Raw genomic sequence first — 72089 nt, 5'->3', positions numbered from 1 at the left:
ACACGGATGCTGTCTGTCCTAAACCCAGGCGATCCAAGACTCAAGGAACCTATCTTTAGAAAAGACTTTAGGGAATTCTTAGGAACTGTCGTGTACTGCCATCTTTGGTTCCCTAATTTTTCAGCCTTCACCAAACTCTTATACAAAGCACTGAAAAGCAGACATGGTCCTCATTAAACTGGAGTTCTGAATGTCAACTAGCCTTTGACAACCTCAAAAAGGAGTTTTTAAGTGCCTGTTCCTTCCTGATATCACCAGACCCTTTCGATTGCTTGTGCATGAAAAGGAGGGTACTGTCTGGGATGTTCTAACTCAGACTTTGGGACTTTGGCACTGTCTGGTGGTGTATTTTTGTAGAAAAGAAAAAACTGGACTGCTTGGTAGCAGGATGACTTCTCTGTCTATGAACCGTGGCAGCCTTTGCTACCTTGTTAAAAGAAGCTGATAAGTTGACCTTGGGACAGATTTTAGAGGTGTATGCTCCTTGTGCCTACACCTCCCCCATGTTCCTCCAGACTCCAACTTCACCCTGTTCTCAGATGGCAGCAGTATGGTAATAAATGGGGTCCAAAGGATGGAAACAGCGGTCACCATACTAGACCAAACTGTCAGGTCAGAGGCACTCCCACTGGTACATCCGCTGAAAAGGCAGAGTTAGTAGTCTTCACCTCAGCCTTGGAACTGGAGAAGGATAAGTGTACACTTAGTCCTGCTATGTCTTCACCATACTGCATGTGTACCTGGCCATATACAGGGAGAGAGGACTCCTGATGGCAGGGGAAAAAGGCAAAAACAAGAAATGCTAAGCCTACTACAAGCAGTTTCGCTGCCAACAAGAGTGGCCTCTATGCGCTGTCCCAGCCACCAAGAGGGAGACACTTTAGTAGAGATCTGCAGTAACTGTCATAGATCTGGTAACCAAATAGGTGTCAAATCTGGAGAGTCCTCTTCCTGGAAAGGTGTTTGTTGTGCCATCCTTAAACAGACTGCAGTATTCTGAAGCTGAGTTTAAATGCACAGAGTCAGAGGGGGCAACTGATAAAAATGGATGACAGGTGATGCTAGGAGACACTGTATTTCTTTCTGAGCCTCTGGCACATTCTGTGATTCAAGACTTGTGTACCTGTACTCATTTGGAGAAACCCGCTATGGTGGAGTTGCTTTGCTGGTATTTTTATATTCCTAGACTTTGTGAACACTGCACCTGCAACAACTCCATGATAGTCCCACCAAAAGTCTGGTGTCAAAAGGTATGAAAACTCCCATTATGAGGATATTGAGGTGGATTTGACTAAAGTCAAACTGTCAATTGAAAACCCAAAGTGTTTGCTGGTTCCAATTTGCACATATCTTGGATGGGCAGCAGATATCTCAACTAAAATACAACTTCCCAAGGGATGATGAAGGCTTTCCTAGAGTTGATTATTTCCCCAGTATGGGATCCCTATAACCATGGATTCAGATAATGGACTGGCATTTGTAGAAAAAGTGGTCCAGGAACTGGCATTGGCTCTCAAAGTAAAATGAAAACTCTACATGGCCCACTGACCTCCAAACTCAGAGAAGACAAAACCACACCCTCAAGACCACACTGGCTAATCTCTGAAAGGAGATAGGTGCAACCTGCACAGCTGTGTTGCCTATGCCCCTTCTGTGATCCTGTTGCACACTGAATTGAGATGCTTTATTCCCTTGGAGATCACGTTTGGATGACTTCCTCCACTGCTGCCCATGATGGAAGGACTTCAATTGACCCTCATTGCAGATAAGGGCACTTCAATGAGTTCTAAGAAAAATACAACAGATCATTTAGAGCATTGTTCCATATCTTTTGCTTACTCTTTTGTACCTTTTGCAGACTGAGGATCAAGTTGTGGTCAAAACTGCAAAGACAAGCCTCTTCAGCCAAGGTGAGAGGGGCCACAAGAGGTCATAGTGACCATCCCACTGAACCTGTTCTGAAACAGGTCTGACACTGTGGATCTGTTGCTCTTGAGTTGAATGGTAGACTGTGCCTTTACTCCTGTCTGCCACCTGCTGTAACTCCAGTCGTGGACTGACGAAGTCCAGTTCCGCTTTGTCAGTCTGAGAGGCTGCTAGATAGATGCACTGTTCAATGAAAAAGGATGACATCCTTAAACTGGCTTCTGTTTCTGGCTGAGACTCTTGGTGAGACTCTTCAGGATGAGTTATGATATCAACTTGTCCTCCAAACTGTTGGGAGTTTCATTCTAAACCAGACTGATTAGGTAGGACATGGCCTTGTTATTTTGAAGTTGATATGAAATTTTTGTGGTCCACTGCGCATGCCTACCCTTGTAAAAATTGGATATATTTATGCCCTGGGGGAGGCTCTGGAGGACACAGAGACTGTTATTACAGGAATGATTATTATTGCCACCAGTGAGGCCATGGGACTGTTGGGATGTAATGTGACCAAATCTCATGGGCACAGAAAGACGCTCTGATAATGGTCAGATGGCAGCCACTATGGAGGCTCTGGTGGAACAGTCACTTTCAAGGAACTATCCAATACCCCAAGCATTTCCATTAGTATTCAGAGAAAGTTTTTTGGGGGGTCATGTTATACAAGGTCTCTGGTTGAGACCTTGTAGTCTTTATCACAATCTAAAAAACCTTGTTAACTATTTCTGGTCCCTTTTCAGAGTCTGGCCAAATTTTCAAGCCTGGGTGGTCAAACCCTACCCAAGGGCCAATTAACAATTCAACCCCAATCATTCCACTAGGGATATATGGCATTCTAGACTGAGTCTTCCAAGTCATAAATACTACAAAGCCAGATGATATCAAGGATTTGTATCAGGATAAGGCCACCCTACTATAAAGGACTAGTATCCCCTGAGAGAGATCCATAGAAACCAACAGGAGTTGTCCCCAGGGACTCCTAATCCTGTCAGTTTAAAAAAAAAAACTGTCTATAAAAACAGAACATATGTGGAACATAGGGTCTCTCATTCCAAGATGATGTTCCGTAACCAGAACAGTGAGGTTCAGAACAGGATGGTTCCTGGTTTCTTTGTAAGGTAGGATTATTCAAATGTTTAGAGCCACAACATCTTTCTTCAGGAATGTGTTGATTAGTCACCCAACTCCCTAGCATTACCACATTGGTAGAAGAAGAAAGGCTTGAGATCAAGGCTCATTATCATTCAAGCAGAAAAAGGAGCTCCCTGGCCTTTCCTCTGCCTTACAGGGAGCCTTAATCATGGGCTCTTTTGTTTTGGGGGTGAGTGCTCTAGTCCAAACTGAGGCTCAAATTAACAAATTCCACAAGATTGCACAGGCAATGAAAGATGATTTCTCTGGAGTTCACCAAGCTGTGTAACAGTTACATGACCAGTTCAACTCATTAGCAGAGGTAGTGTTGCTAAGCCAAAGAGCCCTAAATTTCCTCTTTATGGAACAAGGTGGTTCCTGTGGTGCTCTCAGAGAAAAATTTTTCTATGCCAGTAATTCAGGTGTTACCAGAGAAACCCTAGACAAAGTTCAAGAGTGCCTGAATAAATGTACAAAAGATTGCCAGGCCCCCACGCATAATATGCACAGATGTGTAATTGAAATCCTTGGTTGATCTTCTTGTTGATGAGCCTGGTAATTCCCCCAATTATAACATCATAACCTTAATACTTGGGCCCTACATAGCACAGAGCTCAACCAGGTGCAACTCCTAGTTCTTGCTGAGTAACCCCAGTATCATCCTCTTGACAAGAACATAGAATTCAAAGGACTTACTTTTGGTGGTTAAAAGTGCCCTTGATGGAGGAATAAAGCAAGAAGCAAGTAGTAATAATTCCATTTTAGTTCAAACACCATCTTAGCTCTCAAGCCCTTTTGTGCCTACTCCTCCCAATTTCCTTTTTGCTGAGACAAACAGTCCCAAGGAGACTTTGCCCTAAAATGACCTCATTCCAAAAACCTGCCTTCCTAAGGCTGCATCTAGTTCCCACCCATGGTGTCAAAATTCAGGCCAAACAAACAAACAAAAAAAAATGATCAGGCTACACCCAAACCCAGAAATTAGTCCCTATATAATGTATAACCACTCCATTCTAGGGGTTGACTTTATGTCGCATGGCATCTGCCTGCTAATAAACCTTGTTTGCCTTACTCTTGGCCTCTGCAGCTGATTCTTGGAATCTGCCATAACGACATTGCAGAGTAAACCTATGATCTACATTCTCATTCTCTGTCTCTCTGTCCCTTTCTCTATCCCTCTGTCCCTCCCTGTCTCTCTCTCTTTTCCTCTTGAGCCCAGCAATTTCACATGGAACTACACCTGCAGCTGTTTTCTTTGTTACTTTGAGATTGAACTTGAATTTGCAGTCTTCCTGCCTCAGTCTTCTAGAGTGCTGGAATCATCTCTTTATATTGTTTGTCTAGTAATTTTATCCATCAATTAGTAAGTAACTCACATGAACAATATAAAATCTGGTAAAGAAAATGTTGTAAGATTCGGAGTATTTGGGGATAGATATAAGGAGAAATATTGGTAAAGAAGATCTTAAAGAAAAACAAAAGGGAGGACAATATAGAGGAAAATTATAAAGAAAGATTTAAATGTTTGGAAATGAACTGTTCATTAAATACAGAGAGCGTGCAATCAAAAACCTGTCCTTGAAAACCTTACAACAACAAAACTAAAATATATCAAGAAAACCCAAAATGAAACATGTAATAGGTGTATGTTACAGCAAGAGCCACATCTCAATCACTATGTACAGCAGGCTTGCTGGATTCTCTCCATGTGGCCAACTGGATTCATCCTTTGTGGTGTCCAGTACTGCTTGGGGTAGGGGTTTGAGTACTGGGTGCCTTTGTCCTGAAATTGGCATAGTGTTCACAGGGTGAGAGGAGAGGGTAGAAGGATTCCTTGCTTCTTACCTGCATCATTCAGATAGTACCTGTGACTTCTATTATCACAAAGAAGGAGAATGACTCTTTCATTCTCACTGGCTCCCAGAACACTGACTTCTAATTAGTCACTTTAAACACAGAAAAAATAATGTTTTTCAACTACTGATAGTCTCAGAGTTTTTATTGGTTGCCTTAATGTTGCCCAAAGTGCAGTCAGTGATGATTCCTTCATTGTAAGTCTCTTAATTTGAACTATCTAGAATGAATTTGGTTTCCCACCAGAAATGTGATTTATATAGCAATTGTTTGTCATATGCACTCACAGTGATCTCATTTATAGTTTTCATTTGAAGCAATAAATACATTATGCATGTACTTAACTAAATATAAACTCATGTAGCATACATGAGGATATAAGTACACACCAAATATATCCAAAGATGTTGAGCTGCTGTTTCTGGGTTAGCTGTCACAAAGATCGGGTAGGTTCTTGTTCAGATTCCTAGTGCTTACCAATCACACTGGCCCTAGGAGCATCACAAAGTTATTGCAGGTTGAATTTTGGCATAATGTGTAAAAGTGCATTAAGGATGTTATAGTTATGAATCCAGTTGACATTTGAATCTCCCTTATTGTGCCTTCATTAAGATATTAGTCTACATTTGAACATCACCAATGAGGAGTACATCAGTACCCCCCACTGATCCCAGGTCTATCTTTCTGTGCCATCCTCAGTATGACTAATCTCTATTTTTCACAATAACCTTTGAAATGATTTGAATATAGTTATTATGACCTTGTTGAATTTCTCTTTAAACTAACTTTTCAAACAGCTTTCCAAGCTCCTCCATAGTTGCGCATAAGACAGCACTGAAAAGTAATTTATTTTTATTTCTGAAATTTTTCTCCATCACTCTGAAAATATATCCTTCATCAGAATTTGCTAATTTGAAACACTTTTATGTAGACTTAATTTAATCATTTTTCAAACTCATCCAAACATCTTACTCTCTTGCTTTTCAAAAGCTCCCTTCACCTCACATAGGAAGGCAATCAATTTGCAGCTATATACTGACTAAAAATCAATTTTTCCTATGTTCACAATAATTTACTCACACCTGACTATCACTGCTTTTTATTCTGTCTGACCAGATTATAATCAGACCAACTAGAAATGGAAGAGAAGTATTTGGCTTTGTACATTTCTATTTGCCTTAGCTTTATAGCAGATAATTTATCCATTAACAATACTGTGCCTCTTTCAGGTACCACACAGGATTGAGAGGTGAGGTTCTCACCTATTTTGATGTCAAATTTCAATTTACCTCTGATTTGTGATTAGCCAAGGAACCACTGTCCTTGTTATTGTCTATTAGTCTGATAACAATTGAATTAATTCCTTTCATTTAATATACAAATTCTGTAATACCACATACTTTTTGGTTTTATTATTTTGAGACAGGGTCATGCTATATAGTTCATACTGACCTCAACCTCTGGATTTTCCTCTTTCCTAAGTAGCTGGAAATACCAGTTCATCTGGCTACAACATCTTTATTATCAGAAATACTCGTTGGAGAATTCATTAAAACATATTTTGAGGGTATTTCTTGAACAGTATGGCTCCTGTTCGAGTATAGTGTCTAGGAAAATGAAAACCTTTCCTCATTCTGACTGCTGGAGTCTTCTCTACACTCAAATATCAGAGTTTTAGCTCGTAGTCACTCTGTTTCCTTCCAATAGGGAGGTTTATAATGTTAAGATTACAGTGTCTCTACAGCTCCTATAAGGCCTCTCTCATTATATGCAAAAATGAAGTTGAAATAGAGACGAGAATTCAGAGAGTACCAGTATCAGGAGGTATAAAATTTGAATTTATGTTTAGAATTATAATAACTAAGTGTATTGTAATGGCTGATACATTGTGTCAACTTGAAACCTTTAGAAACTTAACTAAGTGACTCAGCAGTTCTACATCCTAGGATATAGAGGACATTCCCTAGCCTGGCTATTTATGTTGTAGGATACAGTAAGGGTTGCTTCTTTGTATCAACTTGAGAAATTTAGAGGCTTAACTAAGGGATTCATCAGGGAGCCTGGGTCCTCACTTCAAAAACCTCCCCAGCTTATGCAAGAGGTAAGTGTGCAGATGATATGAGTGCTCTACGCATCCTAGGGTAGGTAGTTTGAATACAATATAAGGGAGGAAAATAGGCTTGCTCTGTCTCCTTTTTTCTCCTGTTAGGTTTGCCGTCTTCCTCCACCCTGAACTGTTGCCCCTCTGCTACATGTCGCCCTATCTTGGAGCTTACTAATTATGGACTGAAACCTCTACAAACTGTGAACTGAATAAATATTTCCTACCTTAATTTTGAGGGTTGGGTATTCTGTCACAGCAATGAGAAAAGTAAATAAGACATCGTTTTACTGTATGTAAATGTTTCAAGTTGTTACAGTTATTATAATAATAGTCATTCATTCATTTGATTTTTGGTTTTCTGTAGAGTACTAAGTTGCAGTGAAATAGCCTCTCTCCACTTACGATCTTCCTGAATACCACCTGTCAAAGTATAATGATTCTCAGTGTGTACAACTAAAATAAGACAGCCTGATATCATAAAAAGAGCACAACAATGGGAGCTGGTAGATACGAGTTCTGACTCTACTTCACCTCTAACAAGTACATGAACCTCAGTGATTTCCATCTCATTCTAGTTCTCAATTTCTCTTCTGTAAGTGAGCAGCTATAATTTGATGAGCACAAGGCTCTTTATGCCTGTAATTTTCTGATTATATCATTTTACTTGAAAGGCTGGTGAAGGAATCTGCTAGCCCATTTGCAAAGGGAGTTGAATCCTGGCACTGGAATTCAGGACTATCTGTGGGAAGATGTGATTATAGTACAATCATTATGATTCATCAAGAGAATAAATTCTCTTGTTGGTTACACATACACACTCCCCTCCCCTTCCCACTCATGACTTTTACTTCCTGGTTTAGGAACAGACTAAAAGTAGGGGAAGGATGTGGGTGGAGTGGGACAAAGACAGGGGAAGGAGAGAAGTGTTCTCTGTTTGGAAGAGACTTTTAGGAGCTCTTTCTCCTGTTCATTTATACCTCCTACAGTGACTTTTATTCTTCCTTATTAAATATTTGATTACCTTAACTATACTGAAAATAATAAGACAGTAGTTATTGTCAATCCCTTTCAGGGATCATGAGCTCAGTTAAAACATTTGCACACATACACATAATGACTTAATTCACTGAATAAAATTAAAAGAAATCAGAATTAAGTGACTCAGTCATACCAGTGAAAGAGCAGAAAACATTCACAATAAGACAATTCAGAATATATCTCTTTGGTTACAAATGAGAGAAAAGTGGCCAAACTGACCTTTAAGAGCAATTTTTCACTTTTCATACTCTGATAAAGTTCACTCATGAGTAACGAAATAGCTTAAAAGCATAGCTTATAAATATTTTTTATGAGCACATGATGCTGAGCTCAGCAATTTTCCAGGTGAGGAGGGCTGGTTCTGGGGCTCTCTGCATCACAGCAGGAAGATTGCTGGTCTTGAGGTGCTTGAGCAATTCTGAGAAGTTCATGAAAATAGAATGGACTTAGTATCCAAGCTTTCTGTGAACCTCAAAACTAATATCCACGTTTTGCTATCCTTCTGGCTAAGTAAATTAAAATTCCTACAAATAACTAAAAGAAATAAGATCCTATGCATAGCAAAAGATCATAGAAATGAATGCTATCCTAAGTTGTTTTTTATTTATTTATTTGTTTATTTATTTTTGTCTTTTTCCTTTTTATCGCTTATGCCACTGAGCTAAATCCCCAGCCCCTATCCTAAGTTTGGAATTTCAACATAAATAATTTTCACCTTAGAGTTATATACCGTTAAAATCTCATTCAGTGATTAGAGCAAAGTGTAGTGATAAAGCAAAGTCCTAGAAACAAATAAAAGATTGTCAAAGATAAACACTGAAAGATGGAAATAGGAAGGCAACTGTGTAGGGACCCAGAAGTGGGTCAAGAACAGGCTGTCGAGATTTCATGCAACCTCCTCCTTTCCAGGTTTGTGTCCATGTTCAGCTGTAAATGATTGTCTATTCAACAATCCAATAATGGGATATTATTCACCTATATTTAAGCAATAAATTTTAAAATTTATTTTCTTAATAAACTTGGTTTGCTTACATCATTTTAGATTTAAAGAATAATTATAAAAATAAGGGGGCTGGGGATTTGGGGATTTAGCTCAGCGGCATAAGCGCCTGCCTTGCAAGCAGGCAGTCGTGAGTTCGATCCCTGGTACTGATAAAAAGGAAAAAGACAAAAAAAAAAAATAATTATAAAAATAATATGGAATGTTCTTCTATATTCCTTATCCACTTAGCTCCTTGTTAATATCTTATCTTGCTTTATTTATTACATTTGTCAAACCAATATTATAGAGTAAACTTCCCTATTATTCCGAAGTGTAACTCAATTATGTTTTCTTTTAATTTTAATATGACTAAATTGTGATAAAGTAATAAAACATACATACATCTATTACCTATTTATTAAAATTTAAAATTTTATCACTCTGCCCTGCTGATTTTGTTCCACTCACTGAAGTGATATTCCTTCCTTATATGTCACTTTAGATTGCATTCGCTTTTCTTGCTTTACAGAGAAAAACTGATGAAAAGTTAATGTTGAGTGAAAAGAAACAAATTTCACACTAAAAAATAGCATGAGAGGATTCATATAAATCATAAAAACAAAAGGCAAAATACACATTATATTTTATGAATACACATATACATAGTTTCAAAGTCATAGAACCAAAAATATTGAGTTAATTTTTCCTAGTCTTTGTTTTTGCACTCCCATATTTCAAGTTCCATTCTTTGTTTTTTAGAGGAGCAGAGGGAAAAAAAAGGAGTAAAAATAAATGCAAGTTTTAAATCAGACTATTAGGAGAGTAACAATAATTAATATATTGTATATTGTTATCTTTATAGTAATTATTCAGGATACAAGATACAGCATGAATATTTTCCAAAAGTTTTAGCAGAAGCTTTTTATTTTCAGTGAACTAAGAGAAACTAGTTGTATAACCACTTCAACTGCCATGTGTGTGTGTGTGTGTGTGTGTATGTGTGTGTGTGTTCCTTTTCTTTTCCTTCCTTTACATTTCTCCATCCATTTGTGTAAGTGTTATTAGTGAGTTTTTTAGTGAAAGTTTGAGAATACTGATCTCCCAGTTTGGGGCATTCCTGAAACTATACTTTGCTCTAATCATTGAATGAGATTTTAACAATTCTAAGCTGAAAATTATTCTATTTTGAAATTCAAAACTTAGGATATCATTCATTTCTCTGATCTTTTGCCATGCATAGAATGCTGTCATCATTTGGTATTAATTTTTTTCAAAAGTTACCTACTATTTTCCTTTATTTACCTTCACTATTTTATTTCATGTCTACTGAGTTCACTAGAATTGACTTAAATATAATATAGGGTTTTTTCTTTCCTGCTAAGAAGTCAGTGTCTTCTTTGGTGCTTTGAGGGTTTGTAATTTGTAGGTGAAGTCTTCCAACAATGACCCTACTTCATTGAAAACTTTCACTTAGAAAGTAAACAGAACCCATTGAATTTACATTTGTAGAATTTATCTGTCATTTCTTCATGAACTCTGGATTTTATGTATTTGATTATGTTCAGCTATGTTTCTGGACCAAATGTTTTTTTTCCAGAAAGTATTCAAAGCTTTTTTTTTCCAAGTGAGTATTCATTCATTGAATATTTAAAGTTAAAGCCTTCTGTCTTGTGACTTTAATTTCTCTTTTAGCCCACAAATCATTGATATTTTCCATTCAAAACTTTACAGGAATAATGATTTAAATACATTTTACCTTATTTTCACAGACTTTCTCTGTATGTGGCTCAGAGACATTGAATAGCTCTGCCATATAGTGGAAGTCTGCTGTATTAATTGGAAATATAAAAAATCTCATTTCTGTATATTTTTTCTATAGATACTAAAACAAAGTATTGCCAGAAATATAATTTCTAGTTTCTAGATGTCTGAAATTAAACAGAAGAGATCAGACATACACCAATAGAATATAAAAGGACAAATGCTGCCAGGAAGCCTTCCATAATTGTTTAAGTGGTATAAATTAGTGGTCAAAAGCCTTGATTCAAAAGCAAAAATGCCTAAATTTAGATCAATTTTACCCTTGTTTGTAAAGTTTAGGTTAATTTTGCCTATCTTGTAGAGTTGCAGTGAAGTTGAACTTAGTGTTAATTATTTTAAACTCCAAGATTACAAAGAGACACTTTGTGAGGCTATGTCAAATGTTTTAAGATGTCTACACAAAAACAGATGAACAGATGGATTCAAAGTCAACCTGTGACAATGTTGACTTAATGGAGAGTAGATTTGGGGACACAGATTTGCTTGACAACAAGCTGTACAGTACTTCTATTCAAACTCATTCTGAGAGTGAAGTTGTGTACCTGAATTTATTTCACTCATTAAAACCAGAGATTGATGTCATGGCATTCCTTTCATTGATTAAAGCCAGAGATTGATTTGGAGACTACATTGGAAAAATGTGCACCATGATTTGAGAATTAGTTATATAAAAGACTGGTCAAGTAAAACTAAAAGAATGGAGCAGGTTTGTTAGAGAAGAAACTCCCTGAAATCAGTTGAATAGAATAGTGTGTGACTAGACATGGCCATCACTGTAGTAAATAAGACTGGATTAGTACCACTGGTGAAAATCCATGGCCAGAACTGCTCAAAGTGCTGAAAGAATAGATGTCTTCACACAGAGCTGCAATCTGTTTCTTGTGTATTTCTATGCTTGTTTCATATATGGAGTTTAAGCAAATATCAAACATTTCCTCAAATATATATCAGCATATATATCTATCGTTTAGATATTACATATCTAAAACACTGTAGATTGCATTGCTTGTGCCCTCTCCAAATTCATATATTAAAGCTCTAACTCTTAAGGTGAAAGTATTTGGAGGTAGGCTTTCATTAATTAGGATCAGATGAAGTCACAAGGATGGGGTCCTTACGGTGAGATTAGAGTTCTTCTAAGAAGAGGAAGAGACAGCAAAGTTTCTCTTTTACACATGCCCTGAGGAAATGCCACTGACAAGCCAGGAGAACTCAGCTATCTCTACATCAGAAAGGAGACCCTGACTACAGAGCTCAATCATGCATGCTAGTTTCCCACATCAGCATCCAGAACTGTGAGAAAACAAACATCTGTTATGTAAATTGCTCTATCTTTATATAGTAAACGAAGAAGTTGGAGATACAAAATAAAAAAGAAATATTTTCTTAATGTCATCCAGTGTCTAACCTATGATCAAATTTTCCGTTGCCTCAAAAAAGTTTTTTTTTTTTTTTAATTAGCATTTTTGAAGCAGAAACAATACATATTTTACACTATACTATTGCAATCCTCTTAGGAAATTCTATTAGGTAACCTAGTTCTCTTAGGTAATAGTTCTTTGCATTTTAATGCAATGTGTTTGACAATTAAACTGAACTTATTGTTCTATAGAACATCTATATTGTTGACTTGATAGCTTGTATCCATATTGTGTTACTTTGTTTATTTGGGGTTTTTGGTGGGGTAGTAGGTATCAAACTTACAACCTCACACATGCCCTGAAGGTGCTTATGCATATTATATTTTTCAAGTGTTTAGGGGTGGGGATTTAGCTTGGTGGCGTGAGTGCCTGCTTGGCAAATAAGTCATGAGTTCGATTCCCTGGTACCAACAAAACAAAACAAAACAAAACACCCAGTGTCTCTATCCATCTTTTGTCTTTAAATCTAGAAAATTGGTTCATTCAAATTCCATGGTAATAATATGCTGCTAATGTTGCCATATATTCCTCATGTATTACCTTAGTTTTAATTGATGGTCATGACTGATGTCTACCTCATACATTTACAAAATGTCATCATCAATATTTCACCTTTTGGAGTCAGAACATATAAACAGTGGTTACTTAGATTCCTTAATATATCAGAACTTGCAAAATTGTAACTTTCTTACTATATGATATTCTCTTCATTTAAACACTAGAATTCTTATTAAAGAATTTTTCCTCATCACTTATTTGGCTATATATAGTCTGTAACAGAAAAGCAAGTTAATGTTTTATTTCTCCTTTACTTACTTTTTATTTTACTTTGGCAACCTACAAGGATAATAAATTGCTTTATGTTTCTGTTTTATTGTATACACGGATTCATAAATTTGCATATATATGAGCCATGTCAGGCCAGCCCTATGTCACCAGCCTAATGTCACCAGGCCAGCCCTTCACTGTCCCAGCTTTGATAACTAATGCTCTCTTCAGACAAACTCATGTCCACTGAGACGGGTAACATTGTTTTGTTAATAGTTTTCTTGCTTTTTTAAAGACACTGTCATATTTAGGCTTCTTTTCATTTTACTGTTTTTGTACCGGGGATCGAACTCAGGACCCACACTTTCCAGGCAGGTGCTTATGCACTGAGCTAAATCCCCAGCTTTCTTGCTTTTTTCATATAACAAAATACCCCACATCTGTCTTGTCTGTCAATCCCAAGTGAAAAATTATCTTGTTCTTCAAGACATTCTGATCTATTTTATTAAAAAATCATGTTTATGATTCATAATATATTTTAGGAGTGTTCATTTGTACTATTTTTTATTCTAAGTGTTCTCAAAATATAGTAAATATATATAAATATATATATTAGAATGAGAAAATTAGTAATTTTTACCTTCCAATTTACTATAAAAAGGCTAGCATTTAACTTCTTTGATTTTATAGTTATGCTTTTTTTATCTTACATAAAAATAAGTGGCTCCCAAAATATTAATATAAATTTTTACCTGTTTTACCTACATCAAAAGAATAATAACACTGATACTATTATTTGGAAATATTAAGAATATTTTGTGGGGCAATACACTTAGGATGCTTTCTGTCTCTCTTTTGAACAGAATCTTTCTTTCCTTCAATAAATATATTCTCTTAACCTCCACTATTCCTAAAATTCATTCTTTTATTTTAGAGAACAAGAACTAGATATCCAACAGGTTGGGAGTTTCTTTCGTGTGTATCATTTGGAAGACCTACCAAGATCATTGGATGGAGACATGGGTGCTCAAACTCAAACTCAGTCTTTTTCAGGGTTGTTTTTTTTGTTTGTTTGTTTTTTTTTTTTTTTTTACTGTGGATTGAACTCATGACCTCACATTTGCCAACAGGCACCCCATACCCTTTTTGTGTAACAGGGATTGAACTCACAACCTTATGCTTGCCACGGAGGCACTTAAACCACTGAGCTAAATCCCCAGCCTTTTAAATTGCATTCTTAATAACTGGAAGATTTTTGACCCTTATGTATTGAAAAAGACTCATTGGCTTTTTCTGCATATACATGTGGCCTGCCTATCCTCTAGAGTCAAAACTGAATGAAAAAGGAAGTATGATGTTCTTTTACAACAAATATACTGTAAAAAAGAGGGAAAATGGTCAGAATTGCCATATGTTCAAGTTTCTTTTTTTATATTGAGAAATAATTCTTATATATTCTCCAATTATAATCCATATGAGACTACTCACATTCATATATTTCTTTCTCTCAGTGACTTCAAGCAAATTAAGCTAAAACTAGGAAATTTTTTAGCTGACCTTGATAAGTACCTTGATGTCTTTAGAGGATTTACTTTGACCCATAAGCTAGACTAGAAAGATGTAATGTTAATCTTAAATCAAACATTGACTTCTAATGAGAGATAAGCAGCATTACAAGCTGCTATTACATTTGAAGATGAATATCATAATGTTAATTTTATATAGTCAGAAGACAGCCAGAGAAACAACCAGTTCCCACTGTAGACAAAATAGTCCATACCCAAGACCTCTGCTCTCCTAACAGACAAGAGAGTCAAGCAGGAGACATTTTCAAGTGTGTATTTATCAAGGTCTAAGAAGGTCAAAAATCGAGCCCTCTAGTTATTTTAAATTGTCAGTTATTTATCAGGAGAAAGATGAAAACTCCCCTGGCTTCTTAGACATTTATTACAGGCACTGGTAAAACATAGCTCCTGATTTGACAGAAGGACAGATTTTGTTTAAAGACGTGTTTATTACCCAGTCAGCCCCAGATATTAGAAAAAAGTTACAAAAGATTGCTTTTGTTTCATGAAGTTAACTTGATACTTCAGTAAAAACTGCTTCCTTAGTAGGACTTCTAAGACAATACTAAAGAGACAAAACAAAGACACTAAGCAATTACTGCCTTTGTTGCAGCCTTTAAAAAAAAACAAAATAAAAAGGAAGACACTAAGTTTGATTCTCTGAGCTCCAAGAAGAATTCAACTACTAGGCTCAACTGCTACCACTGTGGAAAGCCAGGCCACCTTAACAAGGACTGCCTTAAGAGAGCCCCCCCCCCCCCAACGCACACACAAGTCAAGCTCTGGCTGCAAAGGCTGCAGTTGGAAGTGACACTTTCACACTGAGGCAGAGGCCACAGAGCTCAGATTCTTCCTCCCGGGTGGTCTTGGGGCACTCCTCCTCTTCCCTCTGGCCAGACTGTCATCTCTACCAGCCATCTTCATGGAAGAGCCCTGAGTAAACATGCCTGTAGAAGAAAAAAACCAGCCAATACTGGAGACTAGCACATGGCTCTCTGTCCTTCTCCAATTCTGGTCTTCCTTCCAGGTGTCACACCTCAATAAAAACAGTCACCAGAAAAATACATTGCTTAAACTGTAATGAGGGTAACTTCTCTTCACAATTTCTTTTAGTTATGCCTAAAAGCCCAGCTCCCATTATGGATAGATTTTATTCTGTCTACTGTAATTTATACAGTTTGCCAACTAATCAAAATGATGCTGAAACTGTTTTTTACAACTAGTATCCATATTGTTGTTCATGTATGAAAATTTCAGAGGATTTCTCCTTGATCAAGATAACATATTGATCTGGTCCTCATGAGTCATCAAAAGTTTGAGAAAATTATAACTGAAGCTAGAGTCATATGACAAAATGTCAGACTCCATCAGTAAAGGGGTCTAAGAGCCAGTGGGTTACAATTACTATCCCTTAAAAACAGTTTGTAAACCTACCTGTCAGCTCTAATGTTCATTCTTTAATCAAAGATTATACAGTTAGAAAATTGTTCTTACCCAAAGGTAAGAATCCCCAAATCCCAAGTAATCATCTGATAAAATCACTAACAAATATGCTGGACTGCCTTTACTATGACCCCCCTCCGCCCCATTTTGTCCAAAGAGAGGGTTACATGATGCACATCAACACCTTAACTAATTATAATCAGTGGACCTTAAATGACACTGCAACTAGTTTCTCTCCCCTAAATAAAAAATAAAAGTAATGAGACAAGCTGTCCTCCAAAATTAGATGGCATTAGCAGTGAAGCAGATACTAACAGCAACACAGAAGATACCTGTACAGTTGTAAAAATTAAACGTGTGCGGCAGTGGGGTTTGCTCAGCTGCACAAATGCCTGCCTGGAAAGCATGAGGTCATGAGTTCAATCTCTGGTACAAAAAAATTTAAAAATAAAATAAAATAAAAAATAACAAAACCAACAACAACAACAAAACTAAATATATGTACATTCTTGATCCTTTTGCTAAAATCAAAGTAGATATTCCAGATATTATATGACAAGTCAATCATATGTCAGACTCTAAAATTCCCTGCACCTCATTCTTATCTTCTTTATGAGAAGCTATTACTAGCTCTTCTTGGAAATCTGTGGTGGCTGCATTCATAATTCTCCTGTTGATCCTATTATTTGGCCCATGCATACTTAATTGTTTCTTTGGCTTTCTCTCCTGCAGATTTAAAGCTATATGCATACTCAAGATAAAATTACCTCGTGTTTATTGAGTGCCATTGGATAGACCCTCTGTAGAGTGTCTCTGACTGCCAATCAACAACTGCAACCCCTTTCAGTCTGACAATGCCAGACCAGTCGTGTTCACTGCTCCCTTACAGCAGTTCAGGGTACTTCTTCAGAAGGGGGAATGTTATAGACAGCTATAAAAGTACTATAGGAAGTTAGATGGGGCTGGTCCCTCAGAGAAGTCAGTGCAGAAGATGAGATGCCTTGCAGCTGTGGGGGAGGCACCTCCTCCGCTGAGGGCCAGCCCTAAAAACAAAAGATGAAACAAATACACTAACATGCTTCCTAAAGATAAACACCGTGGATTGGTATTCTAAATAGGTACCCATCACTTTGAAGAAGCCAGGAAGAGCCCCCGACCCACCATCTATAGGAAGAGTCCCTGTTCTGTATTCATGCCCACTTGCTACATGACTTGCTTCTCCATTTGATAACCATTTAATGATTATTACATGAGCAGTTATGCTCATAATCTTATTGGTTAACCATAGTTTTGTCTCACCTCATGCCCACCTTGGACCTGCCTCACCTTGTGGTTTTGCTCTTTAAAACCCCTAGAAAAGGCAGGGTTCTTGGCAACCCACCTGGGGCCCCTTCTGTCTCTGTGTTTGACAGAAACTTTCTTTTCCCCAATAAATACATTCTGCTCTTTAAAAAAAAACGAACATTGCATGAATATAATTTTCCTTTAGGTTATATACCACTACAGTCTCTATTCTATTATATAGTTATATTGAAATAATCTATAATTTATTTGCACTATCTATTGCATATACAACTATGTGATTTGTTTCACTTATTTTCTCTTGTGGTCAAAATTTATGAACACTGGTGTTGGTGAGATATAGTAGACCAAAGTTGACAAATTAAAGCTCCTACTAATACTATTTGTTTCCCACTGGTTTTCAACATACCCCTAATAAACATTATAGCTCCTAAATTATGGATACAGTGTTTTCCAAGCCCCCAAATCAGGATGTGATTTATGACCATTGGACCAACTATTTTAAACTGCCATCAATTTCCAGAATCAAGAATATGTTATTACTGAACCACAATTCTCTATGTATTCTTTACCAGAATTTTTTTTAACCAGACAATGTTATAGAAGGTTTCTTGATTCAATGATTGATAATTTTTGGAATCATTATAATTCAAAGGTCACTGACTAAGATAGTGTCCTTAATTTAGTCTTTAAAATTTAGAAGGACATAAATCTCTTAATAGAGAAATGTCTATCACATAATTGTTTTATCTCACATTTTTGGTGTGGAGAATATTGAGACAGAAACATATATTCTTTTTAACATGGTGATGTAAGATCCAGATAGATTTTCAAATTGTACTTTTCCAAAAATTGTACTTTTCTAAAGGAAAAACATACTATGATTTTTTCCTGTCTTGACTAATTTTCCATTTCACTTCATTTTTAAAGTTTTGTACGAACCCTATATGTACTACAAAAACAAAGATTTTCACACTGTTTTCAGGAAAACCTTAGAGTATCATAGCCTGTTTCACACTCCAGTACCATCATGATACTCTGAGAGGGCCATAATCTAGCCCCACATCCCCATTTTACTCAAAGTTATTCTTTTTAATACATTTCATATACAATTTGATTCCTTAGAAAGGCTTTGTCTAAAAAAAGGAAGTACCTTGTCCTTAAAGAATAAATCAAAACATAACCTCTTCAAAATACATCTGAGCACGTAAACTAATAAGTCTGCTATAGGAATCAGGACGAAGATGCCTCAAAAAATGAAAAATGCAAATACTATGTGACCCAGCTATGCCTTCCTCTGGGAATTTATCTGAAAGAGGTAAAGACATCCTTTAAGGTGATGTACCACAGCCATGTTTATAGTAGCACAATTCATAATTAAATCTTAGAAGTGGCCTATATGCCCAACAGCAGATGAATGGATAATGAAAGTGTGGAATATAATACACAGTAAAGTACTACTCAGCTACAAAGAAGAATGAATTTGAGTCATTTCTAGGAAAATGAAAGTACTTGAGATCATAAAGCTACATGAAATAAATCAGATACTAATGTTTTGCTTATATGAGAAACTGAAAGTGTGGATAATTGAAAACGAAAATAATGAACACAAAGCATGTTACAGGGAAACACACTTTGTGAGAGTGGGGAGGCAATGGGAGGATGAAGGAAACGGCAAGGGAAGAAGGGTACGAGAAGCAAAGGGGATCATGTTGCTCTGTGCTACCCACAAGTTCTTCATGAAGAATGCATTTACTATGTATTGGAAAAATATACTAATAAAAATCAAATAAATATTTAACTTTAATTTTAATAATTTTAATTTATTTTAATGCATGTGCTGTCATCTCTTACTAGCCTACTCACACACCAATGTGAGCGCATCCCATGTGGCTCAGTTTCTATATTTAGGAACTCTGCATTCTTTCCTAAAGACGTGACCTATCTGCACAAGTCAGCTACACTTTTGGTTCAGGACACTTTATCCTCCACCGAGAAACATACACAATGCAAACTCAATGGAAAAGCAAAACCTGAATCTGTTCATTTGCTCCTAAAATGTAACAATATTAGCATTATCACCATCTTACTATCAGACTGTATCCAAGATAAATAAGAATTCCTGAAGAAATATTTTCCTCATGGGCATAAAGCAGTGTGTGAAATACCCTGGGATAACAAATCGATCCTCAGTGTAACTTTTTAATTAAAAATTTTGATGAAAAATTTATGCATAGGACAAAACTTGCAGCTCTGAATATGGAGTTTAGATGTTTATTCTTTGCTTTTATACAAGAATCTCTGTCTTTTACTTTATTTCCTAGTGGTGTTCAGTGCTTAGAATAAAATGATAACTAGGGCTGGGGATATAGCTCATTGGCTCAGCCCTTGAGTCCTGCATTTGATTTGCAGTACCCCCCACAAAAAGACACAATGATAGCTTATACTATGTGAGAAGCATAATAAAGAAATGCTGAAAAAAAAGCTTTATAAATTTAAACAAATGCCTGTCAGAGGATGCTTTAGACAGTTCATATTTATCTAAAACTAAAAATGCTATATTATCAAATTTATCTTCAGATAATATTCAAGAGTTTTAGGAAATTTGTATCAAAGATAAAAATGCATATAGCACACATTATCTCCTATCATGTCTCCAAATTCATACATTGTTGTACAACTTCTGCATGATTCATTTAAGTCTTTCACTAGAATAAATTAAATAAAATCTTTAAATAATCATTAAATAACATGTTAAATAATCATTAAATAAAACCTTAATTTAAAAATCAAATATTTAGAAGATATCATAGATGTTGGGCGCAGGCGCTCAACATACCATACCCAACCTGGTACTAAGGACCACGCCAGCTTCTGCAATGCGCTACGTCCCTCTTTAAATTAGCCAACCCGTGCGCACTTCGTGCTCACTCCATACTCTGTGGCAACTCCTGATTGGCCACAGCTGGATATAGTAGCCAGAGCCTGCGTCCCATTCCCGCCCTGCTTCCTCGTGGCAGCCTGTGATTGGTCACGGCCAAATATATAAACCAGAGCCCACGTGAATAAAGCAGCAGTTAACTGTCGCCCACAAGAGCGTCTCCTGTCTCATTGGGGAGCTGCGCCGGTCAACTGGTGGCCCGTACGGGGAGCGCTGAGACCCTCTCTCCCAGAGCGCTGAGGCCCTCTCTCCCGGAGCGCTGAGACCCTCTCTCCGACAGTACGGGGAACGAACCTCTCTCTCCGACGGAACAGAGACGTTAACAGGTAAAACTGTCAAGCGCCGATAGCGGGGGCTACTCGGCGGGCAGGGGCTGACAGGTTAAACTGCTCAACGTTGGTAGTGGGGGCTACGCACAGGCAGCGGAGGCTGCCTGGCCGGATGGCGGGGCCTATCGGGCAACCTTGGGTGGACGCGTCGCAAGGGTCAAGGAACTCGTAAAGAGAGTTCCCGGTGTCGTAAAGAGGCAGGTTTTGGGGGCGCCGTAAAGGGACGCGGGGACTAAGCTGTCCCTGTTAAAAAAAAAAAAAAAAAAAAGGAAAAAGGAAAAAAAAATAAATAAAAAGAAACTCTTGAAATTCTGGTTAACATGGGTAACACCGCTACTCAGCCACTGTCAGTCGCCTTAAGCGACTTACTGAGAGAAAAGGGATTACAAATGGAACGAGAACAAATTCAAAACTTCCTCGATCAGGTCGATAAGATAGCACCTTGGTTTGGTCCCATGGGGTCCGTTACCATCCCCAGCTGGGATAAATTAGGGAGAGATCTTGACTTTCCAGCAGAAAATGGCCTCCTGGAGCCAGGAGTCAGACCCCTTTGGGCAGTAGTGAGAAGCTGCCTTGCAGACTCCTTTTGTTGTGACCATATAAGGGCTAGCGCCATGGCGCTTGATTACCATCAGGCAGAATCCTCCCAGGAGCAATCTCGTGAGTCCAGTGCCGCAGGCGAGGCGACCCCACCCAACCCAGAAACAGAGGACTCGTCAGATAATGAGGGGGAGGAAGAAGAAGTCTACAAAATGGCGGATGCAGACACCACCGAAAGAGGGGAAGTCACACACACGCAGTCGAGAGGGCCCTACTCTGAGGCCATAAATGAGCTGCAACGCAGGATTTCTCAGAGTAAATGGGTCAATGAAAGCGAGTACGGGATCCCAGGGCCGCCCCGTATAAGACCTACGGCTCTACCTCCCAACCCGCATCTTGCAGGGGGCCCAAGTCGAGCCCACCGTGATTAAGGGCGCGCCAGCTCGGAGGCCCCGGGGATCCTTCTGCACCCCTATCTGGGCAAGGGTCCTCCAGTTTACCGCCTGTGACCCCCTGGATGGATACTCCCAGGAGATATTATGGGGATTCTCCCTGGCCACCATAAACACCACAAATATGACTTTTCTAAATTGCTCCACCGCAACCTGTTATGTGTTACAATGTTGGGATAACAGTGCACTTTCAGCTGACGTTATGCAGGTACTCCAGTTGGCACTGGTTCCAGTTATGGCGGACCCAGACGAGTTTCCCGTGATCCAGCTTGGGCCAACTCTCCAATTGGCTTCCATAAAGGAATGGGCAGGAATAGGGGCTCTGGCTACCATGACTACATTTGCCGCATTCGGCAGTCTACTTCTGCTCTGTCGGATTTGCAGACAAAGGAATAGGGACAAAGTATCAAACAAGCATTGCTGATCATGGAATCTGGTCAAAGCCCGGCAGCATGGCTCGCCATGCTGTGATGCAGGTGTGGAGCAAAGCATCGCAGGGGGTGTCGTCCTTAGCCAGGAGACACCCCGGTCCCCATGTCGGTGAGCATGCGGGTTGGGCTCATAAAACTCCCGCCCCCTCCAAAAGAGCACCAATGAGTAGTGAGGTACTGTCATGACTGCAGCGTGACACCTCACGAGGGGCACCGACCTCTGGAGACCCTGCGTCAGTTATAAAGAAAGGGGGAGATGTTGGGCGCAGGCGCTCAACATACCATACCCCACCCGGGACTAAGGACCATGCCAGCTTCCACAATGCGCTACGTCCCTCTTTAAATTAGCCAACCCGTGCGCACTTCGTGCTCACTCCATACTCTGTGGCAACTCCTGATTGGCCACAGCTGGATATAGTAGCCAGAGCTACCATTCCTGCCCTGCTTCCTCGTGGCAGCCTGTGATTGGTCACGGCCAAATATATAAACCAGAGCCCGCGTGAATAAAGCAGCAGTTAACTGTCACCCACAAGAGCGTCTCCTGTCTCACTGGGGAGCTGCGCTGGTCAATAGATTAAACAAAAGTGGGAAATTTGGTTTTGAGAGTCATAATGGCTTATAACTATAGTATCAATTTTGGTACATCAAATACAGTAACTGAATTTTTAAAATTGTAATGTATTACTTCATGTTTTGCTTTTATTTGACAAGCCATGCTTTTTTATCCCTTATTTTTTTCCTCTTGTCTTTCTTCTTTTTGTGGGGAGGGACTGAAGAAATAAAATGAAATATAACATGAGATCTCCAAGCGTTACAAATATGGGATTGTCACAGTGAAACAACTGAGGAAAGAAGACACTTATAGAAGAGATGAGAATGGGATTCCAAACTTCTCATTACCTTCAGTCTGTGTTTTCTTCACTTCCTTCTTTGAGTACCAATATAAATATGTCAGGCAGCAGACGGACCACCAAAACCATGCCATATAAAATTGGGTTAGCTTTTCTCTTTCATGTTTCTATGTTCTGCTATTTTTATTTTTCGTATTGTGCTTCATTATGGATTAGGACCTCCTTTTTTATTTTTATTTTAAAGAGAATAAAGGCAAGGAAAATACAACAGAATAAAGCCATTCAAAACAAACTAGTGTAACACAGGACTGCAAAACAATAGGAAATCAACAATGGTTGCCACGTGCCTCTTGTTGCTCTAAAATAGCTGTATATACCTTCAGACATAGTACATATCAAACAAAAAAAGAGCAGAATAGAACCAATAAAAATGCAACAATGAATGCAATAAAGGACTTTAAAACAAGATAAAAGTGAACCCAAAATGTCTACCGCAATGTATTTTGTTATCTTTGAAACAGCTGCCATGCAATCACATATAATAAAATGAAACAAAACAAAACAGAATAAAACCTAACCCAACAAAGCAATGAAAATGACACAGGACTTCAACAAAAGCAAATAGGGAATAAACAATGGCCTCCACCTTCAGAAGGAGATTCCCTTTAAATGCTACATTGCATGTTGTTATTCTCTGAATAGATGATCAGACCACTGGCTTTTTATGTGCAAACTCAGTGAAACGCTAAACACTGCAAGCATTAAATTATATTTTACCTCAGTAGCTATCATGGAAGCCTGTATTTCTCCAGATCAGCCAGTTGCCTATGGTAGTGGTAGTGGTGATGGTGGTGGGTGTTGGCTCTTGTTTCCCAGCCCACATGCCGGAAAAGTCTGCTGTTTGGCTCTCCTCCCAGCATGGCACCAGTTCACCAAGGAGGGTTTGCTTCTTGATGACTTCTTGTTTTCTTCCCCTGCTGGATTAGGATCTTCTTAATGAAGACTCATCACCTACCACAAAAGCTACTTCATCTTAATTCTTCTAGCGCCAGCAACTATCCAATTCACTTGGAGTCTGCCCATAATCAAAGTTGCTATTTCACTTTTGTAAGATGGTTTTAGTTTAGAGTAGTGGTTAGGAGTGAAGATTTTGCAACCAGATGGCCCAGGGCTGAATGTCAGTCTCTGCCATATATTAGCACTCTGTTAGCTTGAATAAATTATTTAAACTTTATGCCTTCATGTGATACTGTAATGGGAATACTGTTGAAATTTTGTGAGTTATGGGCACCCAAATGGCATGATGCTGTCTGTCCAGAACCTCTATCTCAGTGCTACATGAGAGCAAGCACAAACACTTGAAGACAGAATGGAGCTGGTTGGAGTTTTCCAAGCCCAAACTATAGTATTGATGCCTTATTGCAGAGTGAAAAACTCTTTTCTAATATCAGAGAAAAACAGGTTAGATCTATTTCAACCCTATCTACCCTTAAGTCTGAATTCCATTTAAATAAAACATTTTGAGGGTGAAAAAAAATAAAAATAAAAATATAAAAATAAAACTATACTTCCTGGTGACCAAAGGAAAGGCACAAGAAAGAAATAAAGTTACTTGTTCTTAGCCTGGAATGGAGTCTTGCCTGTGTCAGAACCTTGGTTATCAAATGAAAGTGATCAGAGAGCATTTCTACTGCAGTCTGTGTTATATGTGCAGATCCTCATACATCAGGGGTGATGTCAAGTTTGAAACCCGAAATTAGACGCATCCACATTTGACCGCTTCCTTCTTGCGATGGGGTAGCTTGACTTCCATCTGAACTCCTTTAGGGAGTAACTGAAGAGAGGATTGAAACAGAAGCACAGAGGAATGTTTTATTCTTTTCCTAAGAAGCCAACAACTACATTCGTCACTGGCTCATTTTAAACACTTAATGAAATAACACTCGGAAAGCACAGTCACTGATGCTGAAAATAGACCCGGTTATTACAAGTGGGAAACAGCAGAAGTATTTGTTTCATGGGCTGCATCTTTTGGTCATATTGTCTACCCTGCCTTCCTCCCTTTGTCTGCCCTGCAGGAGGCTGGGTTTGAATACCACACCATGACTTTGAAGGGGATCACTGCATTTTAACCTCCTTGGAAGAATTTGTCTGTGAGCCTTGGGCAATCAGGACATAAAGGTAAAAGGGTTTGTGTCTTTGCTTTGAAAAGCTCAGGACCATTCTAATTGCCTAGCAGGAGAGAGGAGCTATGCAGAGGGCTTGAGCGCTAAGATGAGCTAGAGCAAAAAGGGTTACATGTATCTAAGCTCTGTTGGTTCTTTGAAAATCAAAAAGTCTGACAATGCACCCTAGGGACACAGCTGTGCTTCTTGCTTTTCAGTCAGATGAGCTTAATACTTGCCATAGCAGTGATTTCAGACATGCCGCCTTCTTGAAAATGAGATTGTATTTAAAAGAACAGGCTCTTGTTAGCTATCTCTTTCTTCTAAATAATAGCAAGGAAAAGATGCTGTCTTTGAAAGGAGATCTTGATGTTTATTGTTACTTAAGATGTTTGGAAATGTGGGACTAACAACACAGATACTGATCATTCTCCTCCTAAATCCTGAGCCTGCAGTTCTGAAAGCTGCCAACTTCACTCTGAATCTCTTCAAAGGTAAGATTTGCCTGAGGCGTGGGCCACTGGAAATACAGGCAATAATAAATAACTCCATCCCGAACACTCTTTTCTATAAAACATGGCTTCTTATCAAGTTACTACCATAAATATTTTTACTGGACCTTGCCAAACACCTCTAACAGTGCTTAAGGAAAGATGTCAGTTAGAGAAAGACTGAGAGAAACATCAAGTATAAGTATAAACTGATTTCTGGACATTGTGTTCTCTTATCATCACTTTAAGTCATCTTAACCTTGGCTTCTTTTTTAGTTCTACTAAAATGTTGACTTTTTCTCATTACAGACTTTGTACAAACATGTGCTTCACCAAAGTTAGTCTTGTTTAAAAGTTCTGTCACACTTACTGAGCTTTCTGCCTTCCTCAAAACTACTGTCATTACGACTTTTGACTGGCTTTTGCATCAATTTTTTTCTTCATTAGCCTGTTCTGTTATGCAAGAAGAAATAGCCTTGTGCATTCCTCAACTCTTTGTATACCTTATTTATTGATTTGATTTCAAGGTAGAAAACACATGTCACGTAATTTTTGAAACACATAGACTCTGTATTCAGTTCTATGATGATTTCTTGTCAATCAGGAAAAGGATAATTTAACAAACAACTTGGTGGTCAACTTAATGAGCCAGCCTTATCCTTCAACAATATTCTTTCAAAATTTCACATTCAGTGAGATCCTAAAATTTGACACTCAGCTCACATTAACCAACACTAGAGTACAAATATGTTTTTAAGTGATCTCAACACTTTGCATGAAATTATTCCCTGCCACATGTGAATGTCATGAGACACACAGAGAATTTTGCTTGTCCAAAATAAAATGAAATTTCTGGTGGGAGGGAAGAAATCAAGAAGATAGAGATTTGGTGTTTTCTTTTGCCATACATTTAAAGTATTTGCTTAAACTCTTTTTGAAGAAAACCAATAAAATAATCATTATTTTCTTATAACTTCTTTTAATTCTAAGTTCTAAAAGTGTTAACTACAAACTGAGCTCTAAGGAGACATCTTTTTTTTATTGACTCTTTTTTTAAAATTTTATTTAAGGAGAAAAGAATAAAAAAAGCAGGGAAAGGGTACAAGTTATACAGATTTACAGAAAAAAAATGAACAGTAGGAAATCACTAGTTAATGGATTACATATTGTCATCTTAGAAATAATTGTTCAAGTCACAAAATTAAAGCTTGTAAAGTGGACATTCCATCAATGATACTGCAAACAGTTCTGTTCATTGATCCAATAAAACTCTGTGATATCATTTTCTATCTTATATACTTAAATATACATGCAGTTATATAGTTTGGAGCACTTTCTTTTCCTCTCTTTTGTACCATGACTATTACACATTTTGGGTTTCATTGCTCCCACGGTTCTTATTACTTTTTTGGAAGAGAGTAAAACCAAATGTGACATAACAGAACAGAATCGGTCAAGTCAAAAGGGTGGACATAATAGATAATGTAAAAACATAATACAAGGTGATCAACAATGGTTACCAAGACATCTTAGGGACTAATATCTTCTTGTGAACTTTCTAAAAAGAGAAGAAAAAGATTTATGATATCATCCCCTTATTAAGAGTCCTAAAAATAAGAAAACATTATTATTTTATTTTATAATACTGGGAATTAAACTAAATCTCCTTTTCATTTTTTATTTTCAAGAGTCTTTCTAAGTCACTAAGTTGTCCAGACTTGGCTCAAACTTGTGATTCTCCTGCTTGAGCCTGCTAGGATGCTGAGGTTACAGATTTGTTCAACCAAACCTGCCTGATTGTTAACATCTTTGAGCAAAATTTCACAAAGTTTTGACATTGATATGATTTTTGTGTATTTTATCTTATCATCTGTTCTCAGCCCTGTGCTAATAATAAACGTATGTCTTAGATGAAAATTAAGTCTGTGAACAGAGCAAAGACTACAGCAACCCAAACTTTAGACAAGGAACTCATCATAGTATCTCTTTTCCTTAGGCAGCAAGAAATCTTCTCTAAAGTCAGATAGTCAGCTTTTAAGTTATTAGCATTAAAGAATGTCTTATAAATAAAACTATGCAAAATCACTCATCTTTTAGTATTGACAAACATCAATAGCTATCCAAAAAACCTTGTTTTGGGGTAATAAATAGATACAAATTGGCAAGAGATAGGAAGCACATTGTGAGGATGGGTGGAATGTAGAGAGAGGGAGAGAGAGAGAGAGAGAGAGAGAGAGAGAGAGAGAGAGAGAGAGAGGAGCAACGGTTTCCCAGGGTCCCGCACGGTGCCTTGATGTTAGTAAAATTACTATGTTCAGCTTACAACTTTAGAAGTAAAGAGAAATCGTTCTATTTGATCATAGTCTCAGATCCTAGTTCTTCAGATAATAGTGACAAGATAAGGGGTTTTCTATTCTGGAGATATATAGATATGGGTTTACTCGTAAGAACCTATTTAATCATTCCCAACTACACTTGCTCTTTGTAAAATCAAGATCATAATTTATAATATGCAGTCTGTTATAGGGTGAAATTTTCTATTAAATGTCCTCAGCAAAGATCCATACATTGGTCATTATTCATGTGCAAAATTAAGCTCCCACTCAGCTAACCTTAAGATAAACCAGGCATCTTGATATCTCACCTACTTCTTGTAACCATAAGCAAGTTAAGCAGAACAATTACATCAGAAGAAAACAAATATATACTCAGAAGTCCTGTATTTATTTTTATTTTAAAGAGATTAAAACAAAACAGGACACAACAGAGCAGATCAGAACAGAATAATGTAAGCAACACAATATTTCACTAGAAGACAATCCATAATTAACAGTAACCACCACAATGTCAGAAGTCCTGTCTTATCCATAGGAGATACATTACCAAACCACAGTGGCTAAGGATAGTACTTAGCCCCATAAATATGATGTCTGTTCCACAGAGTACCAAACTCATTCTGTCCTTCCATGTCATGCCCTGGTGCTCTGTGGTGTTACTACTCTTGTGATTTTGGACAATTGTTATGTAAGTAAAGCTTTCTTGTACATAAGTTATCATACCAAGATAGCAAATCTGATCAGTCTGCGGTTTAATAACCAGTAACTAAAATCACAAGCAGTAGAACCACAAACAAGAGGGGACTATAACACTGGAAAAATCGACTCTGTAAACATAAGTACAGAAGATGTTTGCAGTGAGACAGAACAAGGGTAGAGAACAGAAGATGGTAGAATGGCAGAGTGGAGCACCATGGATGTTCTCCACACAGATCAACAAGACTGGGAAAAATTAAAAATTTGAAATATCCAGAAATAAGAAAAGATATGTCATGTGTGGGAACCTAGTAATTTCAATTAATGGAAGCACTGTATGCTATAAGACAAGATAAAATTCATAATTACAAGCATGAAAATGGGATAGATGAAGAGGTGGAAGGAGAGAGAAGGAGGAAGCGAGAAGGGAATTAAAAAAAAAAAAAGAATCAGGCTGTGGTACGCACATGTAACCATTCACCACATGATTGTAAATTGCATGAATTGAGAACATCTACTAGTAAAAATTATAAACTAATTTAACAGAAAAAGTGTAACTGCACAAGCCATACCATATTTAAAGACCACAGCAGAATAATTTAAACATTCAAAATATGACCAGTGGGGTTCCACTGCTGCATTGTATCAGTGCTTAAAGAGATGTGGATCCATATTTTAATCTTCAAACTGAACTGAAAAATAGACAATAAATTCACAACTGTGAGATTTAAAAAAAAAAAAAAACTAGAAATGGTCCAGAGTATACAGCCACAAAAAAAATTTATTCAAAAAAATCTACTAAATTTTGCTAAGAAAAGCAATAGCTTGGAGTTTGAGCCATGACTGATTCCAGTCCTCTCCTTACAGATCAGAATTATGCAAGTGCCAGCTAAAAACAGTCTCTCTGTCCTTCTGGATCCTAGACAAGGATCATATTAGTTCCTTGAAGCAAGCAAGCAGCAACATTTATCACTTTGCTCTGCTCTGAATTGCAGAAATTGTATTCTAGCAAGGAGTCTGAGAATCTGGACCTCTTTTCTTCAACTCTTTCAAGTGTAGCAGGTAAACAATGAGGCAATCTGATCATCCTTTCCCAGGATCACTTGAGGAAGATTTCCTCCTGGGAGAGACAAGCCAAGAAGACCTTAAGCTACCATCCTAATGCAGTGTCCTATTTGTGTGGTCACAGAGAAGTGGGATACAGTCCGTCCCTTCAGCAGTACAGGCACAGCAGTGACGTGAGCGAGATCAGAGTCCCAAGAAGAAAGTAAGAACAGAACAGTCTGAAGCTCTGCTGAGGTGAAATGACTATCTGGAATGGAGTGTAGGGAAGTCAAAGCCAAAAGGTAAACACTGGAGGATGTGGTAAAAAGCAATTAGCAGGGAGAGAGTTTCAAAAGAGCAAGAAGCTAAGCCCTAAACTATCTAGAGGTTTGTCATAAATAATCATGAAAAACTGTATCCAGGAGGGTCCTTGTTAGAATTAGAACAAATGGCACAGGAGACAGGGATGGAGCTCATGCAAATGGGAAGGGGGCCGAGAGACCAAGCGTGAGGGGTGAGGAGAAGCAGAAGGTGAAATAAGCAGAATTAAAACTTGCCATGTACAGGAATCTAACAACTTCAGCAAATGTAAATGCTATATTCCATGAACATGAGTTAAGATTAGTAATATCAAAAGGAATGAAAATGGAGAAAACAGAATTAGAAGAGGAAGAATGAAGTGGGAGGGGTTGGGGAAGGGGATAAAAACAAGAAAGTTAGTTATAGGATGTACATGTATCCATGTTGCAAGATGATTATAAAATACATGTATTGCAAATGTGTACCAAGACAAATAAAGATTAAAAAGAAGGAAAAAGTAAACAGTCTGCAAAAGTCAACCTTGTTTAATTGGATCAGAACAATTTAAGCCCCAAGGCATTACTTCTGGCAATAGATATATCATAAGGCAACAAATGAGAACTAAAAACTGGTTGTGATACCACAGTGGTAGACAGCATGAGAGAGGGAGATGGAGCTATGGAGAGCAAGAGAGAGACAGAAACAGAGAGAAGGAGAGAGACAGAGGTCATCAAAGACAAAATCCACTCCCGCTCCAGGGACAGTGTCCACAGAGGGCTGACCCCAGAGGCTGCACACTGTGGGCTGAATGGAGTTTACTACTATATTCCAACTAAGACAAATCAGTGAGAAATAAATATAAACCCAGTAAACCCCAAATAGTGATGAGATCAATATCTACAGTTATGTCCAGCCTTCACACGTAAATGCACACACACAAAATGATAACTTTTACAGAGAAACAGCTATACCTGACCGAGTAAAGATAAGGCAAAATCTTTCTGTGAGCATGATCATATATAGTACTTAACAGAAAAATGCTTAAAAGGAGCTACTATAAAAGGGAAAGGGGCCCAGAGATTGGGGGCAGTGGTGAAGGGGCCCTTGTCACAATGAACGTAACCACTGTATACTGCAAATGTGCACTAATAAAAATATATAAAAAGAAAAAGAAACTATTATAAATATATTTGGAGTGCTAAAGGAAACTACATTTAAAGTAAAGGAACCTATGAGGATAAAATCTAAATACAGGGAGAATATCAATAGAGGCATATAAATCATATAACAGAACCAATAAAATTTCTAGAGCTAATAAGTAAAATTCTTAAAGTGAAAATCCACTAGAAATGTTTGAGAACAGATTTGAGCTGTTAGAAAAGAACCAGCAAACACACAGTTAAATTGATAGCAACTACAGATCCTAAAAAACAAGAATTTTTAATAAAAGGTAAAAATGAGCAGATAAATGTGGAATTCTACAAAATTCACCCGCACATGTTTGAAGAGGACCAATAACATGAGAGAAAACAGCACAAAAAGATTACTGAAAAAGAAATAATGTATATGGGCATTACTTTCTTACCTTGACTGTTTAAAGAAATAAAACACTATCACTCAGCATGTGCATTATTGTATTATTGGGTTTGTATGTAGTTTCATGAAAAAAATACAGTGAATATTTAAATTAAATATATATTGCAATAAAAGACATGCTACCATTGATCTCCTTCAAAATTCTCCCCGTTGTTTCAAACACTTGACCCATTCTTCTTGCCGCTCTCTGAAGCAGTTGGGGCAGTGCTCTTCCGTGAGTGTCATAGTTGTACTATGATGGCTGCCTTTATGTCATGAATTGATTCTACTAGTGGTGATTTGTTTAATTTTTTTTTTATTGGTACCAGGGATCAAACTCACGACCGCCTGCTTGCAAGGCAGGTGCCTATGCCACTGAGCTAAATCCCCAGCCCCAAGTAGTGATTTAAATTTACTATTCACAGTCATTTTGACTTCAGGGACCAGCCAGAAGTTGCACAGTACTGGATCTGGTGAATAAGGTGGATAGGGATGTACTGTAAAGTTTTGACCAAATTTTGTATTAATTTAAACTCTAACCTACTTCTGAAAGTGGCAAGAAATGTGTGAGATAACCATGGGGATACACAATCATTTGTGCTTGTGTTGAAAGCATAAATGTAAATAAAAAGTGCTTCAGGGGGACTCATGACGATAGGTCTTTTATGGTGATGAATTTGTAAATTTAAACATTCACTCTATTTTCTGATCAGTGTCATGATGTCAAAGTATAATATATGTTACATAACAGCCAAAGGGAACCAAACGTGAGTGAAACATTATTAGAGAGAATGGTACTTGATGGTAATTTGAATGGAACCTGAGTACAAAAGCAAATGAGAAATGATGAATAAAAATTTAATGTAGAATCTATAAGGATATACTTGTTCTCTTTTTTCTGTTTCATTAAATACATATAATTATATAAGCTAAGAATTATAACCATGCATTTTAGCTTGTAATATATTTAGATGGAATCTGTGTATAAATAGCACAAAGCAGGGAGAATGTAGCTATCCCGGGATAAAATTTCTATTTGTCACTCGAGTTAAGTTGGCATAAACCTGAAGTCAAATCTAATAAGTTCATATATATTATGAGCCAGTGATGGGGAACGTTTAGAGCCCCAGCATCCAAACTACAACCCCAAATCTACTTATTTATCACAAAGTGCCAACACTCCAATTAAAACTGAATAATGAGGTTTTATTTTAGAAAAACAATTCATGAGTCTGGGGATTTAGCTCAGCACATAAGCACCTATTTGGCAAGCGCAAGGTCATGAGTTCAATCGCTGGTTCTGCAAATTAAAAAAAAAAAAAGAAAGAAAAAGAAAAACAATTCATACAGTAACATCTTTTATCTTAAAAGAAAAACACTATAATAGAACTTTCAGTGATACAGCTTTTTACTGAAAGGTAAAAGTTTGCCTTTGGCACAATTTTGCACAATTAGTGTGCTTTTCTTGGGGTACACATGCTGGTGAGCTGCCAAGCCTTGACCAGAGTGGCTGCTTTGCATGTCAACAGAGAGGGCTCTGTGTAACTGCTTTGGCATGAGGGCCATAAGTTCACCACTGCTGGTATAAGCCATAGTGTAAACATTAAGAAAACAGCTCAAAATTATGATTAATAAATCACTTTAATGTTAAAATATTACACTAGAAAAATATCCAAGTAATTCATAGAAAGTAGTGGAGGAGGACCTAAAGAACAAAGATATGAAAGAGAAGACAAATTAAACTAGTATATATATATATATATATATATATATATATAGTCACAATAATAAAAAATGTAAGTGGTTAAGTAAACCAATCCAAAGGCAGACATAGTTAAACCAAACAATCAAATCAAATCCAAGGGCCGACGTATAGCTCAGTGGCACAGTGCCTGCCTGACAATCATGAGGTCCTGAGTTTAATTCCCAGTACAAAAAATATATATATAAGTAAACAGAATCCAAATGTATGCTGTCTACTGGACACCCTAGAAATTGAAGACCAAATAAATTAAAAGGAAAACAATGGAAAAAATATATGACATGCAAACACCCTTGATAAGTATTCTGCAGTATCTATGCCATTATTTGTCGTATTTTATGTCTCCCCAAAGTTTCATTTGATCAGAAGCAGGGCTTTTTCAAAGGTGCCTCGATCAAAAGTGTGTGGTGCTGAGATTAAGGGTGTGTGATTAAGATCCATCCACTGACTGGTTTGATACTGTCCTAAACCCAGTAACATAGATAGAGCATAAAAGGGACAGAAATAAGCTGCTAAAGTCTCTTGCTTGCTTTACCACTATCTATCTGCTATGAACTGTTTGTCCTCTGCCATGTCACCCTGCCTTGGAGTCAGCCAAGGATGAACTGAAACCTCTACAAACTGTGAATGAAATAAACCTTTGCTCCATTAACTTGTGAGTTTTGTCTCAGCAATGAGAAAAGTAACTACAGCCTATGCTAAAATCAGACAAAATAGAATTTAAAATATAAGATGTTGTCTAAGTTATTTTTTACTTGTTGCTGAGACAAAATACTTGAAGCCCAAGTTGAGAAAGGAAAGGTTTATTTCTTACATATTTGGGAAGTTTCAGTTGGCTCCTAGGCAGGCGGGCATGATTGGGCCGCAGTTCATGGCGGCTGCAAACAACAAGCAGAAACCAGCAAAGAGCAAAACACATCTTCTTCCTGCCATTACATCACATCCTGGCTCCACCCTTATGTGGGCGTAGCACTGACACCATCAATCCAAGCACTAGACAATGAGCCAATCAAAAATGCACAGTGCAAACTCATGAGGCCTGGGGGCCACAGACATAAACCATGACAATGTTATAAATGGAGACATTTCATAACACATCAGAAAGATGTAACAAAAATAAACATGGTTGCCTTTACCACAGAACTAGAAAAATAGGTTAAATTTTTTCAAATTTTAAAGGAAAAACAAATAATTTAATTCAATAATAGAAAATAAGTATTCTCGCCATTTCAATAATTATATGACAATTTTTTTTCTGCAAAGAAAACACTGATATGACCAATAAGTGTATGAAACAATGCTCAATATCATCAAGCAAAGAACAAGTTAAAAACACTTCAAGACCACTAAGATGTATTAATCAAAATAGAAAGCAAGTGTTGGTAAAGTTTTGGGAATGCACTTCAGTGAAATGTCTAATATGTATAGGGTCCTGGGCTGAATTCCCGAAGTCTAAAAAAAGGGAAGTTTCTAAATGAATAGGAAAAAAAAAAAAACCCACTGAAACACTACTGTACTTAGTAATGCAAAGATTATTTTAATTATTTTATAGTAATACTTATATTTTCAAGTTAACAATGAAATTATGTTTTGTTTAGGAAGTCAAAGGACTTCACCAGATGGGCTCACAGGATCAGAAATGGAAACACCCACAATGGATGCTTGTGTACTGGGACCTGCGGTTCTGGAAAACAGTCTAAAGTCTAAGGCTTGAGAGCTGACCATAACACATGTCTTAGTGGGAAGACTGAAGAATCCACATTGGAAGGCTGAAGAAACCAGAGTTTCCAAAAGGCAATGGCAAGGACTGAATCGCTCCCAAGAAAAGGAAACACTGCTTTATACCTTCCCTTTTTATTCCATGCCAGGAACAAGCCCATTGGTTGGTGCCATTTACCTGGTCCCCAGGCTCAATTTGCTGATCTCTAGGTGTCAATCATCCACAGACACATTCAGAACTTTACTAATTGACCAGGCAGTTCTTAAGAAAATTTGGCATATCACCATTAATGATCATACAGAATAATCTTGTTTTGTTTTTCTGGGTGTTTTATTTGAATTTAAATACTTTTTAATGTGCTAAGTATGTATTTTTATTCCTACTCTTTTTGCCACATTTTAATCTACTTGTCATTTTAATGCCAGTAATAATAATGATATCATAGTGCAGGTACAATCCCTTGCTATTACATCATCCATTGATTTTCATCAGAAGTTGATCCCTCCCCTATTTAGAGAATGAAACTTTCTCTTAAAATCGGAGATAGGGCTGGAAACTTCGTTGAGCAGCATAAGTACCTGCCATACAAGCGTGAGTTATAAGTTTGATCCTTGGTAAAAAAAAAAAAAAATCTCATATAAACTTTCATATTCAAATGTCACAATTAGAAAATTACCTTATTCATGAGCTTCATAATTATTATAATGAAGAGTATAACATTTTAAAATAAAAGTTTTGAAAGTCACTTCAAAATCTGTTTTGACCACTTGCTTAATTTTGCCTAGGTTATTTATTACCTGTTTCATTTCAAAATACAAGAATTCTTTCTGTTATTTGTACAGATAAGTAGAAATATGTATATGGCATAACAGGAAGCAAACATCTTTCCAATTTTAAAAGCAATTGAGAACTCCAGAGATTAGACTTCTCCAGAAAGACAGACCAGCCCTTTCATTTTCTATGTAGACTCCCTGTAGATTGCATCATGCACAAAGCATTAGTAAGAGGGATTGTATTTACTCAGAACACACATCCAAATTCTCATCTCCATGGCAAATACCTTCACAGATACCCAGTGATATTTTGCCCATTATTGGATCATTTCTTAGTCTAATCATTGTGACTCCTAAAATTAGTCATCACAACATTATTTTTTTCATTATTTTTTGATGTATTTTTAAGATCATCTCAAAGATTCTTGTTAGCTATGACAAAGACCCTTATTTCATTTTTGTTGGTATTCACAAAGATACACTAGAACAAATAAAAATTGGTAAAAAAAATCTATTCTCATACATATAGGATTAAAAATTTGAAGCTCTTTTCATGTAACTAGAATAATTGATGCTTAATGTTATGAGCAATTACATTTATTGATTTGTGTAATGTTAAACCAACCTTGCATTCCAAGTTGGAATGAATCCAACTTAGTTGTGATGTATGGTTTTGTTCTTGATGGTTTTGTTGCATTCTATTTTCCAGTATTTTATTGAGAATCTTTGCATCAATGTTCATTAATGAGATTGGCCTATAATTCTCCTTTTTGGATGGGTCTTTCCCTGGTTTTGGTATCAGACTAATACTTGCCTCCAAGAATGATTTGGGGAAGATTCCTTCCTTTTCAATTTCATTGAAGAGTTTAAGGAGTATTGGCATCAAACATTCTCTAAATTGCCCGTAGAATTCAGCCATGAATCCATCAGGACCTGGGCTTTTCATTGTTGGTAAGTTTTTAATTACGTTTTCAATTTCAATAGCTAACATTGGGGTATTAACATTTTCTATATCTCTTTTTGGTTGAGCTTTGGTAGTTCATATGTTTCTAGAAATCTGTCAATTTCCTCTGTTTTCTACTCTGTAAATAGAGATTTTTCAAAGTAGGTATACATGATCTTTTGAGTTTCCATAGAATCTGTAATCTCTCCCTTTTCAGTCCTTATTGCATGAATTTGTTTTTTTTTTTTTTCTTTCTTTTTCTTGAGGAGGTTAGCCAGAGGTTTGTCAAATTTGTTTATTCTCTCAAAATGCAGCTTTTTGATTCATCAATTCTTTGTGGTTTTTTTTTTTTTTTTTTTAGTTTCAGTTGCATTAACTTCTGCTCTGATCTTTACAATTTCCTCTCTTCTATGAGCTTTGGATTTTACTTGCTCTTCTTTGTCTAGAATGTTGAGATGAAGCATTAGGTTGTTTATTTGTGCTCGTTCTGCTTTCTTGATATGACAGTTTATTGCTATATATTTCCTTTTTAAGACTACTTTCATTGCATCCCACAGATTATGGTATGTTGCTTCCACATTTTCATTGAATTGTAGGTACAGTTTTACTTCTTTAATTTCATCTGTAGCCCACTTGTTGTTCAGAAAGTTGTTATTTGATTTATTTATGCAGGTTTTGCAATTTCTTTTGCCATTAATTTCTAGTTTCAGTGTGATATGATAAGATATTATGCATGGGACAGTTTCAATACCTTTGCATTTACTTAAGAACTTTTTATGGGATAGTTTATGGTCTATTTTGGAGAATGCCCCATGCACAGTTGAGAAGAATGTATATTCTGATATGGTTGCGTGGAACCCTCTGTAAACATCGACCAAGTCCATTTGTTCACAGGTATGATTCAGTTCTATTATTTCTTTGCTGACTTTTTGTCTAGTTGATCTATGTCTTTGTGACAATGTGGTACTAAGGTCTCCTGTTATAATTGTGTTCTTGTGTATTTGGTTTTTCAAGGCAGGTTTTTCATGTCCATTAGTACCCATCTTACATAGTTGGGTGCTCCTGTATTTTGTGCATATATATTTGTAACTCTTAGTTATTTCTCTTGAATTTTTCCACTAATGAGTATGTAGTGACCTTCTTCATCTCTTTCATCATATTAGGTTTGAAGTTCACATTGTCTACAAATAGAGTAGTTTCTCTTGTTTTTTTCTGGGTTCCATGCATGCAATATTGTTTTCTATTCTTTGACTTTTAATCTATGAGTTTTCCTTTGGGTCAGATGTGTTTCTTGTATACAGCATATTGTGGGATCATGTTTCTAATTCCAGTCTGTCAACCTATTTCTTTTAATAGGTGAATTGAAGCTATTTACATTTATGGATATAACTGATATGTACTGGCTTGACTTTGCCATGTTATGTTCCAGTTGTTTGCTTTCTGCTTTTCCCCCTTGTTGAATTGCTAAAATACCACATAACAGAGCCAAAAACAAAAACCATATGGTCATCTCAATAGATGCAGAAAAAGCTTTTGTTAAAGTCCAACATATATTCCTGATAAAAACACTACAGAAACTCAGAATACACTGTGTCTACCTTAATTTCTTGAAGGCCATCTATGACAAACCAAAAGCCACAGTTATACTAAATGGACAAAAGCTGAAAGTTTTCACTTTAAAATCAAGAACAAGGCAAGGATGTCCACTATCACCACTCCTGTTCAATATGGTTCTGGAAATACTAACCAGGGAAATCAGACAAGAGAGAGAAATAAAAGGAATAAAGATAGGAAAGGAAGAAGTTAAATTATCACTATTTGCAGATGACATGAAACTCTATATAGAAGACCCAAAAAACTCCACTAAAAGATGGCTAGAGGGAATAAACAGATTCAGCAGTATAGCTGGATACAAATTCAATGCTCAAAAATCAATAGCATTCCTGTACACACACACACACACACACACACACACAAAAACTCACAGAGAGAGAAATTATGTCAATATTGCCCTTCATATTAGCATCTAAAAAAGTGAAATACTTAGGAATCAACCTAAGAATGTAAAAAAAAAACTATATGCTGAAAATTATACAATACTAAAAAATGAGATTGAAGAGGATACTAGAAAATGGAAGGACATTCCTTGCTCTTGGCTAGGAAGAGCCAACATTGTGAAAATGGCCATACTCCCAAAATTCTTATACAGATATAATGCAATCCCAATCAAAATGCCATTGATATACCTCACAATCTAGAGAAAACACTCCTAAAATTCATTTGGAAACAGAAGAAACCTAGAACAGCAAAGGAAATTCTGGTCAATAAGGCAAGGCAGGAGGCATCTCAATTCCTGACTTGAAACTATTCTATAAAGCCACAATGATAAAAATCAGCATGGTACTGGCAAAGAAATAGACCTGAGGATCAATGAAACAAATTAGAAGATACAAAGACACTCGGCCACCTGATATTTGACAAAGGTGCTAAACATGTTCACTGGAACGATAGCCTCTTTTAAAAATGGCAAATCGAAAAACTGGTTCTCCACATGGAAAGACTGAAACTAGACCCAGGCCTATCACCATGCACTAAAGTCAAAATGGATCAAAATCTAAATATTAAAACAGAAACACTAAATCTACTGGAAGTCAAGGTAGGTAGAAGTCTTGGGAGACATAAGTGTAAGCACAGAATTCATGAACAGAACACAAACCACACGGAAAACATTTCAAAGTATCAACAACTGGGATCTCATATTATTGAAGTTTCTGCACTTCAAAAGAAATCACCAACAGAGTAAAATAAAACCCACACAATGGGAAATAATTTTATCCAGCAACCCCTCAGACAAAGGACTTATATCCAGAACATATAAAGAATTGAAAAACATCGACTCCCCCAAATTCAAAGACCCTCTCCAAAAATGGGCATCTGAGATGAACACACAGTTCTCAGATGCAGATATACAAATGGCAAATAAATACATGAAGAAATGTTCATCATCACTGATCATTTGAGAAATGCAAATTAAACAGCATTGGGATTTCATCTCACTCTGGAAAGAATGGCTGCCATCAAGAAATCAACTGATAATAAATGTTCCTGAGGCTTCGGGGAAGAAGAAACACTGCTCCAATGTTGATGTGAGTGTAGACTGGTGTAACCACTATGGAGATCAATATGGCTAATTCTTAGAAGAGTAGGATTGGAAGTTTCATTCAATCTAGCTATTCCCCTCCTGGATATTTTCTCAGAAAAACAGAAAAGATCATATAACAGTGATATATATGCACCCATGTTCACAGCAGCACAATTTGGAATAGCTAAATCTTGGAAACAACCAAAATGCCCGTCAACCACAGAGTAGATGAAAAAATGTGGTATTTTTATACTATGGAATATTATTCAGCTATCAAAAAGGATAATCTTGAGGCTTTTATAGGTAAATGGAGCTAACTTGAGACTCTCCTCATAAGTGAAATAAATAAGAATCATATTTACAAGCATCATATTGTGTCTCTAGTGTAAAAAGTAATGTGAACTGTAGGAGTAATAAAACTGAAAATGTGTAATTGCTATTGTAAAAAAGAGAGGAAAAGAAAGTGCTCTAAAGAATACAACTGCATGTATGTTTTAGTGTGTAAGATAGATGACCACATTACTAAGATTTTTTGGGGTCAGTGAACAGAACTGATTGCACTCTCACTATTTGAATGTCCACTTTTTGTGTTTTGGTTTTGTAAGTTGAACAACCATTTCCGGGGTGACAGTATGTAATTTATCAACTAGTGGTATGTTAACATTTTTTTAAAAATTCTGTATTATTTCTGCCCTTTTTTCTGTTTTCCTTTTTTTCTTCTTTAAATAAAATTTTTAAAAATTGTTATGAGCAATTCACATGTTCTATATATTTTAAGTTCACAGCAATGTTTTGAAATGTCCTATTATTATTATCTTCATTTAAAACTATTGAAACTGATACAAAATTATTTTTGCTGAAAATCACATAAAACACATTTTAAAATATTTTTTAAAATTTCAAACTATAATATGTGGGTGCAGAAATAAAATTAAAAACAAAGAATATTTGAAAAAGAAATCAAACAGCTGATTTTTTTCTGATTTTCCTAAATAGCATAAATTTCCCCAATATACTTAACAGAGGAGAAAAAAAATCTAATCAACTCCAAGTCCTCATCATTCAGCTTCAAAAATCACTATTTCCTCATGTACATGATCTCATTTATATCATTTTTACATGCACAGCCTTGAGCATTTTAATGCAAATTTCAAAACTCATTAATATACCATATTTTCTATGAATATTTATTATGTGCCTTTCAAGCACAGTCCTTTTTAGCACAAACAAATATTCTTATCCCTAAAATGAAGAATGCTTCATTACCACCTGTATTAGCCAGCTTCTGACCATTGGTACAAAGTAATTGATATATACAATTTGAAAGAGGAAGAGATCTATTTTGGCTCACAGTATCAGAAGTTCAGTCCATGGTGTCAGCTCGTAGGCAGAAACATGACAAAGAGGCATGAAAGAGAAAACTGTCCAGCTCACAACCAGAAACAGAACATGCATGAGAAAGCCTTTCTCCAGTGAGCCCACCTGTCTTGAATAGCCCATGAAGCCATGAACTCATCAGTGGATTGATTCACCACTCAGGCTCGTGCCCTTATATTCCAGTTGTGCTCTGAAAGCCCTAACTCTGCTCGTGTAAGGCTTTCAGATGTTGTTTTAGAACTAAACTATATCAGTTTCACAAAATAAACTAATATCTATACTTTCCTGAAATTTCCCTTTTCACTGACAGTTTGCTTAAATTAGAACATTAATAAGGTCTACACATTACAATTGATTGACTTATTTTTCCTCTTTTTTGCAGTGTATTTGTGTAAGCAAGAATGCTTCATAGATATGGATTTTTAATACAAAAAGTATTAGCCTTAACTGGGAACTGAGAAAGCCAAAAAAAAAAAAAAAAAAAAAAAAAAAAAAAAAAAAAAAAAAAGAAAAAAGAAAAAAGAAAAATCTACTGTCTGTATCAATTCCCTTAAACGGATGACAAAAGAAAAGATTTTGGCTACAAAGTAACCTTTAAAACATTCTAAAATATCGAGGACCAGGCTTAAGAAAAAAAATGAGTAAAATTATTCCCTGAAGCTCAGAGTTTGTGGACCAATCAACGTGGGTTAAGTTCTTTTCAAGCCTTAATTTAAAATCTTTCAGACTGACTCACAAGTTGCAAATAGATAGGTTCTATTCTTTGCCCCTTCGTGGTTTGCTTTCAAACATTCACTGCTAGAAGTAAGTCTATTTGTCACATATTTTCTTGTAACACTGTTTAATTTCTATAAAATCTACTTTAAAAAGTAGTAAAGGGTATTGGTAAAGGAAGTAATTTCATGATTTCTTGAGGAAAGAAGAGACTACAGAAAAGACCATTGTTGACAGTATCCTAATTTTTTTTTTTTAGCAAACTTTAGAAATAAGGAAACCTGTTGCCTTTTACCCTAAATCCCATTTTGTAGAATGAATTGCAAGAAGAAAAACTATTAGCTGTGGATTTTATACTTTCCCATATTTATGTCTCGGAGACATGCAGCTCCTATTTTTGGACCACCTGCACATTGTTAGGTCTAAAATGAGTGGTTTTGCATAAATGGCAAGGAATCAGGGAGAAGGAATGAAAACAACACAGGAAAAAATAATCTTCCGGCATGAATTGCTTTCAGTGTGGCATGATTATTTTTCCACTCATCTATTAATGCTGTCTCATTGTGAGTGTATTGTAATTATACATTCTAAGCAGCTTTGCACTGAGGCTATATCCATGTATTAAAGTCTCCAATCTCCATCAGGTTCCATTTGTGTCCTTTATATCATGACTTCAGTCTTAATTCTGCTTTGTTCCTTTTAAGGAGAGTTTTACGTTTTTTGTGTCACGGGCCTCTGTAGTTAGTGAATAAGATTAGCTGTGCAAAAGAAAAGTTCATAGTCAATACTTTATCCTAGCTCCATGAAAGGAACAAATGCTTCTCAACCTTAGAGCTATCTATAGTTTTGATTTTAGAGAACCATCATAAAAGGTGCAATATTTCAGGACATACTCTGCCTTTTATCCAGAAAATATAAAGGTTATTTGGTAAGTTAGACTGAATATGGTCTTATAGGACACAAATCTCTGATTTAAGTTTCAGATTTATCATTTTATGCACTTCATAAGTTTGGTACATCTTTTACTCCAGGAGTGCTTTCTCAAATTAAAATTTTATGCTTTTTAGACAGGATATTACCATTTCTCTTCTTATAGAATCTCTGAGGGTAAGGACTGAATTGACCTATAGTGATTTCCGTAGATGTCTTTGATACTTATCCAGATAAAATAAATACCATTACATAGTATATTACATCATTTTAAAATATTCATACCTATAAAAACTGAACACATTTGTAGAAGTTGACCAATCACTAATGTTTCATTTTTCTGAGATAACGGTTCATGTGCTTTTGCTGGTCTTTCTACTGTTCATTTATTATTCTTATAGATTTATTATTTATAATAAATTATTCTTATAGATTATTTTATAGATTAATCTTATAGATTTATTTATTATAGATTATTCTATAATAATCTATATAGATTACTATTCTTATAGATTATTATTCTTATAGATTTCCACCTAACCATTTTATATGAAGCATAGTAATGCATAGTATATGAGTTGAACATTTCTCCATTTTGTTGCTTGCAATATATTAGAGTAAAGCTTTTAAAAATAATCTATAAATTTTGATAATCAATACTTGCTTTGTGATTTGTTTTTATTTATATAAACAAAAATTGTCCAAGCTCTCATATCCCATTAATCAATACTATATACAATATGTTGCATTACAATATATTATGCAATATTTCACATATGAATACATTCTTATTTTTATGGTGCAAGACCATGAAAATACCTATTTAAAACTGGGAAAATAGTAATAACCTGTGAAAGAAGTTAGAATAGTTATCTTGTAATTGTCAAAAAATTAAAAATTCAAATATTCTTTGTTATATGGGGAAAAGTAAACTAATAATTGGTATGTACAATAAAATTTAAAAGATTAAAAGATTTGGAGATGGTTTATTTCTTTGTTCAAAACAAACATTGAGAGAAGCTTCAACAAGTTTGGCTTCATGTGAAACACAGCAGAGAATGAACTGTCTGCCTCTGTAAGTCTGCATCAGACTCCAGCACCTCATCCTTCAGATGTTTAATGTGAAATAATGGTCCCTTTGGAGTGGCACTTTTGCTAGTATTTCTTGCTCTGTAAAATCTATGTCCTCTTTTAACATAACAAGTTCCTAATTTTATATTGAGTATCCTACATTACTTTTTATTTCTGGACTGCATTTTTAATGTTGCTGACATATTACTTCCTTGAGTATCCTGTCCTGTAAAATGGGACACCAACTGGGTGTGGTGGTGGTTTATGTCTGTAATCTCATCGTTCAGGAAGCTGAGACAGGAGGATTGCTGTGCATTCAAGGCCAGCCTGGGCTACATAGTGAGATCTGTCTCAAAAAATAAAAAATAATACTGGAGTGGGGTGGTCACCAATAGGAGACAGGGAAGCAATATAACAATAAGCAATCTTGTCCTTGAGTAAACCCACAGATGGACTGTGAACAGCGACCCATAACTTGGAAAGAAATGCCATAATTGGTCCCTGACCATTTATGCGATAATCTGGTGACTCCTGAATGAAGAGCTAGCAGCAAAACTTTTATATACTTCATGCAATTACTCGCAGTTAATTTGAGTAAGTGAAATTTGAACTGGTTGTTGGAAGGCTAATATTTTTTAATTAAACTGTGGTGACAGAAATTCATGCATATCAGACCATGCAAAGGGAGGGCTCCCTGGCTATAATGTAATAACCAATATTTCATTCAACTTACTTTGGCATATTACTTATCGCAGATAGCAATTTATTAACCGGTTCTTAAGAAGCCATTTGTCTTTAGAAATCAGTTGGTAGCATGAGTATGAAGCACAGGTTACAGAATAAAAACCACATGTGAAAACACAGTCTATATTAAAATTAAATTTAATTCTAAATTTGTTTCTAGGATTGCTACTGATGATTCAGTTATCAATTTCCACGCTCATTGTAAACAGTTTGTATCTTTTGTTGTATTTGTGACAATGAACAAAGTAGAGATTTTTTACAAACTGTATCTGTAAAATACTATAATTTCTAAAATTATACTTTTATCTTTATTCAGTGACCCAGAGCACTAAGTAAAACCTGAGTTATGTTTTAAGTATTTATTGTGAATATTTTTATGAATATAATTTCTGTTTATTGTTGATAGGTAAAAGATGCTGACATTTTCAGTGGTCTGCGTTGTGTATTCTTTTAGCATAATTCTTTTTTAAAGTACTGTGAATTGAATCCACAGCCTTTACATCACACTGAGCTACAACCTCAACACCATATGTGTACTTATATACCTTTACATGTGTATTGAGTTATATAGATATACAGATACAGATATGACTGTTTATTTATTTGAATTTTGAGACAGTGCCTTAGGAGGTTGTTAAATTCTCGAGCTGTACTTACATTTTCCATATATATATATATATATATATATATATATATATATTTACACATGATATTACATATTGGGCATCCTGTATGATATACATTATATATGCATGTTGAAAAATATTAACTATTACTTAACTCTGGTGAATATTTAGCTTAAATTTTGTCTAAATGCATTTGGCATAATTTACATCCTTATATTCTAACTATCCTGGGTTTGGCTCTAGAGTTTCAGTTTTCAATCTGATGCAAGCTTCTAGTACCTTCATGAAACATTAGTAATTGTTATTCCATGTTGGCAATTAATATCATGTCAATATTTTTAAATGCATGGTAGAGTATTCAAATGGATTTCCCTGTGTTAAATTATTCTTGCATTTCTAGAATAAATTTTATTTGTGCATATTACATTTTTGTTACACAGGATATTTGCTTGCTCCTACTTTTCCTGACATTTTGCATCCCTTTTTTGAAATAGAGGTGACATATTTTTAGTAGCTATATTTCCTTACTCATATTACTATCACAGTGGTAATGTAATAAAATAGAAAAGAGTATTATATGCTATTCATCACTTCCCTGAAAGAATTTAATGGCACGAGTATTATTTATTCCTTGACAATATAGATAATTACCTAGCAAGTATGTCAGAAACTTTTTCAGTTGATGTTGTACAGAATTTTTAAAATTTCTAGCCTACTTCTTCTTTTCAAGTATATCTCATCTGATAGCAGTAGCATTGGATGACATTATTTATATTTATAGAACTTATATTTATATTTCTATTTAAATGAGTTTATATATATATGAGTGTATACATATATAGTATATATGTATATTTTATGACTTCAAAAATTTATTTTAAGCATTTCATATCAGAATATGATCCTGAATTTTTGTAACATACTCCAAATTTCTTTTCTTTATGAGATTTATTGACATAATCTTTCTAAAAGAGTTAAACTTTGGAATTGATTCACAATTATAGTGTTTTGTCTAATTTACTTTCTTGTAATTCCTTTACATCAAATGAAAATATATGTCATACTTTGAGAAAGTATTTAGAACATATTTATTTTGTAAAAGATTTGTACCTAGAATATATCATTAAATTCTTGAACTCCAAATTGAGAAGCCATGCAACTTAGTAACAAAAAACAAAAGACTGAGACACCGTGCTTTGAGACCATAATCGTAAGTGAAATAAATCAGACACATAAGATTAAATATTGCATTTTTTGTCTTGTATTATAAACCCAAAATATAAACACAGAACAAAACAGAATATATACAGTAGAAAGTAAGAATAAATTTTTTTTTTTCAAATGGGAAAAAATTGAGAGATGGAAGGAATGGGAGAGAAGACAAGAAAAGGAGAAAAGAGATGAAAATGTTACTTAGATGTGTTCTGTACCAAAGGCCCACAAAGAATGTGAATGTTATGTCCTGACAACACAGACTAATCAAAACTTAAAAATAAAAAATAGGAGTATGTGAGACAATACTCAAAATAAATAGTTTAAATTCAAAAGATTGACAATAAAAATACGGGAGAGACTGCAAGTGGTAAATCTTTTTTTTTTTTTTTTTTTTTTTTTTGGTCTTTTTTGTTTTTATCAGTACCAGGGATCGAACTCACGACCGCCTGCTTGTAAGGCAGGTGCTTACGCTGCTGAGCTAAATCCCCAGCCCCTGCAAGTGGTAAATCAACTAGAATTCTAATGTAATATTGTTAGTAATGAGAGATGGTACAAACATTCAGAAAAAAAAATGTTTGCTTGTTTCATTAAGAATACACCTACATTTATAGCAGCACAATTTGTAATAGACAAATCTTGGAAACAACACAAATGCTCATCAACCAAGGAATGATCAAAAAAGATATGGTATTTTTATATAATGGGGTAGTACACAGCCAAAAAGAAAGATTGTATCAAGACTTTTATAGGTAAATGGATAAGACTTGAGACCGTACTCATAAGTGAAATAAATCAGATTCACAGGTATAAATACCATATTGTCCCCATAGTATAAGAAAGTTAAAGAATAAATAAACACCAAAATGTAGAATGGATGTTGTGAAAGGGTATGAAACTGCTCAAAGGGGAAAAATAACTAGGATAAGGGAAAGGAGAAACGGAAGGGAAAAGGAAAAACATATAAATTTGTTTATTTATACATAAAATAGCTAAGATGATTATGCTACTAATTGTATTAGTTCTTGGAAAAGAACAATTAATATTCATATGATTAGATCAATTTGCATATCTATATCTAGTAACCTAAGCAACTCTTTTTAAGATAACAATATGCAATATAACAATCATTGTTAAATTCCTGTCATCTTGTTTTGAAAGCACATATTAATATCATTTTGGGTTTTTGTTGTTCTTGTAGTTGTATGTCCTTTGTTTTTTGTTTTTCTTTTCTGTATCTTTTTTTTTCCTTTTGAAAATTAAAAAAATGTATATACCTACATTGCAATTTCATTCCTGGTCTTTTACCTAAGAGAGAAGAAAATATAAATCTGCACAAAAATTCTCACAGGAATATTCTAAGCAGTTTTATTTATAACTAAGAAAATAAATCATACAATTCTCCATCAACTAATGATATATACAAAGGAAAACTATTTGGTAATAAGAATAAAATATAAACACAAAGATTAACATACGGTTGCAGCACCATGGAAAATGATGTATATCACACACAGAATTATCTATGATTCTGATTCTATTTACAAAAAACATAATAAAAGACAAATCTGATGGTGATGGTCAGGAAATCAATGGCTGAGAAGCAGTTAGATGTAGATGATAATATAAGTGATTTGAACATGTTATGGCTTATATCTAGATGTCCCTCAAAGCCATATGTGCTCCTTGGTGGGGCTTTGGAGAGGTCATTGGATCATGGGGTTATGGTATTCATTGGTGGATTAGTCCACCAACTGGTGGATTAGTTGACAGCTAAATAGGATGTTGGGAATCAAAAACTAATGGAGGAGGTGGGAACTGGGGTGTGTCCTGGGAGTTCTATCATCTCCCTTTATCCATGATTGTTCTCTGCTACCTGCCTGCCATGCCTCAAATTGTTTCTCCTTTGCTAGGTCCCTCTGTTATGCTACCTTGCCTTGGAGCCAGTGAACTATGGACTGAAACTTCTGTGAACTGTGAGCCAAAATAAATCTTCCCCCCTTTAATTTGCAGGTGTTACATTTCAATGACAAAAAGTAACTAAGACAATCATATAGTGCTAAGATAGCTTTATATATGAGAAATATTCTATATCATGTGTGCATTTAAAACACATTGTATTTACATAAATTGTATCTGAATAATGCTGATTTTAAAATGTTAAACTCTTGAAAGACAACTTTTGAAAAAGAGATTGCTTTTAAATATAAGAATTAAACTAAAGAGAAAACATAATTCTAAAAGCAGAAAATGATATAGATAAGAGCTACAATAATAATAGATATTAACAAAATGTATTAATTGCAAGACAATCATGTAAAAGAAAGAAACATCTAGAAACACTAGAGATTTAAAATTTTTGAAAGGGGCAACTCCCAACAAATTTAAAATCTTACCTAACATTGGTATTTAAAATCTAAAATTATTACAACTGTTTGGTATAGAGATAAGTAGAATTCATTAATATTATTATAGTAATCAATTAAGTAAATCAACTAGGCATCCAGCATATCTCTATTTCTTCACACTCCACTCTCATTGGTCACCACACCTCTAAACTTTCCAAAAAATATCTAGTATCAATATATTTGACACACAAGCTTTGCATATTTTATATATTCCTAATTACTGTGTCTGTTAGATCTATCTTTATTATTGAGTGTAGTTGTTGATTGTATTTCTTGTGTGTAGTGTATTTCTGCGAAAATGTAATCCAACTTAAATATTGATTCCTTTGTTGATGGATTTTTTTCCAATTTTAGGTTGTAACTATTGATATTTAATAAATAGTATGTACATACCTTGTATGAAGATACTGGGACATAGGAATGGGTTATTAGAACATATTCTGTACATGTGATCAGGCTTAGTAGACACTCTGAGTCCTAAAAGTGATCATGTCACCTACATACAAGCAAGGAGCGTTATTATCTTTATATTCAGTATATTTAAAGAGTTATTAAATTGACATTCCACACACCCTAGTCTCCATTTTCTTGAGTGGAAAAAATCAATCATGAATAACAACACATGCACATGCTGCAATAACCAAGTCTAATGTTGTTATCATTTCTATTGCAGTGATCCTGGAAGGTGTATGGACCGAGGTTTTCATTTAAATGTCTTGTATTTAGGACATATGATCACTGGTGATTTGATATCCTCTTTAGGGAAATGCTTACTTAGATGTTTTTTCTATTATTTCTCATTAAAAATCTATTTCAAGGAGTTTTTACTTGAACTGTGCATGTATCATTGTTTGGGTGTAAGTATTACAAATATCTCCTCTCACATTCAGGTTTTCCTTTTCACACTTTGATCAAAAAATTTAATGTTAATATGACATACGTTGTCAAAAATCTTTTCTTTAAGATTAGTGTGCGTGTTTTCTTTAAGGAAAACTTCCTACTCAAAAGTCATAAAAATATTAATTTTGATTCTTTAATGATTGTACATATTTATGTGGTAAAGGATGGCATTTCAACACATGTACAGTGTATTCTGAGAGCTTTCTTTTTGCCTTTCACAAACAAATTAGGGTTTCACAAAAATTTTTCTTTGTGTACAATAAAAAGGAAGGATAAAGACTCTTTGGTATGTATATGTAATTAATCAAGCAACATTAGCAAAATTTTTATGCATTACAATTCAGTGTTATGTTTGTCAAAAACAAGATGACAATAAATGTGTGTATATTTTGTGTATTTGGCTTATTTATCTATTACTTTGCAATACTAATATTCTGATATAGATGTGAATAAACTGAACCAATATTCCAATGGCTGAAAACAACCATTATTGTTCAGAATTATCTGGGATGACTGCAATCAGCAGGATGATTATCACCTGGAACTTGGCAAAGATGTCAACTATGTGATTATCACCTGGTATCTTCCCTGGTAGGTGGAACTGAGATCAATTCAAGGTTTAATGGCACTAAGTGTAAGGATAATTCTTTTAATCATTCCTCTGGTATCTTAGCTGGAATGACTGGAGTAGTTGGGTCTGAATAAATTTCACTCTGTCTCTTCTCTCTCTGTGTGTGTGTGTGTGTGTGTGTGTGTGTGTGTGTGTGTGTCTGTCTGTCCCTCTGTATATACAATTCTCAGATAAAGAAATGCAAATGGCAAATAAATACATGAAAAAAAAATGTTCATCATCACAACTCATTAGAGAAATGCAAATTAAAATCATACTGAGATTCCATGTCACTCCTGAAAGAATGGTCAGGATCAAAAAACTACCAACAACAAATGCTGGAGAGGCTGTGGGGATAAAGGAACTCTCCTGCACTGTTGGTGGGAGTGTAGACTGGTGTAACCATTGTGGAGGTCAGTCTGGAGATTTCTCAGAAAGCTGGGATTGAAAGTCCCATTTGTTCCAGCTCTTCCACTTCTGGGCACATTCCCAGAAGAACTGAAAACGTTATACCACAGTGATATATGTGCAACCATGTTTATAGCAGCACAATTTGTAATAGCCAGATCTTGGAAACAACCTAAGTGTCCATCAAATGAGGAATGCATCAAAAAGTTGTGGTATTTTTATACAATGGAGTACTACTTGGCTATAAAGAATGATCACATTGAGATATTAATAAATAAATGAACGCAGCTTGAGACCATACACATAAGCAAAATAAATCAAACTCACATGTATAAATACCGAATAGTTTCCCTAGTGTAAGAAATGGTAAGAATACATAAAAGTATGTGCTAATCGTGATTCCCCATTATATTGCTTTGAAGCCTTATAATGTTTTCATTCATTAATTGGAATGGTTTTATTCTGGATTGTTTGATTTTATTGTCTGTGATGTTATGAGCAGCTATTTTGAAGAAAACAAGACATTATAATAGCTGGTGCTGATTTAATATCATCTTGTTTTGAAGTACCACCAAGCTTTTGTTCTTCTTTCTCCATCAGTTTTATCATGTTGTATCTTACTGGATTTTATTATATGTGATAGTATAAACAAAAATTTTTATAGACAAAGAGATAATACAGAAACCATTGTTCATTTTCTGTTAGTTGTTTCTGAATATCCTGTAATACTTTCATTCTCTTGAATAGTTTTATACTGTTTTTTTATGTTTGATACTATAGTATATGAAGGTATACTCAAATATTTGAAGGAAAGAGACACTGTGGTAGCTACTGCTATGTCGGGTTGTCTTGTGGTGAAACACTATGTTGCTTAAATTGTTCTCTTCTGATCTGTGTTGTTGTGTCCTCTTTTATCTTAATCTTTTTTTTAAATAAAAAAATTTTAAAAGTGATTACTGGTGGGAATGAATTAAAATGTACCATTTTCCAGCTATTTCCTGGAAAATACATACATTTGGGTGTTTCAAAATGATCTCTTTTATTTAACCAATTAACTTATACTAGATGTTAAGCAACTTTACAAATTGTATTAGATTTTAAAATATGATTGTTGAAATAATTTGAAGAAACCTCCACATAATATTATAATGAGGACAACATAACAATTTATTCCAAATTACTCCCTCCTGTTTCCTGTATTGTTGTTGACAAACATCTGTAAGGAATGTGTTTTCTTTTAACTTAGAAACCTTCAAGATTTTTCTTTGCTCTTGGATTCAGCTTTGAGCAAAATCTATTCAGTTTCGAGTTCTTTAGTTTTTATCCTGGTTGGTTTTCACTGGTTTCTTGTGTCTCTAGTTTCATGTGTGCCACTATTTTGGAAAATAGTCATTATTTCTTCAAGTATTTATTACTCAAATTCTTCCTTTTTTCTTTACAAATTATTCATACTTCAAACAGTCAATACATTTAAGACTGATATTGTAACACCTCTTGGATGTTCAACTCTCTCTTTCTCTTTGTCTCTATCATACGCATGCATGCACACACACACACACACACACACACACACACACTCCCACTGTATTTGGAGCAATTTCAATTAACGCATCTATTCTAGTTATTTTTCTCATTGCTGAGACAAAGAACCTGACATCCAAATTTAAAAGGGGAAACATTTTTTTTAGCTCACAGTTTGTAGATGTTCCAGTACATATTTGGATAGCTCCTAGGTAGGGTGGCATGGCAAACAGGCATCCCAGAGGAAAAGCAACTTATGGTGGGAAGAGGTAGCAAAGCTAGCAAGAGGCATGACAAGTCTCTTTCTATCCTATATTTGTATTCCAGAAACTGGGATCAGAGCAGTGCCAAAACAACCAGCGGACTGACAGAAATCACCCACCCTTAATCCTAGCGTCACACCATGAATCAGTGACGTAGTCTGGATTCAGCCACTGCTGGCAAAGCCCCCCCCCCCCCAATGACTGCATGAGACTTTTGGGAAACACTTAAACACAAGCTGTATATATAACACCATCTTCAGTTTTACCAGTACTTTATTGAATTTACATAGGAGCCTATTTCAAGCACTTTTCATCTCATTTACTTTGTTTTTGACATCTAGGATTTCATGTGATTTTTTTTTCAGTTTTTATATTTTAGTAATACATGCTTACAGTACATCATGATTATATTCTTTGTGAAAGATCAATACATGTATATAACAGGTCTCAATTCTTTTCTCATCCACTTTTCCTCTTCTTTCCCCCTCCTCTATTCCTTGATCTCATGCCATTTGTACAAGGCTCATCTCCTCTTTGTTAGTATCTATGCTTTATCCTACTCTTCATTTATATTTTGGATTTATCATATTTACATGTATATATCTGATTCATTTCTCTTAATTATGGTCTCAACACGTATCCATTTTCCTACAAGTGACTCAAATTTATCCTTTGTTATGAAGGAGTAGTAGCCCACTATATGTAAATATGATATTTTATTTATACATTTATCTGTTGTTGGGCATATAAGTCACTTCAAAGATTTAGCTATTATAAATTGTGCTGCTGCCATAAACATGAGTGTACTTGTAATAAGTCTTAAAGTCTTCCAGTAAAATACCTACAAGAAAAGTAGCTGAAAAAAATGAGGTTTACAGTTTCAGTTTTCTGAGAAATCTTCATACTAGTTTTCATTCCCACAAATAATGTAGAAAGCTTCTTTTTTCCCCCACAACCTCACCACATTTGTTATTATTTGATTTCTCCATGACAGCCATTCTTGCTGGAATAAGATAAAATCTCTGTTGCTTTAATTTGCATTTCTCCAATGGTCAGCAAGTTGAACGTTATTTTCTGTGTATTTATTTGCCTTTACTACTTCTGAGAAGTATTTATTCCTTTTAGTTTCTCAAGTTTTGATTGAGTCTTTTATTTTTGGTGTGGAGTCTAATTATTTTGAGATTTTTTATATAATCTACATTATTCTCCTGTCTGAAAAATAGCTGGAAATTTTCTTTACCATTCTTTAGGTTGACTTTCCACTCTGTTAACTGTTACATTTGTTATGTAGAAGCTTTTCAAATTTAATATGACCCAATGTGTCAATTCTTTGCAGCATTTCTTGTGTCATTGGGTTTCTCTTCAGAAAGTCCTTGCCTTGTCTTTAAAAGTTACCTATTTTATCTTCTGAAGATTGTTTGTTTTTAGCATTTAGATCCATTTTGTTTTCTGTTTTGTTTAAATTGCCTGTATGTTTTCTATTTTCACCACTAAATCACTTAACATATTAATTATAATCATTTAGAAGTCACTGATTGTCTGATATATCCTTTGTCTATATCATTATAATAAATCTTAATTGGGTGATTATTTTCTTTCTTCTGACATTTCTTTTTTTAAATTTTTTGTGCATGACTCTTTTTTAAAAATTGAAACCTTAATCCAGTGGTACCTGGTTCTTGCACTGGTTCGAGTTTAAGACTGAGCTGAATCAAATGCCATGGTTCATGTCCATGTGAACCTTATAGAGAAATTCATCTTGTCCTGTTCCATTTGTAACCCTAATCTTGAAGAGAACTGAGTTTGTGGACTAAGGTATCACTGTACATTGACTAGAACAATAAGTACTTAAGTAAATAATGTTAAATGTTGAAATTATATATCCCTTTCCAGTTCTGTAGTGTGGGAATTTTCATCAACCTGGTAGGCAACTGTGTTGAATTTATATGATTGTAGCTAAGATTAGTCTTCATTAACCTGTAGACTAATTAGCCAAGATTTTTCTTCAGTGTCTGTTCCTGGCTGGGAGGTAGGCTCTTGCTTTTGGGTAAGATACACCATCCAGGGAATCTATCTTTCCTAGCACTCCCATATGTTTACTATTATTTGCATATGCTGCTTGGGTCAAAGGATGAGAGATAAAGAAGAAAATGTTTGCTGCCTGTATCTTAGGTAAGCTACTATGTCCTTGGATCTTACACTTGTAGAATTTACAAGGGTTTATTACCTTCCTGGTCTTCTCAAGAGTGCAGAATTTTTTCTTTTTCCTTTTTTTCCCTGGTTCCCTACCTGAACTTGAGCTGGATTCCACCAAAACATTCTGGCATAACATTTGTTGTCCTTCTTGTGTAGGTTAAGATTTTTACTCGTTGAAAGAGATAGAAATGGAAAGTCTGAATGCATTTGATAGTAAGTGCAGTTCTCCCGAGCCAGCACTGCATAGTGAGTTTCCTCTGACTTCGCTTCAGTTTTTCCTGTGAGCTCAAGGTATGGTTCCCAAAGGAAAAGCCTGAAAGTGACTGTGAAGACTCCCACATTTGCACCTCCAAGGTCTTCTTGCTTTCATGCTAGCAGTAAGTCACTTGTTCTGAATGACCACAGATACCATTTACCTCTGATATACAAGCACTGAGGCTCTATTTTCCCACAGAGTCACCCATCTCCAGATTTGTGTTGCTTTTTGTAGAGCATTTCTGTTCTCTGCCTAGTCAGACCTTTGCCTAGTGTGGTGGTGCACGAGTGTTAATCCCAGCACTTGGGAGGCTGAGACAAAAGGATGACAGTGAATTTGAGGCCAACCTAGGCTACATAATGAGTTCAAGGCCAATCTCATCTACATAGTGAGACTCTGTCTCAAAAAAAAAAAAAAGACTGATCTTGAATTGCAATTTGTCTATCTCTTTTTCTCACTGGAAGAGTGGGAATAGAGCTCTTCGAAGTTCTGTTTCCAAGATAAAAGTAGAAACCTTCATAGGACTCCAATGGCTACTTCACTGGTATCTCTTATGATGGGCAGAAACAGCACTGCCACCACTAAACATATAGTAGGAGATAAGCACGTGAAGCATTTTGGAGAAAACACAAATATCTACAGATTTTTAAAATACCTATTATAAGGCCATATGAGAGACCACTATACATCACTGAAATAAATAAAATATACTTGCATGTCTACAAAAGGGAGAGATCTCAGAAGCCCATCTTCAAGTGTGAAAAGAATGATACAGAAAAGCACTGAAGTAAGATAACATTTGCAATATGCATTGGAACAAAAGTATCTATAAAGCAACACAAGATAGCTGTGCTGTGCTGTTTTCATCTATGTATCTACCAAGTACTGAGAAAGTATAGAATGACGTGTTAAATGGAACTTAGTCATAACTTTTACCAAAATTAAAGTTTAGTTAGTTTAGGAGCTGGGGATTTAGCTCAGCAGCATAAGCGCCTGCCTTGCAAGCAGGCAGTCGTGAGTTCCATCCCCGGTACCGATAAAAAGGAAAAAGACAAGAAAAACCAAAAACAAAAACAAAAAAATTTTAGTTTCCAACAGAATACTCAGGAAGATACACCATTGTGCCCTCCATCTGGGCTTATGCAGAAGGTCCCAGTACTGTTCTTAACCATTTTCCTGGTTTTATTCAAGAGCCTCTATATGGCCCACTCATTCTTTGTCTCTATCAAAAGTCACTGATCCTCATGGCAGATTACTGTGCCCACAGGACCATAATAGGTGACCAACATAAGCCATCACCCCAAACCTGTGTCTTGGCTCAAGCTAGTCCCTCTTCCTGAATTAAAGTACTACCTACTTCTGCCAAGTGATTGCTTTCTTATCATTCATATTACATTTTTATAGTTGATATTTCAAACTTTATTACTTTTCTTGGTAATTACACTTCCTTTAAAACATTAGTGATTTGTCTATACTGTATTCCTTGCTTTTCTTTGACAATGAATTTCTTTTTTTTTCTTGTATGAAGCAACTTAGTGATTTACATCCTATCTCTGAAATGAAAAAAATACACATGTATATATTAAAACAGAGTTGGTAACATAGCTCAGTGAGATGACCCTGTGTTCACCTCTCACTACTAAATACAAAGTTAAAACTTTAACTTGGACTAAAATTTATCATGATGTTAATCTGAACCAAATTTTTAATTTACATAGTGTGGAGTTGAAAATTTCTACTTTTCTTTGAAAAAATATTTTGGAAAGGGAAATAAAAAATGTAATAGTTTTAATCATATCATGAATTTTTCCCCTTTAGTTTGAGAACATTGAATTTAATGTATTTCACCCTCATTTATTTATATTATAATATCAGTTTAGCATGGAATATAAAGTAATACATATGATGCGATATTGGAATTTCTCTCTCCATTTCTATTTAATTTTGGAAAACGCAATTGGAGGCAGTTTCATCTCTCTCCCATACACTTACATCATCCAAGCTGATGGTTTAGGCTAGGGGCCAAGCTGTGCTGTAAATTCAGGCTGACTTGTGAGCCTTTCTACCATGGCAATGCTCTTTCCCTCCAATTTGCAGAAACATTCATGCCTAAGGCTCTGAGCATGCAAAACCTAATTTGGTATGGATGTGACAAGAATCTTGAGCTTTTGCTTGGATTGTAAGAAATAAAACATGCAACAGGAACAAAGAATGGAAAAGAGTAAAGCAGTATTTACTGATGTTCTTTTTACTGCCTCTATAGAGTTCAAGTTACTGCCTCAGTCCTCTGGAGCACTATGCTCCTAGCAGAAGTTGTATCCCCGGCTTTCTCTGGCTCTTGTGGGAGACTGGACTCTTAGTAGCTCTTCCTTTGGATTTGAATGTAATTACCTTGTTGTCTTTAACCCTGTATGTTTCATGGTAACTATGGTTTCCTGCTATTGCTCCACTCTGGGTACCTCAGCCTTATTCATTCATTCCCTAGTCCTGGCCACATCTTTGCAAATGATCCTTCCTTTTCCATATAGCTCTTTTAAAATCAGACCAGTTGGTTCTGTTATTTGAGGATTTGAAAGATAAGGATTTTACAACTTTATGAATAAAATGTTTTTTAACTTTTATGTATAGAGCTTTTTAATTAACATTTTTCTATCTCAGATTATTTATAACCCTTCTTTATTAATGTTTTCTATTTTTCTCATTGTTTTCTTATTGCAGTGAACAGACATGCACATAGACCTTCAATACAGAAATACCCTGTGTATGAAGAAAAGGTTCAGAGTTTATAAATCACTTCTGCACATAAGTTAATATTAATATTTAATTTTTTTTTGAAATGGAAAATATATTGAGAAAAAATGTTCAGAATATGGTTTATGATCACACGTACATACACATGTGTGCAAAGAACTTGAGTCACACTTTAGAAGACAATCCTAATGATTTCCTAAGTTATATCTTACATTGAAGATCATTCTCACCTTTTATACTCTCATTTTTTGTAACAAAAGTACAATTTATCTAATCAACACTTTTCACCATTTTTCCACACTCTTGATACAAAAAGCAGGCATCTTAAGAGGCTACCAGATTCCCTCTCACCTGTAAAACTACTCAAGGTTCCTTCCAGGTCTCTTGGCTTTACAGAGAGGTGCAGAGTAAAGTATGCAACAACACCTTGAGAACAGTGAACTGTATCCCCCTCCTCTATGTTTATGATTAAAAAATAAGGGCAACAAAAAAGAAATGGAAATCCATTTGAAACAAGAACCTCAGAGGAGCCTGGTTGTTTTAGCAGATGCCTGTGCTTTATGTGAAGTGTGATCAATGTTGAATAACCCCAGCCAAAGTAAATGTTTGCTATCTGACTGGAGAGTTGAAACCAACAAAAAAACATACTGAGACAAAGTAGGTAGAAAGCTGTGGGTAAAAGCAATGTTATAGAGACCAGTAAATAAGTCTAGGCACACCTATATCTATCTAATCCAAGGTTACTGAGTCAGCCATCTGTTCTGTATTTAATGCTATTGAGTGTCAGAATTTTATTTAAGGAAAGAAACCAACATAATCTTTATCAAAGTTATTAATTCTCCAATGCATATTCTGGTAACCGGATACTCTGTTTTGAAACTTTTAGCTTCCTTTGAACCAACCAAATTACTCCACAAACACTGTACAATAAATAAGGACTTCTTGAACTGCTATGCACATGTATCATGTAAGATATACTTTTAAAAATTGGGAAAAATCGTTTGGAGTCCTTACAAAAAAAGTTTGAGGTCTATATATTATACTCCCTTTAAAAAAACATAATAATCAATATAGGACTCTTTGATCAGGGGCTTCATGAAGTATTTAGCTGAGTTAAATATTTAAACCTTAGTTATTTTAATAAACACAGACATTCTCAATAGAGTAATTGCTAGAGTACAATGTTTGATTGGACCAATTATTTGCAATCCAGAGACTCCAATAAAAGATAGTTGGCTGAGAAATTGTGTTAAGCAGTCAGCTTTGTCAAAATGAATTTTCTTTTGAGTTTTTATTTTCCCATGGAATATAGCCTGCAGGTTCAACCGTTTCCATGTGCACAGGCGTAATCCATTTCCTAATGCATAGCAATTTAATGTGGGGGAGTTCCTTACGCAAGCAATTTTCCAAGAAATATAATAGACTGCATAGAAAGTGGACTCGATTGTTTCTAGACAGCGTGCCCAATGTAGGAGATCGTTGTGCCTTTGAAAACAAAATAAACATACATGTCACCTGAAATTATACCTATTTCAATATAATGTAAAACTACACATGAAACTTTTTCCTCTAGACAATGATACTTAGCTTCTTTACTTCTTTATAATACTGTTGTGATCCCTTAACTTAAAATCTTAGTGTTCAGACTTCAGAATTTAGTTGTTTATTGCTGTACAAATAATAAAAAATGGACAAACCACAACATGGTTGTAAGTTAAACAAACAACCCAAAATATGGAAGTACTTATTTATGTTTGAATACATAAAAATGAAATTTGAGGCGTTGTCCAAAAGATCATATAACTAAAACCTAGATATACTTCAAGGTGGGTTTAGTCTTGTCCTTCTAAACTATGGATTTTAATAAAACATTTATACTTATCAGAATATATTGATTTTGTTGTCTTCTTCAATGTAACTTAATGTATCATAGATATATCCCAACTGGACACTGGGAGTCCTTCAAGTCTCATAAATTCATGTGTATCTTATACCGTGTGCTAAGGAATAACACAGTAGATGAAAATGTTAATGTCACTGTAAAGTTTGTACTATTAAAGGATATTTGAGACCTAGAAAAATTTGGTGATATTTAGCTTAATGATCTTTTAAATTCTGAGCACCAAATTCCTCTGGAGATTCACACATTTATATACTATTTTCACAACATATGAACTCTCTCCACCATTAGATTCCATAGGAAGTGGTATAAATTAAGAAACAGAGATTAGAAAGAGATTTGCTAGAAAATTCATCAAAGTCTAAAATAAAGATCACCATATTAGTGTGCTGAATCTTAACATAGGATTCCTTCAATTTCTATGTTTGTATATGTGTCTGGGAAAGAGACAGACAGAGAGATAGATAACAGATAGAGAAAATAAAAGATTTAATACTAAAGATCAAACGCTACCCCAAACCAAGAGCATAATCATTGCTTATGGCTTATGTATTGCTTATGGCTTATGATTTTATTTCCATTACTCTAACTAATCAATTATATTTTGATTATTTCTGTTGTCAAGAATAAATGTTTTAAACTATTATAAGCATGACTCCCGGTATGAAATCCAACAGTCCTTTTCAATTTACTTAACTCTAGAAGCTGTGATCAAGGCAATTTTTTATCATTTTAAATCATTTTCTATAGAAAACAAAAAAATTAAACTATGGTTACATATTTATTAATCTTCTTAATAACATATATATAATCATTCTTCCTGCTAACCATAGGAGAAAATGAGTCTCAAAATAAATTTGAGAAGCATTAAGTAAGCAATCAATGTTATTGTTACTCTTCTTTTAAAACAAGCAGAGGAAAATAGGTTAATGATTTTAAGTAGGATACACCAAACTTTAACAAAACCCCTTCACATTCTACCAAGAACAAAGGGCAGCTCAGTATGAATTTCTAAACAGTAAATTTAATAGCACATTAATTAATGTTAGGGGTGTGCTTTCACAAAACTTATAAGACAAGTCAGAATTTGACTAGTGGTTAAGATATCAGTATATTCTGCACCAGCAGAGTCTGCCTCAACCTGAAATCCTCAGTGGGGCAGAGGTGTGTATCATGAATGGCATTCTATCATTCACAATGGGAAAAGGTCATTTATGAATAAAGTTTATAAAGCCATATAAACATAGTTTGTCATGCCTTTGGGGTGAAAGGTATTGTACAAATATGAGATATTAAAGTACTTAATCAAAAGCACCTTTTATGTCTTCTGTCAAGCAAAATAAACAAAAATGCAAAAGAACATAATATATCACTGGTGGGATATCAATCAAAATAGCCATAACAATTCCATTTTTGGCAAATTGTACAGTCTAAAGTTCCAAAGATTTCTAAATGCTTGTTGAAATGAAATGCCACCCACTCACCTATCTCCCACATCACTGGCTTGCTTTTGAAGTGTTAACATAAACAAAACCACATATCCAAGCTTCTTGCAGTGGATTCCAAGTCTCCAGATGATGGCAACAATTCTATATTATAAATAATCTCTCTGCACATCAAAACAAAGAATGTAATATTTAAATTTTTAAAAATCTCAGAAAACTCGGATATGAATGCATTACTTTGTGGGAGGGGATGGAGGTTAAGATAGGATCTTGCTATCCAGTTAAGAATGGTCTTGGACTCACTATGTAGCCTGAACTGGTTGAGAGATTGCAGCCATTCTCTTGCCTTAGTCTCCTGAGAGCTAGGATTACAGGCATGCACCACCACACACAGCTCTCATTCCATAAATGAGATTATCTTTTCATTTTCCCCAGGACTAGTTGGATCACGGTAATATTCACCATTTTTCCTGGAGAGCCTGTGGTCCAATTTCAATGGATTAACCACCAAGTTAAAAATGATAAGGTTTATTGTCTCTTTTTAGAACAAAAAATAACTTATCTTTGGTTGATTCAGATATCAACTGGCACTCTGTAAGCATAGCATGGGAATGTTTTTCTGTGGGAAATATGGGAACTATTGCAATACATTATTGAGAAGAGCAGAAGCAGAATTTGGCATGCATTGAAATTGTTGCCACTGTCTGCTTAAGAAAAAACAAGTTCATGATATCATTATGCTTATCATTACCTGAGCCTTGTTTATTCAGTATTTAATATTTATCAGTCACTATGCTAAGCATTTTGCCCCTATTCTTTATCAAAATAACCATAACAGAGATATCAATAGCATAGATTATATTTCATATATTAAGTAACTTGTTCAGATATTAAATGACTTGTTTAGATTTTAAGCAACTTGATACATTTTTCAGACAAAGCTGAATGGAAGTTTGTGCAAGGCTGTGAAATTAATCTACATTTGACTCCTACAATACATTGATCTACTGGACCTACAATGTGTAGACTCAGGTCAGAACAACAATGACAAAGTCAATTTTGGGGCCAAATTTCCAGGGTCAGTGTTGGAGTACAAACTCAGAAATTTAGCCCTAAGTTAAGGAAGAAATCTCATTGTGATAGAGAGAGGTTTTATCTAAAATACTTATCTTTCACTATCTATAGCATATAAACATAAGAGAAAATTTCAGTTGTTCATTTATTAGAAGGGTGTATCTGGAGTTGGAAGGGGAAATGTTTATGGATATAGAGGACACTAAAAGATTTTAGTGGCCACCAACTCATACTACTAAATTCTGAGGCACTGGCAGAACTAATTATTGTCATTATACAGAAACTTTTTAAGGTTAAACATCTCATTCCTATTGTAATATTAGCACAAAATTAGGTCAGACAGTTCTAAAATCTTGTTAAATAAATATTAACTTAATAATTGAAGCATTGCTTAAGTGAACTGAAGGAATTAGAAATTACTGAACACCAACATGGATTAGAGAATTATTGGGCTAAGTTTACTCCAAGACTTGCTCTTCTGTAGTGGCACCCTTGATATTTTTAGGTCTTCAAAGTCTATCTTTCTATCTTTCATGCCAGAAAAACTACAAAATTTCTAGTATTGGGAATAGCGAGAAATGGACATCTAACCTTAGGCTTGAAGCATAAATACGCCACATTCTCCCTACTATGGTCCCAGCCTTCCACTGCATTTATCCTGACAAATTGAAAGAACACCAGAGGTACAGTTCAGGTTACAGGAGCTTGATGGAAAGTACAGTTAAAATGCAGATATGGAGAGGCAGCCTAAAATGCAGTGTATACTCAAGAGAATAAATAAATGAAAGCACAAGGTGCTTATAACAGGGAGAACTGATCTTAAATATTCCGATCTATGTTGTTTGTCTTCATGATCAGGAAGAGTCAATATGTGTCTGAGTGTGTATACATAATAAACAAAAAGCTAAAGTAGAGCGTTACTATTTGTGTAAGGCAGTAGCTTTGCACATTGTATCAATAACACCCTGAGCTTAAGACACTTTTTATCAATGTTTATACTGGATGTTTGCTTTCTTCACTTTCAGGCAGTAGTGAGCAAGGATCAATTGGATTATATACTTTTGAAAATCTACCATTAGTCACATCTATTTATGGATACTTGGTATTTTCAGGTCCCAGACAAAGTCATCTCTCTCACACACTTTTTAAATCTAGACCACATTTAATTTAAGCTCAACTGCTTTGTACTGCAGGCATACAGAATGTTAACTTTGACAAGTAGTTGGAACATTTTTTTCCATATTCCAATGCTCTGTAATAGGATTATTTATATTACTAGAAATTCATAATAACAGTTATTTTTAAAAGATGAATGGAATTTGAAAAGTAAGAAAAGAGTGCGTTATTTGGATGAAGTGATAAGCAGTTTCACAGCAACAAATGTACTCCTAGAACATCATATACAGTGTGATCCTTGTGACCCTGCCACCAACAGGGAATTCTATTTTGAGTTTCTTTACTAGGAGGAAAATGAATCATTCTGAACCTTTGTTCACCCTACCCTTCACATCCAACAGCATTATTTTCAAACAGGTAGTCATGCTTGGAAATCCAGGAGATCTGTGGCTACAAAGTATTTCCTAGTACTAATCTATGACTGCAACCCACTGACAAGATTTAAATCAAGGTATCACTTTGGGATTGAGATTGTTTTACATCTGTTAATTAACATGGATTGAATGTTCTCCATGTGACAAATACTTCTTGGTTTTCTACCACAACAAACAAAACAACCAACAAACAAAGGCACAGAACAGATAGAAAGAAAATCTTTTTCATAGGAACTCACAGGAATCCAAAGAAAAATCTCAAATCTTGATTATAAAATCATAGATATTCTTGTAAAAGTAGAAACATACTTAAAACTGAGAAAATTTTAAAAGCAAGGAGATAATATTCTTAGGGGCAAAGACCACAAAATCTGGACATATTGAATTACCACACCCAATTAACATAATTTACTTGGAATTACAAACTGTCGTAGTCACTTTCCCATTACTGGCGCAAGATACCTGACATCTACAAATTAGAGGGGAGGCTTATTTTGGCTCCTGATGTTAGTTTGTGGTCAGCTGGGTCCAAAGCAGAAACAGGATGGTGGAAGGAAGATGAGAGGAAAGCTCTTCAACCCATGGCAGCCAGGAATCAGAAAGAGAAAGGAAAGGTCAGAGACTAGAATGTCTCCTTCTAGGTCCTGCACCCAGTGACCCACTCCCACTGGGCCCTGCATCTAACAGCAAGTCAGCTATTGTATCCCCATGAGCCAAACATATTCTACACACAGAGGAGTTTGCAGGGTTATTTTAGAACTAAACCATAATACAAATGTTGACTCATTTTCTGAAGTGTCTTTTCAGCTTTCTCCGTTGATGCCTTTTATTCTGTTTATTAAAAAGCTTCTATATCAGAAACCTCCCAGAATGACAAACCACATTTTGAGCATATCACTAATTGTATTCGGATTACCAAATCTACGGGACATTTTTTGCCATCATCTGCTGAGAATCTGGAACACATGTTACTGTTGGCAACTCCCTGTTTCAAAAAACAAATTCTCTTCTTTCTCTGACATACCTGTCTCAAGAAGTTCTTTCCTCTCATTCTCTGTTGTACTTATGGATACTTTGAATTCAGTTTGCCTTTAAATACTTTACTTGTGCCTGCGTTATATAAATATATGACTTGTGTATAGCCACACGCTTCTGCACCATTTCATTGCTGCTAGTCTTTCCTTAAAAGAAATAATTTCTTCACGCTGAAATGAAAGGATCTGAACTAGTAATATAAAATTATATGAACTCATCACTAAAGGAAAGTATGTAATATATAAAATTTGGTATTGGAATATACAATATTAAAAATGCATGAATTGTGAACCCAGTGGGAGGAACTGGCAGGTGACATCAGAACCACATCCCATGATGGATGAAGACAGGAGTACATACTGACCAATTTCCCTGCAATGGATTCTGTGACCTGGCCATCCTCATTCGCCAATTCTGAGCCAGCTTTGTATCTTGTGTCCCCTTCATACCCATGTTTACAGCAGTACAATTCATAACAGCTAAATTTTGGAAGCAGCCTATAAGCTCCACAGATGAGTGAACAATAAAGATGCAGTAATTATGCACAATACAGTACAACCCTGCCATAAAGGATAAACTTGAGTCATTTAAGAAAATGGATGCACATCGAGACCTTAATAGTAAGTGAAATCAACTATGCACACGTTTGAATATTATATGATCTTCTATATCAGAGACCCAAAATATAAACAAAAAGCAAAATAAAAGGCTGATAAAGGAACTAGGGAGAAAGATCTTTTGCAAATGGCAAGGAGACCATGAGAAGGAAGCAAGAATGAGGCAGGAGAGGGGAAGAAAATGAGAAGACAATTCAGATGTGCTGTGTCCACTGACCCCTTTCAAGGGGTGTGATTGGTATACACTGCACACATGGACTAACAAAAAATAAAAAATATGTAAACTATAACATCAATAACTCGAAATATGAGGGAGAGGAGAGTTAAATGTATAGAATGTTTGCATATGGAAATTAAGCTGTTGTCCACATAAAATAGACTTACATAGTTTTGCTATAAGGTATTTTAGACAAGGTTAATCATAACCACAAAGGAAAATTTTGCAGTATAAATCCAAAAGATGAAGAGAGAAAAATCAGAGCTTACCTCCACAAAGAATCTGCAAATAACTAAGAGACACAGAAGAAAACAAACTCAAAAACATAAAATGATACAGTGACAATAGGAAGTCCTTACTTATCCATAATTTTTTTAAATGTAACCAATTTTACAGGGACACTAGAAGGCTGAATAGATTGTCTAAAATCAAAGTCCACTACCAAAAATAGACTTTTAGATTTTTAGACATTTTAGATTTAAGGACCCATTGAGCTGCAAGTGAAGGATGGGAAAAGTTATTGCATCCACCTGGTAAGCAAAATGGGCAGAAATAACAGCATTTATGTCAAACAAAATCGACTTCGAGCCAATAAAGTACTGCATCCCAAATGCCTGAGGCAATGCTGAATTAGTACAGTGCTTTCAGTAGAAATTTATTAACTCAAAGAATAAATAAGTAAGATAAGCTCTATGATTTGCTGTTGTTTCTAGACCTAGCAGTCTCTGATGCACACATATACAGTAGCTTCTGATTTCTTCACTGGTATTTCTGTTTTATCTATTGATGAATTTAAAATCTCCACAGCAATATCTGATGCATATTAGGGTTTTGATATTTGTTATGTGAATGTGAAAACAAATGAATGAGTTAATGAAAATAAGGCCCCTGAGTTTCCACCTCTGTTTCTAGATCCAGCACAGTGATTCATACATAAAGTTTCTAGATGATTATTTTTTATAGAATAAACACAGAAAGTGTGAGGAAAAGGAAGGACATATAAAGGAACGGCTGGAAGACATAATACAGGAGGATAAACATGCAATCCATAAAGATGAACAAGATATACTCTCTGATTTAAAGTTGTTTTCCCTTTGTAAAGATAGGCAGGCTATGCAAAGCACACATCTAATTTCAGAAAGAATCAGGAGTTTGAGCTTTTTATTTCTGTTCTAGTAATTACAACCTTTCTTCTTTCTCTGTAGAATAGTTCATGTTCTCATCTCACATGAAACTCTTAGCGTCAGTTCCTGTGATTAAATCTAATAAGATGGAAGCCCCCACAGAAACCACACACGATCTTACATGAGATGGTTATAATTTCTTCAAGAGAGGGCAACTTCTGTGCTCTTCTAAATTTTTAAATTTTAAATATTAGTACACATATACAGTGCGTAACAATTTCTTTCATCGTGGGAGTTGGTGCATGCTCATAAGGTATCTCAATTCTTTCCCAGTTTCTACTGCTATTCCATGTCTATTGGCAAATACTCTATTTCCACTTTTCATTTTCAGTTTTTTTTTTAATTTCCTTTCCTCATTCCCAAATCTTCTTTCGACTTGAAAAAGATATCTCCATTTATTATTATATATCTTTTATTTTCCTCTTTATGTATTTGTATAAAATAAACCAAGGAATATGCTTGTGTATCTAATTTATTTCATTTTAATTTTGATTAATATTTGCTCACAACTTGTTATATTTTGATGTATGTAGATGAACTTGTTGGTTTTTAAATTCTATCGTTGATCATGTAGAATTCCTTAAATAGAGAAGTTAATAAATACATCTGTTTCTTGTGAAATTGTAAATTTTATTTAGTTTTATAAGATTTTTAACAGGGGAGAAGTAGCATAAAATAAGACAAGAATAGGGAGATATCAGCAAAGATAACAGTGTGGAGGAACTAAATAAACAAAATGGTTCTATGGAACTAGAACACAGAAGGATCTGAGATGCTGTATATGACCTGTGACTCCTTTGCAATTCCAAAGAAAAATTATTAGCATATTGGATTAAAGAGACTCTTTGCCCCTGTAAGTACTAAAACAGTGCAATGTTCAAGTTGGTTTCTCAGACACTAAAACATTCTTATCTAAGACAGAGGAGGGGTTCTTTTTATTATGCTATATAAGAAATGTTTTTGTAGGGTGTCAGTCAGTGGATCAAGCTTCATATGCCTTGGGTGATATTACAACTGAAATTAAAAGAGTGTTGGTGACTAAAAATTATCTCAAGTTAAATTACTAAAGAGATCATTTGAAAAGAGGTTTGAAAAGATTACAGTAAGTAAGCCATATGAATAAAATGGAGAATAATTGTATTTTATTTTAAGTAAAGATCATGCAAATCTGTTTGCTTGAGCAGTGCAAAGTCAGAGAGTATATAATTAAACATTTTTTTTATGTCAGATTACACCAAGCCATGGGGAAATCATTAAGTTTGACATGACTAATAGCACACATTTTTCAATGAATATTTAATTTTCCCGAAGGAATATCACCTGAGAAAATTGCCCCAGTAGAAGAGCCTACACTTCTCCCCTGCACGCATTTCTAAGAAGTCCAGGAAGAGACAAACCCAAGCAAAAAGAGTAATAAATAAAAAAGAGATGAAATAGACTTTCTACATTGTTAAAGAAGCAGTTAATATTACATAAAATAGAATGATCGGCTTCAATTTTTTTCTTACTCTTAATGAGATTTCACATAACTTATTTAATCTATCCAAGTCTCATTTGTTACAACTTTAAAACTTCATACAGTGACATCACCAAGATAGGTTAGGTTGCTGAGGACCAGCTTAATGTAGTACTAGCAGGCAATAACTAATATTAATAATCTGGCATAAAAATAAATTGAGTCTGTCCTAGGCCTACATGACTTGTGGTGAGGGCCCTGCCGAAGTAGGGATAGATTAACTTTTAAATCAATGGCCAGAGTCGAGGCCAACAAACAGCCCATGACGATCTGGCACCTCAAAGCAAGATACCATGGCAGCTGAGGAGTTTGAGTCATATACATTCTGTCTAACTCAATAATCCAGTTAGCAAACAATCAAGTTACCGCTTAACTGTGATCTGTTCCCACGTGATTCCTCCAAAATGTATTGTTCCTCAGTTTGAGTCTTGTAGCTCACCACCACCACTTCCTGCAACCCACCAGCACACCACCCATCAATCTGCACAACTAGTAAAAGCCAAAGACACCATGCCTTGTAGTCTTTGCCTGTTTTGGGCTTTGAGCATTCTGGTAACTAATATATACATATATATTTGGTCTGTGTTTTATTCTGTCTTTCTACCTCTGAGCAGGAGATCAGCTGTCCTAGTCCTGGACTCTGATAGGGGTGAGGATATAGCAGCCTTTTTCCTCTGCAAAAAAATGAAATAAATCTAAGAAGAAGGTTCAAGAGTCCATTAAAGAATGTTTGCAAATATAGTGAAGAACAAAAAAAAATGGAGCCAGTGACAGCCATGTGTGCTGGGAGGAGAATCAAGAAGCCAACCCACACCTGCCCATGAGCCAGAAGCATCCATGAAGACAGAGAAGAGACAAAATATGCCAACCCACGCCTCCCTGTGAACCAACTGCCTGTGCACAGCGGAGAGACAAGAAGAGCAATGCCTCCTGCTCCATAAGCAACTGGGTGATTTGGAGGAACTCAGGATGTGATGATAGAAACTGAAGTTAAAAAAATAACTTAATGGTTGTATTATTTGATTGGCTTTACAGGCCTACACCTGACAGTTTGAGCATCTATTTAGAGGATAACAATATGTATTATAGCAACTGTTTTCTTCTGACTTCTTTTTGAAATCCAATGTTTTGTTCTGTTTCATTGTTCTGTTTTATTCCTGTATCTGGTAACCTGAGCAACCATTTCGAAGATAATAAGATGCAACACAACAGTCATTAAATTCCTATCTTGTTTTGAAATCCTATATTCCTATTGTTGTTGTCATTGTTTTGCTTTTGTTGTTGTTGTTTTTGGTTTGTTTGTTTCTTGATTTTTATTGATTTTTTTCTCTTAAATAAAAAAACAATATAAAAAGGAAGATCTACTTAGAAAGGATTGTTACTGAGATTATCATAAATGAGTCTACAGATAATAGGCAGGAACAAAGACATGTGAAAAGGCTATCAGTGTTAGCTACATGGTAGACACTTCTAGAGTACTGAGTGGCCTGCTCTACAGTGGCCTGGCATCTTGTGCCACTAAGGTAATTAGTAGCAATCCCATTGTCCCCCTTTTGGGTTGATGAGTCAGCACAACCCCTCCCTTTGCCAATAAGCAATTGTTGAGTGCTTGTACCTGAACCCAAGCTCACCCATTACGGAGAGCTGGGTCCTATTCCAACCTTAGAGTCACTGCACAGCATATGTGCTCTTTCACAAGCACCCATCCATCATGTGCTACAATTGGAACTGCAGTCAGGGGTCTGTGCCCCAGTGCCAGTAGTATTATACCTCACATTTCAGAGCTGTAATTTTTCCATAAGTGTCTGTGCTTCTGGTTCAGCTCCAGGGCCACTCCTTGAATATTATTAATCAGTGAAGCCCCACCACTGTGAATTGGACTAAAACCAGACCCAGTGTCAAGTGAAAGAAATCTGTGGCCACCACTTTCCCAGTAGAAGGAAAAGCAATCTAGTGAACCTCAGAAGTTCCACTAAAGCCCAAAGAAGGCCATAACTACCACTTCAGACACTCATAGGCTTAGCTGATTGAATATCCTTGCAAATGTTTTCAGCGCTGTCCTCAGATAATAGCTTGACTGAAGCCATGTAAATGCACCCCCTGCTCACGGCATGGCTGCTGCACTAACCCATAAAGCACCCTTACACTCACCTGCAGCAGAAGGTCCTCACACAGCAAAACCAGCCTGTGAAATCTGCAAGGTTCAAATGCAGCAACGCAAACTAAAGAGATCAACATGGGGCGATGAGCAATAAGAAAGACCAAGAAATCACAGCATAAAATGAGCAAAATAATTACAGTTTCTGACTCCAAAGATATGATGCTATGCCAACTGCCTGACGATGAAAATAATTATTTTGTGGGACCTTGATGAAATTCAAACTATACAGAGTAGGAATTCAACAGAATCAGGAAAATAATGAATGACCAAAGCAAGAAAGCAAAGCAAAAAATGTACGTATTTATTCCTAAAAAGAGAAAGAAATAAGACGTTTGGAGTTGCAAAATATATTAATGAAATGAAAAATGCAGCATAAAATGTCAACAGATGCAAAAGAGTCTGCAAAGTTGGAGTCAGGCTCAATTCTGACAAGACTATGCTACATTATTATGAAATTGTCAAAAATCAAAGAAAGAATTTGGAAAGTAGCAGGGAAAAGTACATAATACATAAAAGACTTTTAGTAAATCTAGAAGTGTGCTTTCTAGCAGAAAACTTACAGAACAATAGATTTATTGAATGTACTTGAGGGAAAAATAAACTCTCAATCAAAAATATTCCACTCAGCAAAGCTATCTTGTTCAATGAAGGAGAGAGATGGAATTTTCTACTCTAACCAAAGCCAGTGGAATTTACCAGTGATGCTTTAATCTTACCAAAAGTCTTACAAGAAGATCTTCAGGATGAAAGAAATGGATGTTAATTTATAACATAGAAACATAAAAAATTATAAATCTACTGACAAGGTTAAGTACAAAATTTCAATTATTCTAATATTTTGATGGTGATACTTAAACAATTTGTATCTTTATAGAAAGGTAAAGTCAAAAATACTAAAAAATACAGGTAGTTACAGTCATTCTATCACCTTTTTGAGATTTCTGAATAGTGTATATGAATGTCTTTATTGATGCCCAAAGGAAAATCAAATTCACTATCAGAGTTACATGAAACATCCTACAGTTGTAAGAGTAATTTTAAACTGACAATGAGTCAACTTTGAGCACTTGAAGACAGTACATTTGTACTCCACTCATTTGCCAAAAAAAAAAGAGACAAAATTCAGGTTATTGTGATCTGTGCTACAAAATCAATATCCACTTACTAAGTCATAGTTAAGCATGATTACATTAATGGATTTGTAAGTCATTTATATATCCCATGTACATGGATTGAGAGGATTAATATTGCTAAAATGTCATACTACCTAAATTTACATTCAGCAGGCAAAACTCTAGAAACATCTTTAGCAGAAATAGAAAAGAATAATCCAAAATTCATATGAAAGGATTCCAAATAGCTAAACAATCTTTACCAATAATAGTAAGGCTAAAGGCATAGTATCACCTGATGTTAAAATCTATTACATAGGTATAGTAGTCAAATATTATTATATTGTCATAAAAACAGAAAAATACACCAATTAAAATAAACAAAAAATAAATGAAATAAATCTGTGCATCTGTAGTTAATTTTCAATAAAAGTGGCAAAATTTG

Source organism: Cavia porcellus, unplaced genomic scaffold (assembly GCF_034190915.1).
Source record: "Cavia porcellus strain 051 isolate PalLab524CR breed Dunkin Hartley unplaced genomic scaffold, mCavPor4.1 scaffold_6, whole genome shotgun sequence".
In the NCBI taxonomy this organism is placed as follows: domain Eukaryota; kingdom Metazoa; phylum Chordata; class Mammalia; order Rodentia; family Caviidae; genus Cavia; species Cavia porcellus.
The sequence above is the reverse complement of the archived record's forward strand: the minus strand, read 5'-3'. Positions refer to the sequence as shown.